We start from the raw sequence: 59,665 nt of genomic DNA on the forward strand, positions 1-59,665 counted from the left end.
TTTGCCAGAGATTGTAGGAGTAGTAGAACACATAGCCAATATAGACCCCTAGACAGAGAAAACAAGCCACGTTATTAAACACATAGACGGGGTCAAGGGACATATAGTAAGGAATCACGAGACATATAGAGAACACAAATTCGGTTAATGGGAAGAACAGAATAAATGCAACTTTACCCTTTTGACAGAACTTGCTGGGGTTAGGAGGAGGTCTCTAAACTTTTGATTCTCTCTCTAGCAGAAGTGACCTCTAAGTAACTTAACAAGAGTTTTGTTAGAGATGGTATACATATAGAGTGCTCCCACCCAGGAAGCACAAAATATGTTGGATACCCACGAAGACCAATGTTGCATTTCACTGTTCTAGATGCATGTCCATCACAGGTAGAGGAAATTATCTCAAAGATACCGGGTTCCCTGTGAACTTAGAATGGACAGGACACTGGATTGATGGCTGGGATAGTCCCAGTAGAGATATAACACACATATAATTTATTTTAGGGGAGCAGACCGAGTAGAGAATCATTCCCCCGTAGTGCCCAATCCAGATGTCAAATTTTGTAAAATATTCTTTGCCTCTACAAACTTATCTGTTACTAAACTCTATGAGATTTGTCTTCAAAGTTTCCTCTTCATCTCTTACGTTCACTGACAGGATTACAGTTCAAACGCCACATGCCTACTCGGTCTTTCAGAGCTCTGCCCAAATCCAGTATATCTCTCCAGCATAGGGACCCCAGTATTTACGCAGTGTGCCTGGTCATGCACAAAGGGTGGAGAATGAGAATACTGGTGAAGGGAGACTGTGCATAGACACCGATATGCATGATGGTGTGACAGCCTGACGGTGAACGCAAATCTGACAAATTTTTCTTTTTATTATTTCCCCTCTCTTTTCACTTTCCACAGACGGTTTACTTCACACAACTGATAATACACAACAGTTAAACACATTGAAATGCAAGATTTGTATTCCTTGCAGAAAAAGGCAGTCTGGAGGTCAAAGGGATATGGCCAGGAATCCTCGGGACTGTGGACAGGTGGACAAGGTAAGCCAATAGACCCCAGAGCATATCTTCCAAGCTTAGCTGAGGCGGCACACGGTCTGACTCATCTGGGTAAAGAGGGTATGTGTAAGCTGGTGAGAGCCTACTGGTGTGCGCCAGGATTCTCTTCTCATGCAGGTAAGAGAGCAATGACATGTTTTACTTGCTTGAGGAAGAATATTGGAAAGTCAATACCAACAGAGCCATCCCATATCCCTCCGACAGACGGACCTTTTCAGGTAATACAAATCGATTTCATACAGTTACCACCCTGTAGGAATTTAAAATATGTGTTAGTTTGTATTGACGTATTTTCAAATTGGGTAGAAGCGTTCCCTGCTGCCACAAATAGTGCAACGTTCACTGCAAAGAAAATTGTGCAGGAATTTGTGTGTAGATATTGTATCCCTAGAATAATTGAAAGTGATAGGGGTACCCATTTTACAGGTGAAGTCTTTCAGGTCATGTGCAAACTGATGGGAATTAATAGCAAGCTGCATACTCCGTACCATCCACAGGCGAGTGCAAAGGTGGAGAGAGTGAATAGCACTATTAAGAACAAGCTGAGCAAATTAATGGTTGAAACTGGATTGTCGTGGCCAGAAGCTTTGCCACTAGTGTTGTACAGCATCAGAACCACTCCCAGGTCTCCCCTTAACCTATCACCCTTTGAAATTCTTTTTGGTCGACAACCTCATGTAATGATAGACCCCCAGGATGATTTGAAATGTAATAATGAAGTGACTGTGAAATATTTGATTGGGATGAGCCAGCAGCTGAGAAATCAACAAAGAAATTTAAAGCTGGTGATTCCTGACCTGCCAAACAGTAATTGTCATGACATTGAACCTGGGGATTATGTGATGATTCGAAATTTGTTACGCTCAGGTTGCCTTATAGACAGGTGGGAAGGACCGTATCAAGTCTTGTTAACCAGCACAACAGCATTGAAAGTCGCCGAAAGAGAGACGTGGTTCCACTCGTCCCACTGCAAGAAGGTCGCTGACCCAGAGAGAACTCGTGACAAAGTGAAGAGTGTAGAGAATCTCGTATCACTGGAGTGTCTGTTCCGTGAAAGTTGAGAGGCAGGACTGTTGAAAGGCATCTGAGCACAGAGAGTAACAAGAGCTAGAACGGTTGTCGTACCACTTTCTTTTTTCACCTCCCCCTGTATTTTTCCTTTCTTTTCTCCTTCTTATTTTCCTTCTTTCCCCTAACAAAATGGATCGATCACAAGAGACTGCGTTTCGGGTTCTGTTAGTAATTCTGGTTTTGATAAGGACAGTTTGTTTTGGTGAGGGTCCCAGAGAGGTCGAGCAGGGATCTGGAATGGGTTCTGATGGCAAGTACGAATTTGTAGGATCTCAGGATCAGCACATCATTTTGGTAAAGGCTGGCATCAGTAAGCACTCTAGTAGTCAAGGAGCTCGGAGGCACAGTGAGGGGTTATTGTCTGATGAATATTGTATTTGTAAGAATTGTGAGAATATAGTTGAGGATGGGTGCATCCAGAGATGTCAGTCCAACCTTAATATCGACATGGACCATCATCCGTTGAGTGATTACCACTCACTAGTGGGTAAGGTCTTAAACCAGACAGAATGTTGGGTGTGCTCACAGGTACCTGAAGGTCAGAGCAAGTCAGGATTAGTACCATACCCTTTAGCAATAGATGAGGTGCTCGAATTACGGGGTGGGAGACCAGTGGACAAGAAATTCAATATTTCTAGGCCCCCTAGTTTGAAGCTCCACCAGTATCATGTAGACAGATCCTTATTATGTTTTAATATTTCCAATTACCAAAAACCGGGAAATTGGGAAGTGACGTGGAATAACCAGACAATGACCTTTTCACACAGAGCTGATTGGATACCCATAGACTCTGAACTTGTACGCCAAATAGCCAACAGTGGGAGGTATCTTCGGTATAGGTATACTGGTGGAAGCAAGACCATGGCCAATATTTACTAAGAATTCAAGTTTGTCCGATTTGTGTTTTTTTTTTTAAGTCCCAATCCGGGAATTCACTAAGCACCAATTTCGGCAGTGTTTGGACTATTCGTAATGGTTTGATCTGCAAAGTTCCGAAATACGAATGAATAGACCATCGGTCAAAAGCGGCTGATATTTCATACAATACGGGCATTCACTATTCATTCGTATTTGGGTGTTAGTTTCTGAGTGCTCAAGTGCGGGTCTGTTTTTTTCCGAATCGTTAAGAAAAGCAGCAAAAAAATAGACCTGCTTTTTCCAGTCGAGTTTGGATAACCATGCACGGATCAGTGAGATCTGTGCATGGTTATCTATGGGAAAGGGTCTGTTTAGTGTAAAAACTGAGAAAAAAATTGCGTGGGGTCCCCCCTCCTAAGCATAACCAGCCTCGGGCTCTTTGAGCCGGTCCTGGTTGAAAAAATATGGGGGAAAAAATGACAGGGGTTCCCCCATATTTAATCAACCAGCACCAGGCTCTGCGCCTGGTTCCAAAAATACAGGGGACAAAAAGCGTAGGGCTCCCCCGTATTTTTGAAACCAGCACCGGGCTCCACTAGCCAGGTACATAATGCCACAGCCGGGGGACACTTTTATACTGGTCCCTGCGGCCCTGGCATTACATACTCAACTAGTCACCCCTGGCCGGGGTACCCTGGAGGAGTGGGTACCCCTTAAATCAAGGGGTCCCCCCCTCCAGCCACCCAAGGGCCAGGGGTGAAGCCCGAGGCTGTCCCCCCCATCCAAGGGCGGCGGATGGGGGGCTGATAGCCTTGTGAAAAAATGTGAATATTGTTTTTAGTAGCAGTACAACAAGTCCCAGCAAGCCTCCCCCACAAGCTGGTACTTGGAGAACCACAAGTACCAGCATGCGGTGGAAAACTGGGCCCGCTGGTACCTGTAGTACTACTACTAAAAAAAATACCCCCCAAAAAACAGGACACACACACCGTGAAAGTATAAGTTTATTACATACATGTACACCTCCATACACACATACTTACCTATGTTCCCACGAGGCTCGGTCCTCTTCTCCATGTAGAATCCTTGGGGTACCTGTGAAAAAAATTATACTCACATAATCCAGTGTAGAATCCGACCTTTGAATAATCCACGTACTTGGCAAAAAAATAAAATGGAAACCCGACCACGCACTGAAAGGGGTCCCATGTTTACACATGGTACCCCTTTCCCCGACTGCCAGGACCCCCCCTGACTCCTTTCAAAGAGGGTCCCTTCAGCCAATCAGGGAGCGCCACGTCGTGGCACTCTTCTGATTGGCTGTGTGCTCCTGTAGTGTCTGTCAGGCAGCACACGGCACAGATACAATGTAGCGCCTATGCGCTCTATTGTAGCCAATGGTGGGAACTTTGCTGTCAACGGTGAGGTTACTTTCAGTCAACCGCTGACCGCAAAGTTCCCACCATTGGCTACAATGGAGCGCATAGGCGCTACATTGTATCTGTGCCGTGTGCTGCCTGACAGACACTACAGGAGCACACAGCCAATCAGGAGAGTGCCACGACGTGGCGCTCCATGATTGGCTGAAGGGACCCTCTTTGACAGGAGTCTGGGGGGGTCCTGGCAGTCGGGGAAAGGGGTCCCATGTGTAAATATGGGACCCCTTTCTGTGCGTGGTCGGGTTTCCGTTTTATTTTTTTGCCAAGTACGTGGATTATTCAAAGTTTGGATTCTACACTGGATTATGTGAGTATAATTTTTTTCACAGGTACCCCAAGGATTCTACATGGATAAGAGGACCGAGCCTCGTGGGAACATAGGTAAGTATGTGTGTATGGAGGTGTACATGTATGTAATAAACATACTTTCACGGTGTGTGTGTCCTGTTTTTTTGGGGGTATTTTTTTAGTAGTAGTACTACAGGTACCAGGGGGCCCGGTTTTCCACCGCATGCTGGTATTTGTGGTTCTCCAAGTACCAGCTTGCGGGGGAGGATTGCTGGGACTTGTAGTACTGCTACTAAAAACAATATTCACATTTTTTCACAAGGCTATCAGCCCCCCATCCACCACCCTTGGATGGGGGGGACAGCCTCGGGCTTCACCCCTGGCCCTTGATTTAAGGGGTTCCCACTCCTCCAGGGTACCCCGGCCAGGGGTGACTAGTTGGGTATGTAATGCCAGGGCTGCAGGGACCAGTATAAAAGTGTCGCCCCGGCTGTGGCATTATGTACCTGGCTAGTGGAGACTGGTGCTGGTTTCAAAAATACGAGGGACCCCTACGCTTTTTGTCCCCTGTATTTTTGGAACCAGGACCAGGCGCAGAGCCCGGTGCTGGTTGATTAAATATGGGGGAACCCCTGTCATTTTTTTCACTATATTTTTTCAACCAGGACCGGCTCAAAGAGCCCGAGGCTGGTTGTGCTTAGGAGGGGGGACCCCATGCAATTTTTTTCAGATTTATTAAAACTTTAATCAACTTTTTAAGGTACACAATGAAGCCCTGCACGGATCTCATAGATCCGGCCGGGATTCCTTGTGTTTTGTCAGGCAGTGTTTTACTCATCACTCCCGTAAAACACTGCCTGATATTACGAATCACATCGACATCGGAAAAAACGATTGTGCAACACTCGGCAGCTTAGTGAATGATCGTGTCAGGATTCAAAAAGTTGCAGTAAAATGCACCCGATACCATTCGAGTTCAAACACCCTTCAAAACGGCCAAAACATGAATCTTTGTAAAGATAACCCCATGTGGGTTGGAAAAGTATCGCCAGGGTATTGTGCTCATATCATCCAGACCGATACTTGTACTGAGCAGATGGGAGAACTAGGGATGGGTTTCTTAACTTGGAAAGTTTGTAATATGATGATGTCATATTTTGTCCCCTTTATTCTCCCAGATGATGCCTATTTCATAAGTGGGAGGAAGGCGTACAAGTGGCTTGCCCCGAGCTCAGATGGATTGTGTTACATTGGAAGAGTACTGCCAGAGGTCATGACCATAACCATGATAAGATGAAAGACGTTCACTGCAGTGCTCAGGCACCTTATACTCATACTCACTATGAACACATTATCAAGAGACACCTCATAGATAGGACAGAGCACGTAGCCTCTGATTTGATCCACTAATCCACCAGGATTCAATTCCTTCTCGCACTAGACATCACCCGTACTGCCATAGGAATGATAAATTATAGGTATATCCATGCGCTAGCGAACTTGATAGATAATATCACTGAGATGTATGACGACACCTTCAGGTATATGGGAAGGGAGTTACAAGCTTACAAGAAGGAACTGATTCAGCACAGGATGGTCCTAAATTATATCACAGCCGTGACAGGTGGGTACTGTGTTACTCTGGCAACTCAATATGGGGTGAAGTGCTGTACGTATATTACAAACAGCACTGATGACCCAACGGAGATTATCGATCAAAAGATGGACGATATCTTGCAGTTGAAGTGGGAGTTCAGGAGGAAACACAACCTTACCTTGGCGACTGTGAGTAATAAACTGACCGGCTGGGTCTCATGGTTGAACCCACGAAACTGGTTCTCAGGTTTAGGATAGTGTGCTCAAAATGTTATTATGAGTGTAGGGAAGTTTCTCCTTTGTATCCTGGGAGTCGTCATAATTATTGGTTTGATATTTAGGTGTGTTCGAATTCTGACGCGGCGCAAGCACGGCACAAAGTTGATGAGTCTTAGGAGCAGGGGCGCTGTTATAGCCGCAGATTTAATTTATGACCCATCCATAGAGACAATGTTATGATAAGGATTGTAAATGAATTTCATGGCCTGTTTCTTTCACCCGCTTTTCTTTTGTTTCCCCCTCTGCCCAGATACATTCATCTGGAAAAGACATCTGCCCTACCCAAAATGTTTATGTGAATGTATTTTAGATATGTGTCTTATCTTCATCTCTGCAACCTCCAGTTAATAGCACACATAGTCGACAGGTGATATCCACATATACTAGCACTCACTTATGTTTCCCCCTCCATGTATCATCAACTAAATGTGCACCCCATTTGTTTTAACAAGAAGCCGAAAAGAGCTCGGTAGTGTTTGTTGGCCCATTTACAGACCCTTAATACGGGATGAGAATGATTTAATGTATACTTCGCAATACCTCGAAGCTTCTTTAGAACATATATACGGCATGATGATACATGCCCCTCAGACATGGATTCCAACATACATGCTTTTTACTATCCCACTAGGTCATACATTTCCTAATTACCACTCTCCCCGACCATCCAAAACTTCTGTAGATATTGTGTAGATATTTTTCTGTTTAGTGATTAGATAGTGGCAGTTATTGGTGACTGCCAAAGGGTGGACTGTCAAAGTCAAAAAATATTGCAGTACACACATCACGTACAAACTACACACAGATAGCCTCCGCACGTGTACTTGTTCTGCTGTGTGTGCACATATTCGCAATTTGCGTATGGTCGCTCCCGCGGTCGTGCACATCAGCGCGTGGAATGGGTATTTATGGTAGAGTTTGTGAACGCATGGAGAGCTATCAAAACACATTACATATTTAATCCAAATAGTGCACAATGTACACATAGTCCCCCTGCACCACACCAGAAAGTAACAACAGTTTAAATGGTTTCAGAACAAAGGGATTCACCTTTACAGAATAGGAAGGGACAGAACAAGGTCATAAGGTGGTGTTTGGTATCCAGCTGTAGGGTATTTTAAGGGTAAAATTCCGGTGTTGGTTTGAGGAAGATCGCATGTTCCTGCGGATAGTTATGTGCAGAAGCAGAATATAGATATAAACTGTATTTACTGTACATTATGTATGCGGCGGGAAGCCAGAGGAGACCACCGACAAGAGCAGTTGGAATGGACATCGCCCACCTATTCACCCCGACCTATGACCTCTCCTGTACTGTAAAAGTGCATCCCTATGTCCAATGGACAAAGGGATTACAGTATCCATTGTATTGAGTTTTGGAGGAATTGTATAAAGAGAGCCTGCTGCTGGCCTGGTCAGACACAAGACTCACAAAGTTATCTAATAGATGACTGAGGACCGGGCCGGGAAGCGCAAGTGAATCTACTCACGTATGTACCATTGAATGTAGCCATTTACTCTGTTATATGGTATTGTATTATTTGTATTGTAACCCCCTTTCAGCAATAATACGCTGTGGTTTCGGAACCCAGTGGTTTAATTGCAATCTGGTGTCGTGTCTTCATTGCCCTGCTAAGGTTTAAAGTGTTTTATCATTTCATTGCATTACTGTAGAGGTTTAAAGTGTATCTCTGGGTGTGTGCGCGCTGTGTGTACTTTGTACCCCCAGCGCGGAGTTTGTACGCAAAGTCCATACAGTGATACGGGACTCCGTACGCAAACAGTGTATAAAGTACGTAGTGTGTGTACTAAGTTTAGCGGCCACATCGGCTCCATGGTAGAGTGTATTCTAAGTGTGTATAAGGTATAGCTTTCATTACTGTAAAATAATCAGCATTATCAACATGGATTCCCTTTCCACGAACAGCGGGACCCCTTGTGACTTCTGTCAGTTGGGGAACCGCCAGCCAATCAGAGAGCACCACATCGTAGCACTCTGCTGATTGACTGTGCGCTCCCGGCCTGTCAATCATGCGGAGTGCATAGGCTATAGAGGGAGTATCGTGAACCTCCATTATAGTCAATAGTGGGAACTTTGTGGTCTTCTGTAGACCGTGAGGTTAACTGAGGTCACTCTTGTGGGTAAGGCATGTGTGTAAGAACATGACAGTTCAACAAAAGGTACAAGGTCACAGAAAAAATTATTAATGATGTTGGGCCCACAAAACTGAGACTGACACAGGAAATAGAGAGTAATCTGGGTGAGTAGAAAGCCAAACACCCAGCAATAGATAACCAAGGAATGTTGTAGTTTGATGGTCATGTGTTATACCGCAGAGGGTTGCATGTAGCCAAGTATCGATCGTAAGACATGACTGCAAAGAGGTGACATTCTATACAACCTACAGTATAGTACATCAAAGATAAGTCTGACTTACTGTATACAACACATAATAGATGAGGGTGACTCCTTCCAGCCATATGATACATAGCATGTTAGGGACTGTAACAGTCCAGGCTGGAATATCACTGCATGACGTATGCGATCACTTTCAGCAACATGCATGCAACACACCTATAGGGCACAACATCTCCAGGTTTCTAAATAGCCACCTCTTGTTACTTCCCAGTCAATGTCTAGGAGTATCCATCGTCATATATTTTACCATGCATCTGAATTTGTTCTCCAAATACTGTAGGTATGAACAAAATTGTGATGCATGCATGTGAATTCAAAAAACATTCTCGCTGTATCTTACTTGGAATCAGTCCCCTGTTCACAATGTGGATGCATGGCAAATATGCTCTTTTTAAAATTGGCTGTTAACTACTACTTTACCCATATTGTTGTTGTTTGAGTTGTTGTTAGGTAGAAGAATGAATTGACATTAGATTTAGAATTGAAATTAGATTTAGAAAAAGCAATTGATTATTTATTATAAAGACCACGCCCGTATACAGGTTGAGAGGGAACATCCTCTCAAGCCTGGGTCAAAAATGCTTCAACACCAGATACATGTCATACAATGAGTTTTATAATATACAGTTACGCCCCATTCTTATAACCCTCCCATATAAATTCCTACATCTTGAAGTAAAGTGTTATGCAATATTAGGACAATTGGCAAAGACAACCAAGGGATATTTAGCCAAGACATTCTCGGGATGAGGCTGACTAGTGATTTAACCATGTCTCCTTATTAGGAATTAAACTGGACTTCATATGTGCGTATGTGGAATTAATACTAGCCAACAAAGTTGTTATTGTACTTTGTATAGAGTTCAAATGAAATACAAATGAATCTGCTGTATCATCTAGCTAGAAACAAAATGGATTCTCTTATGCTTTTATACTATCATGGTGAATATAGATCACCTTTGATATTGTGATTATTATGTGTATGCATAATATACGTACTATCCCGTAGTACATATATATAGCTGTTAGGCCTTTAGAATGTTGCCTCTGTCACAGTATTTGACAGCTCCACCCTTTGATCAGGGACATTATCCATGTGCCCTGTCATCTCAGGGAAATTTCTGGGAATGTATAGTTCGCTAATAATCATTTCATATAGTATTGCTATTCTGCGTCTGGCAGTAGCCTTCTAAATACAACATAGGCCGCACCTGTAGACAGTGAAGATCAAACGAATGGCTATAATCACATCGGGTTCACCTAAGAATAAACCTCATCACAGAATACATAATCACATACAATATACTTAAAAAAAACATTTTCCTAATCCTTAAAATTGAATACTAGGATTTAAACATTTATCCTTTCCAGTCCATATCATAATGTCTTTGTTAAAGTTCTTCTTTTATATCATGGGCTTCCTTTATATACTTGGCAATACACGTATCAGGATCTGTAATGTGATTGGTCAAATAAGCACAACAGTGAGCTCAAAGTGCTGTTCCGGAAATCAACAATATCCTCCAATTTCTGGTATTAAAGAATGTAGAGCAATGTGGTATCGTAATAGTTCATGTCCAATGTCCTGGAATCATCATAAATATCCAATGTCCTGGAATGTCCTATCATAAAGTTCAGTCATGTTATCAATAACTTAAATGAAATAAAACATCACTCCCATTTGATTAATCATAAACTCCATTAGCCATAGGAGAACTTAATAGCGACACCTCCACCAATTCAAGGTTTTATTGATGCTCTGGTGGCAGGAACATGTTTCCTGATTACTGAGTCAATTACTCTTTTTAGGAATAGTTCGTCCTGCAAGAAAACTTTTCTCAAGTTATTATGTGTTTTGTATAAAATTGCTAAATTAATCTTCTTAAATAACAAACATCTTCAGAATTAATAGGTAACCAATTATATATCATATCCTAAGGACATAGTGACAAATAACATTCTCCGTTATGTATGATATCTCTTTTAACCTTTGAATCTACTCCTGGTAAAATACATTTACTAAATCATAAAATTTAATGAACATCCTATGTAACCATTACTATTTATATACCTAACTCATTATATCTAGCACATCTAGAAACATTAGGTTTGTATATTGTAACAATCCTTTCACATTCCCTTAAATCAATCTTTCCTATCTGCATAAGTTAATTTTTCCTGTATTATTGACCTATTTTATTTCCACTAACTGAAATACACCCGATATGTGTAGCTGATATTATCACTAGTGGTTCTTTCTTGAGATACTGTTGTATCTATACACATGTACCTGTTTCACTATTATCACAACTCTATAAAGTTTTTGTACTCACCTTAAATGTAACTTACATAGAGAACTTTGGCCTGCTACTATACAATGCTAGTGTCTATGTATACATATCTAACAATTATAATAATAATAATTAGCAATAATATTTATTTAGCAGCAGTACCCAAAATCTTTCCAACAATTTATGGTATTGCTGGACTGGATACTCCTCAGGATAATATCCTAAATTATTAAATTATCCATGCATTAATCTATACATCTGTCTTCAAGTGGAGTACAATACTCACAACCACGTTTTTCAAAGGGTGTTCGTTACACCGGTCATAAATCTCTCTGGATTCCCTGCTTAGAAAAGAAAAGAGGAAGGAAGGGTCTTATTGAAATAATTCCCATCCACAATAATGGATGAGTACTCATACCTACATTACACGTCTGCTCGCTCTCTCTTCAAAGAAAAAGAAATCAAGTCCTAATGCTGTTATAAATAACATCGCTCCCATATACTTTCAGAAATGTTAAAAGTTCTGTAGGATATTAGCTTATAAGCAGTGAGCACATAGTCTATTATCAATTATCATAATCATCTCTATCTTGATTGAAGGGTTTATTCAAATATAACTCTGTGTTAGTAACAGTAGTAACAGTCTCTGTATCTCCATACAATTGTTTTTAGTTTTAGGTTCCTTTAGGCTCTGGTCTCTGACCTTTTCATTTCATTGCAAGCTCATGGATCTAGGTGTCCTTCTTCTGCAGCCTTTGCAACGGCTGTATCAGTAGTCAGCGGTACTTGCCAAGGACCATCCTATGCGATCTTAAATGGAACCGAAACATAAGCAACTTCTCACCATAACACCGTCTTCACTCTCTCAGTGATTTGTCCTGTGCCGGACTGTGTGTTTTCGTGTTGGTTAAATATCTTTCCAAGGTTCTTGCAGCTTTTGATATTCTTGTAACTGTTTAAATAATTTGTGTGACACATTTGAATCGTCAAATCATTTTGTAGTTTTGAATCAGTCTCTGGATAATATATCTTTGCTCTGGATAATATATATTTCAAAAAGAATAACAAAAAAAATTATATAGAAGAGAGACTAAGCAGAGGCTTAGGTGTAATTCTACCACTATTGAACCAACGATTGGACCATGCCATGATTCAAATTCTGCCTTTCCTGTCTCTTTTGTAGATTAATAATGCTTAATTCTTTAAACCTTCCATGTCATATTATGACTTTTTGTTCTCAACATTACACATATTAATTGAAAAATATTTTCCAAACTCCTATAAACTCTTTCTATCAGTAAATAAACTTTACTGTCTTTGAAACAATAGATCACACATCTGGCCTTATTATTCATTTCTCAAATAGCGCAGCAAACTCTGTTGCTTTACTTTACCCCTTAACACCTGTTACACATACTATAGTTCCTTTTTTTTTTTTTAGCATTAAACTATGTTGTATTAAAACAATGTTGTTTTTAATCAACCCAAACATATGCAGTAAACATGCTATAGCTTTCATTATCACCATCACTATCCCTCTCATTATCACATAATGTGTTATTTTGGTTAAATGCCAGAACACAATGTACACTTCTCCATTAAACTTCATCCTACCATAGAAAGCTTGTGAATCTATTTCATGCTAGTTACCCTTAGATTTGCATAACTCATGACATTTCCCATAGTAAAAGTTGGCAGCGACACTTTATTATTACTAATACTAAGTCACTAATTCCCATACTAATTTCAGTTAACACACTGTAATTTACCATCCCATTATCCCCTATGGATGCTAGAGAAATTATTCTCCTGTTACTGTCATTTTTTTAAATGCAATGTAATTCTTTATAATTGTCTTACTCATCCACATTATATTCCTTATACTCCCCACTTTTGGGGGTGAGGAAGACAAGTATGCAGCTGTATCAAAGCTGTATACTGTCAGAGGTAAGATGTACACATCATACAAAATCTACTGCTTAACCACAGTTTTAAACTTTTTTTTGTTTGTTCTTGCTTATACATAAGTTGATGGTTTGGCTCTGACTGTGTATCCATAATGTCTTATTCATGATAAAGTGTAATATTGTATTACCTTCTATAATTTCTTTGGTTATGAACTTGAATGCATGAACATAGCATTTACAAAAAATTACTGTATCTAGAGATTTATCATCTGGTCATACATATATATCTATTAATAAATGTATACCAAGGCTCCACCCTCTGAGGGTTTAACTATCTTTGGCCTAGTGCCAAATAATGACCTAGGTAGTTAACTTTGTCAGCACACCGTTGAATTTTGTCTTGCGACACCTTGTGTCCTGTTCTGTAAGAAAACACAACTGTTTAGTATCTGACACCAACACTTCAAATAATTTATAGCACCACAGTAGATCATCCACATATTGGGTAAACCATCTGTAGGTACAAAAGAATGTAGGTTATTTTTACAAGTATAAAGAAAGATTGTCTATAAATCTTTTGCATAATCTAGTCCAATACAGTGTAATCTATTCCATCAACATTACATTTCTCTAACGTCCTAGTGGATGCTGGGAACTCCGAAAGGACCATGGGGAATAGCGGGCTCCGAAGGAGGCTGGGCACTCTAGAAAGATTTATGACTACCTGGTGTGCACTGGCTCCTCCCACTATGACCCTCCTCCAAGCCCCAGTTAGATTTCGTGCCCGGCCGAGGTTGGATGCACACTAGGGGCTCTCCTGAGCCCTTAGAAAGAAAGTATAGATTTAGTTTTTTTATTTTCAGTGAGACCTGCTGACAACAGGCTCACTGCAGCGAGGGACTAAGGGGAGAAGAAGCGAACTCGCCTGCTTGCAGCCGGATTGGGCTTCTTAGGCTACTGGACACCATTAGCTCCAGAGGGATCGACCGCAGGCCCAGTCCTTGGTGTTCGGTCCCGGAGCCGCGCCGCCGTCCCCCTTACAGAGCCAGAAGCAAGAAGAGGTCCGGAAAAACGGCGGCAGAAGACATCAGTCTTCACCAAGGTAGCGCACAGCACTGCAGCTGTGCGCCATTGCTCCTCATACACACTTCATACTCCGGTCACTGAGGGTGCAGGGCGCTGGGGGGGGGGGCGCCCTGAGAAGCAATAAAAACACCTTGGCTGGCAAAAACTCCACAATATATAGTCCCAGAGGCTATATATGTGGAAAATACCCCTGCCAGAATATGGAAAAAAGCGGGAGAATAGGCCGCGGAAAAGGGGCGGAGCTATCTCCTGCAGCACACTGGCGCCATTTCTCCTTCACAGATCCGCTGGAAGGAAGCTCCCTGGCTCTCCCCTGCAGTCTACACTACAGAACAGGGTAAAAACAGAGAGGGGGGGCACTAAATTTAGGCGCAATATATATATTATATAAAACAGCAGCTATAGGGGACATAACTCAGTTAGTCCCTGCATTATATAGCGCTCTGGTGTGTGCTGGCATACTCTCACTCTGTCCCCCCAAAGGGCTTTTGTGGGTCCTGTCCTCATTCGGAGCATTCCTTGTGTGTGTGCGGTGTGTCGGTACGGATGTGTCGACATGTTTGATGAGGATAATGATGTGGAGGCGGAGCAGATGCCTTTAGAAGGGATGTCACCCCCTGCGGGGCAGACACCTGAGTGGATGGGCTTATGGAAAGTAATGAGTGCACGTATAGACTCCCTATATAAGAAAATCGACGACATGCCAAATGTGGGACAGCCGACTTCTCAGCTCGTGCCTGCCCAGTCGTCGCATGGGTCATCAGGGGCTCTAAAACGCCCGCTACCTCAAGCAGACCCAGATGTCGACACTGATACTGACACCAGTGTCGACGACGATGAGTCTAACCTGATGCCCACTAAGGCCATTCACTGCATGATTGAGGCAATGAAAGAGGTGTTACACATTTCTGATATAACTACAGGTACCACTAAAAAGGGTATTATGTTTGGAGAGAAAAAACTACCCATAGTTTTTCCCCCATCAGATGAATTAAATGAAGTGTGTGAAGAAGCGTGGGCTTTCCCTGATAAAAAATTGGTAATTCCTAAGAAGGTACTAATGGCGTTCCCTTTCCCGCCAGAGGATAGGTCACGTTGGGAAACACCCCCTAGAGTGGATAAAGAGCTCACACGTTTGTCTAAAAAGGTGGCACTACCGTCTCCGGATACGGCCGCCCTCAAGGAACCTGCTGATAGAAAGCAGGAGGCGATCCTGAAGTCTGTATATACACACACAGGCATTATACTTAGGCCAGCTATTGTGTCAGCTTGGATGTGCAGTGCTGCCGCTGCGTGGTCAGATAAACTGTCAGAAAATATTGACACATTAGACAGAGACACGATCCTGTTAACCATAGACCATATAAAAGACTCAGTCTTATATATGAGAGATGCACAGAGGGAAATCTGCCGACTGGCATCTAAAGTAAGTGCATTTTCCATTTCTGCTAGGAGAGGCTTATGGACTCGCCAGTGGACAGGAGATGCGGATTCAAAAAAGCACATGGAAGTGTTACCATATAAGGGTGAGGAATTATTTGGGGATGGTCTCTCGGACCTAGTTTCCACAGCAACGTCTGGGAAGTCAGCATTTTTACCCCATGTCCCCTCACAGCCTAAGAAGGCGCCGTTTTATCATGTTCAGTCCTTTCGGACCCAGAAAAACAGGCGTGGAAAAGGCGGGTCCTTTCTGTCCAGAGGCAGAGGTAGGGGAAAAAGGCTGCAACAAACAGCAGGTTCCCAGGAGCAAAAATCCTCCCCCGCTTCTCCTTCCAAGTCCGCCGCATGACGGTGGGGCTCCACAGGCGGAGCCAGGTACGGTGGGGGGTCGCCTCAAGAATTTCAGCGATCAGTGGGCTCGCTCACAGGTGGATCCCTGGATCCTGCAAATAGTATCTCAGGGGTACAAACTGGAATTCGAGGCGTCCCCACCCCACCGGTTCCTAAAATCTGCCTTGCCGATTGCTCCCTCAGACAGGGAGGCGGTGCTAGCGGCAATTCACAAGCTGTATTCCCAGCAGGTGATAATCAAGGTACCCCTACTTCAACAAGGCCGGGGTTATTATTCCACACTATTTGTGGTACCGAAACCGGACGGTTCGGTGAGACCCATTCTAAATTTGAAATCCTTGAACACGTACATAAAGAAATTCAAGTTCAAGATGGAATAGCTCAGGGCGGTTATTGCAAGCCTGGACGAGGGGGATTACATGGTATCCCTGGACATCAAGGATGCTTACCTATATGTCCCCATTTACCATCCTCACCAGGAGTACCTCAGATTTGTGGTACAGGATTGCCATTACCAATTCCAGACGCTGCCGTTTGGACTGTCCACGGCACCGAGGGTATTTACCAAGGTTATGGCGGAAATGATGATACTCCTTCGAAGAAAGGGAGTTTTAATTATCCCGTACTTGGACGATCTCCTAATAAAAGCGAGGTCCAAGGAACAGTTGTTGGTGGGGGTAGCACTATCTCAGGAGGTGCTGCACCAGCACGGCTGGATTCTGAATATCCCAAAGTCACAGCTGGTTCCGACGACACGGCTACTATTCCTGGGTATGATTCTGGATACAGTCCAGAAGAAAGTGTTTCTCCCGGAGGAGAAAGCCAGGGAGTTGTCATCTCTAGTCAGAGACCTCCTGAAACCAAAACAAGTATCAGTGTATCGCTGCACACGGGTCCTGGGGAAGATGGTGGCTTCTTACGAAGCAATTCCCTTTGGCAGGTTCCATGCCAGAATCTTTCAGTGGGACCTGTGGGACCAGTGGTCCGGATCGCATCTTCAGATGCATCGCTTAATAACCCTGTCTCCAAGAACCAGGGTGTATCTACTGTGGTGGCTGCAGAGTGCCCATCTTCTAGAGGGCCGCAGGTTCGGAATACAGGACTGGGTCCTGGTGACCACGGATGCCAGCCTTCGAGGCTGGGGGGCAGTCATACAGGGAAGAAACTTAAAAGGACTATGGTCGAGTCAGGAGACTTCCCTTCACATAAATATTCTGGAACTAAGGGCCATCTACAATGCCCTAAGTCGAGCAAAAGCACTGCTCCTACACCAGCCGGTGCTGATCCAGTCAGACAACATCACGGCAGTCGCCCATGTAAATCGACAGGGCGGCACAAGAAGCAGGATGGCGATGGCAGAAGCCACAAGAATTCTCCGATGGGCGGAGAATCATGTACTAGCACTGTCAGCAGTGTTCATTCCGGGAGTGGACAACTGGGAAGTAGACTTCCTCAGCAGACACGACCTCCACCCGGGAGAGTGGGGACTTCACCCAGAAGTCTTCCAGATGCTGGTAAACCGTTGGGAAAAACCACAGGTGGACATGATGGCGTCCCGTCTCAACAAAAAAGTTAAAAAGATATTGCGCCAGGTCAAGGGACCCTCAGGCAATAGCTGTGGACGCTCTAGTGACACCGTGGGTGTACCAGTCGGTTTATGTGTTCCCTCCTCTGCCTCTCATTCCAAAGGTATTGAGAATAATAAGAAAGCGAGGAGTAAACACAATTCTCGTGGTTCCGGATTGGCCAAGACGAGCGTGGTACCCGGAACTTCAAGAGATGCTCTCAGAGGACCCGTGGCCTCTACCGCTCAGACAGGACCTGATACAGCAGGGGCCCTGTCTGTTCCAAGACTTACCGCGGCTGCGTTTGACGGCATGGCGGTTGAACACCGGATCCTAAAGGAAAAGGGTATTCCGGAAGAAGTCATTCCTACGCTTATTAAGGCCAGGAAAGATGTTACGGCAGCGCATTATCACCGCATATGGCGAAAATATGTTGCATGGTGCGAGGCCAACAAGGCCCCAACAGAGGAATTTCAACTAGGTCGATTTCTGCATTTCCTGCAAGCAGGAGTGGATATGGGCCTAAAACTAGGCTCCATTAAAGTACAGATCTCGGCTCTGTCGATTTTCTTTCAAAAAGAACTAGCTTCAGTACCTGAAGTTCAGACTTTTGTAAAAGGAGTGCTGCATATTCAGCCCCCGTTTGTGCCTCCTGTGGCACCTTGGGATCTCAACGTGATGTTGAGTTTCTTAAAATCACATTGGTTTGAGCCACTAAAAACCGTGGATCTGAAATATCTCACGTGGAAAGTGGTCATGTTATTAGCCTTGGCTTCAGCCAGGCGAGTGTCAGAATTAGCGGCTTTATCATGTAAAAGCCCTTATCTGATTTTCCATATGGATAGGGCAGAGTTGAGGACTCGTCCTCAATTTCTCCCTAAGGTGGTGTCAGCGTTTCACCTGAACCAGCCTATTGTGGTGCCGGCGGCTACTAGTGAATTGGAGGACTCCAAGTTGCTAGACGCTGTCAGGGCCCTGAAAATATATGTTTCCAGGACGGCTGGAGTCAGGAAAACTGACTCGTTGTTTATCCTGTATGCACCCAACAAGCTGGGTGCTCCTGCTTCTAAGCAGTCTATTGCTCGCTGGATTTGTAGTACAATTCAGCTTGCACATTCTGTGGCAGGCATACCACAGCCAAAATCTGTAAATGCCCATTCCACAAGGAAGGTGGGCTCATCTTGGGCGGCTGCCCGAGGGGTCTCGGCATTACAACTTTGCCGAGCAGCTACTTGGTCAGGGGCAAACACGTTTGCAAAATTCTACAAATTTGATACCCTGGCTGAGGAGGACCTGGAGTTCTCTCATTCGGTGCTACAGAGTCATCCGCACTCTCCCGCCCGTTTGGGAGCTTTGGTATAATCCCCATGGTCCTTTCGGAGTTCCCAGCATCCACTAGGACGTTAGAGAAAATAAGAATTTACTCACCGGTAATTCTATTTCTCTTAGTCCGTAGTGGATGCTGGGCGCCCATCCCAAGTGCGGATTGTCTGCAATACTTGTACATAGTTACTGTTAACTAAAGGGTTATTGTTGAGCCATCTGTTGAGAGGCTCAGTTGTTTTCATACTGTCAAACTGGATATAGTATCACGAGTTGTACGGTGTGATTGGTGTGGCTGGTAAGAGTCTTACCCGGGATTCTAAATCCTTCCTTATTATGTCTGCTCGTCCGGGCACGGTGTCCTAACTGAGGCTTGGAGGAGGGTCATAGTGGGAGGAGCCAGTGCACACCAGGTAGTCATAAATCTTTCTAGAGTGCCCAGCCTCCTTCGGAGCCCGCTATTCCCCATGGTCCTTTCGGAGTTCCCAGCATCCACTACGGACTACGAGAAATAGAATTACCGGTGAGTAAATTCTTATTTTTTTTCATTGGGTAGTCTGTATTCTACCATTACTTACACACAAGGTTAGTAATCATACTACATCAACATACTATACATTTCTTTGCTTATCTCAAAATATCTCTCAGACTGGCCAGTCCACTCAGTCCACTCTTCACAAGATCCACGTCTCACATCCACACTCATTATTTGCTTCCATGCACAACTACAAACTTTCCTTGGACTGCATCCATTCTATGGAATGCCTTGCCACATACAAGCATTCCCTGAAAACTCACTTATTCAGAACACTTATCAACACCGCTCACATTATCTGTATAGCTTTTATATACAATCATATCCCCACACTTGGTTCATCACTGCATATACCTGGTTCATCACTGTATATTATGCAGTACACTAGGAACCTTTGCAATCTAATATATCAATGCCTATACTTTGTTATGGATTTTAGCAAGCATATCCTTTACCTCCATTCATAGAATCACAGGGTAAGTGATAGCATATATATATATATATATATATATATATGCTATGTATCCAACTGAATCTGTCCGTACTCTATACTTTCTGGAATCTGTAGTAGTACCTCATCCGTGATACAGTATATTTTATACTGTAACTTACAAATTAGGTTTCTTCCAAATAAATTTGAAGAATTGCCTAAAAGTATGTTAATACTGGAATCGTAGTGATTACTTGCTTGTGGCAATCTGTGATTTACAGCATATACTTTACAGAATGATACCTTTATCTTTCCCTATGATTCTAGCTGCTGCTGCTTTGAACCCCCCCCCCCTGTACAGCCCACATCTGAGATGGATAAGTATTGTTTGCAGCCTTAGGGCGTAGTCTTCTTGACTGTCTGCCAGATGCAAATCTGTTAGCGATAACGCTGTTAGCGCTGACATTTCTAGCCTGTATATGCTGCTGGGATTTTTTTTTCTGAATACAGTTATGCTCTTGTGACTACACCTTCTTTTTTTTTTATTATTGGCAGCTCTCTCTACAGACTATCTGTTTAAGATATTAGTTCTTATATTAAAAAATAGAGTAGATCGTTTGTGTAACAAACATTTAAAATTACAATCATAGTCTTCCAACAACATTTGTAGCACAAAACATATTTAAAGTATTGCTTATTATGATCCATCTCATTAGATGAAAAAAAGTCAAAACTCACTGAACACTTTTTTTTTCTTTTTCTTTACTACATCATGCTGCTGCAGGAAGGGGGGTAGGCACAAGTTTGGGCTGTCACAGCTCCATAGCTCTCTGTGCTACACAGCGTTGGAAACTAAATTTACTTATTTTACAGGAAAAAACTTTTTTTATTTTCCTTTATATCGCAATACAACACACGGCATCCATCCATTAATTTGCTGGCAGACCTTATCACAATATATTGCATTAAAGAATATTTCTAATTGCACATCCTCTAGATCTGCCAAAAGCCATTTGAACACGGACATTAACTCTTTTCTTTCCTCAGTTCACCACCTATATAAACATTTTTCTCAAGACTTGTAACCATGCCAAATAGTCACAGACAGAAAGTTTCTGTTAGACACAGATCTGAGAATATACTTAATAGAACAAACACTGAACATTTATGTTTGACATACAAGACCCCATAAAACACAAAATGACAGAGTTTCGCAAGCGCAAGGCGTGTCCTTTTGGTACCATAGTTTTATAGTCTTTTATAGTTTCATAAGTTGGGTGCCCATACATTAAATAATAATAAAAAAACAGTTTGCAAACTTCAATATCTTGCAGATTTCAATATGCGCTTGCATTGGTTGATCAGGCCAATATTATAAAGCATAATTGAAATGCACAACATAGTTTGTTTTTCTTCACATTTTCTGTAGACTGTACCCCTTGGTCACAGTACTATACAAAATTGGTGCTTCTATGGAATATTTCTTCCATACATGATATGCACACTTAGGGTTAATCCTCCCTGCCCTTCCCATATGCTGAAAAATTTGCAATCCCTGCAATCTTTCACACACGCGACACGTCTGTCAACTGGGAAACTGCAGTAGTCCCTCTTATCACAAACTACAATCACAAAGCAACATGTCAAGTTAAAAGTTGCTTGTCTCTTAGTGCACTACAATGTTAGCAAACAGACTTAGGTTATGGTTAACACAACACCTCTTTAGAGTTGTTCAGTTCTTTTGTGCACAATAAACAATGTTAATAAAGAAGGTTAACAAACAGACTCAGAATATACTTGGGACTCTAGTCCGTAGATTCCGTTATTTACCAGAATCCATATATGATTAAAACAATCAGCAGCAGCACAGTATTACAGTATAACATTTCAATCAAATTACTTATAATCAACTATAACCTCGGGTAATCACCCTATTTATTTCATTTACCCTTCTTGCACACACGTGTAGCTGTCTAAAGGGGAAGGTGATCTATGTGCTTTCACTTAATTTGGCCCCTATCTTATCTGTCACTCACAGCGTTAACTGTGATCTCAGATTGGAACTCATCCAAACCCCATGAAAGAGGTCCAAGCATTCACTCACAGAATTGCTCATAGGGTGAAAAACTGAGCTTTCTATTTATTTATTTTTTTCAATATCACAACTTTTGGATTAACTTTGCCACATTTACACAATAAAAAACAGGTCCCTGGGTTATTTTCCTAGCTTAGTCAATCTCTCCACTCCTAATTCTCATATTATAAAAATAAAATCACACAGACAGCTGGCAGGTATAGAAACAGCATGTACTGGAATATAGCACATACCATGATATTCTATACTTACCAGTGCTGTAATGATCCTGGAATATTCCTTCCATCTGCAGCTGCTGGCTGGCTGGCACACCCCTTTGAGAAATCGATGAAGAGATTGAGATATATAGGTCCAAACCACGAGCCCCCAAATTGTTAACTACTACTTTACCCATGTTGTTGTTGTTTGAGTTGTTGTTAGGTAAAATAATGAATTGAAATTAGATTCAGAATTGAAATTAGATTTAGAAAAAGCAATTGATTATTTATTATAAAGACCACGCCCGTATACAGGTTGAGAGGGAACATCCTCTCAAGCCTGGGTCAAAAATGCTTCAACACCAGATACATGTCATACAATGAGTTTTATAATATACAGTTACGCCCCATTCTTATAACCCTCCCATATAAATTCCTACATCTTGAAGTACAGTGCTATGCAATATTAGGACAATTGGCAAAGACAACCAAGGGATATTTAGCCAAGACATTCTCATGATGAGGCTGACTAGTGATTTAACCAGGTCTCCTTATTAGAAATTAAACTGGACTTCAGATGTGCGTATGTGGAATTAATACTAGCCAACAAAGTTGTTATTGTACTTTGTATAGAGTTCAAATGAAATACAAATGAATCTGCTGTATCATCTAGCTAGAAATAAAATGGATTATCTTATGCTTTTATACTATCATGGTGAATATAGATCACCTTTGATATTGTGATTATTATGTGTATGCATAATATACGTACTATCCCGTAGTACATATATATAGCTGTTAGGCCTTTAGAATGTTGCCTCTGTCACAGTATTTGACAGGCATATCTACTTGTTGCAAAGAGGGTATGAGACTTGACTGATCTATTAATCCTTAATATCACCCACTGGATACTGACTGCATCAGATGTTACCATTTGCATAATTGCTATAAGAAAAACTACTGTACAGTATAATTCACTTGTCGGTTGATAGATTCATTTGTCAAATAAACTTTCCCCAAGAGTTCCCCTGTTGAAAGAGGAGTGTACTATTGTGCTCACACTGGTCTTTCTATTTTCCATAGACGCTTCATGCCCAATCCTAAAATGCCTACTGAAATTAGTATAGAGCATGTGCAGAGCCATCTTGAGACTGTGCAAGAGCATCACAATGGAAGACACATGTCTTCCACTTATCTCAGAGATAACTGTGATTACATGAATTACACATTGATTCCAGCATCCTTGCATCACTAACTGTTTACACTCGCCAGCTGAAGAGATTTCTGAAACCTGACTTCATCCCCTATATACATGTAACAGTGAGTATGGCTGTACTTGCTATCTATCAATAAACCAGCACCACTGCTAAAGTAACTGGCCTGTTCATAGTTTGAATCATCTACAGTACTAGTATGTGCCTATATAACTCTGCAATATCAACACCTGTACACACGTAATTTCCAACACCCCCAACTAACCTAACTAAGAAATAACCACACAGATGCATGATTTGTAAATTTCCTAGATTTTAAAAAATAATAAATCAGATTGGTGTCCAAGAAAGCATTTCAGAAAATCTGTTCCAGACAATACACTACAATATTTTACAAAAACTATTGATAGTCATACACCCATAATACAACCTCTGGAAGTTCTGGATCCCCACCTCACCTTAACAAGGCACAGCACTACTACACTTCACCAAAAGGATGGTTCCCAGGTCCTACCTTATGTACAGTGACAACTTACCCCTCCAAATACAAATTACTCCACAGCTTTCTCTTGCACCTCACTGTGGCAGCTGAAGAACAAAGCTTCATCGCCGGGTTCACAAGAACTACAGCCTGATACCCATGTGACCTTACACCACCAAACACAGAAAAGAGAAGAACTACTCCTACTAGACAAACCAGCATCAGAAATATATAGTCAAACAAAATAATAGGTGGTGGATTGACAAATCACCATTCGTCATAACTCATTTTGACATAGAGGCAATGATCTTACACCTTACCTTGACATTAACCACAACTCATGGAGACACATCCAAGCTCCCTGCAGATAAAAATTCTGACCAATCAACCACCACATCAACCCACCATTACTGATCCTCTTCAATGTCAGCCATATAAGCAGTCCCAACCTAGAAAATTCTTAACCAAGTAAAGAAAAAACCAATGCAGCTCACCTCAACAACCTGCTGCATCAATAAAACATTGAAACAACAAGCTCAATAGAGCCCCTAAACCCCAGCTCCCAAACCAGTTGACCATCCAGCAAGGTGATGCCCAATTTGCTAAACATTATCTTTTCAACAAATAAATTAGTTACAGCCCAACAAACCATATATCAAGCACATCCTGTAACAAAAATACATCCTGGGAGTAACAAAATGTGGAATTCTTCAGAAAAACCTAAAACAAAAAGATCATCTAGTTGCAAGTAAAGGAATAGAGAGGAAGGAAGGAATGGGTAACACAAATCAAGGTGATAACAATATAAATCCCTACAGAAGACCAAAAACTACTCCAGTTTGCTATGGAGGTAAAAGTCAGTAAAACCCTTTATGGCCCCCAACAATGGTTGCAATCTACTTATTTCCTGGCTTACCATTCTTGAGGGTGACACTAACTCAGTGCAAATGCAAACTACTGTGGTGAGATGAGGAAGTACAGTACCTTCATGCACCACCTCCCCCAGTGGATAGAGAGGACAAGGTTTCTTTTACACAGAGTTAAACTTATCCTGCTTGCTACTTTTTAATATCGAGTGAAAATATATTAAAGAACAGCTGCTGTTTACCTGTATCTTAAAATTGCTAACTTAATCATTCTCCTATAGAGCTTGACTCAGGAATGAATACTAATGTATTCTGAGCTGTGACCCCTATGCAGCGAAAAAATAGTAATGCTGTAGCTGCCGGGAAATGTATTGAGACACCCACCAGCAGTTTTGAAGATCTAAGCAACTGCATGAAAACATGGAGTGGCTGTAAAAGATCCCACGATAACTCCACCATCTGAATGGTCACACAGAATGGCCATGTGAATTGAGGCTCTAACGCCATGTCTTCTACAAATGGGATCATAGTTGTACTGTAGGCTGAGATACATGCTGATATTTTTGCCATCACTACCGGTTACCTCCACCAAATGGACCCTTACCGTCAAACACTTTGTGAATAAATTCTCACTGAGAAAAACATCGCTAAGATTCCTTGGCTCTCGCACACAGTGTATTCATGATGCATGCACAGTCAGCCGATAATCACTCAACTGTGTAAATATTAGAGATGAGCGGATTCGGTTTTACTCGGTTTTACTCGGTTCTCAAAACCGAATCTTATTGGCTATCCAAAACACGTGACATCCGTGAGCCAATTAGATGCCGTTTTGAGAACCGAGTAAAACCGAGTAAAACCGAACCCGCTCATCTCTAGTAAATATTGGCATTGCGTATAAGTCTGAATCAGGACCATATGCCATAAAAATCTGAACAATCCACCCAATTATGGACATGGGTTGCGACATACAAGTAAAGAGAAAGCATTTTGTCTATCAGCCTATTTTGACATGCAAATCACAGTCTAGTAAACATTTCATTAAAAAGAATAAAACTCAAGTTTATTATGTGTACATTCAGAATTTGGTCACACCTTGTTTGCTGTACACAGAAAAAGAAGGGTATAACAGGAAATTAAATTGGCAGAAATCCAGCATAAAAGATGGTGGTTGGAATGTACAATATATACAGTATACTGCTAGCTTTTTATACTTAAAATAAATATGTTGTTGATTAAATTGGGCTTCCAATGAGTTAGACGTATTCAAAAATAAATTTATGTGGATGTGTTATGGCACATAATTGTAATGTAGTTGAGGAACTTAATGTCTTCTTGCCTATACATAATTTGTTGATGCTAAACAAAACTTTTTGAAATGTAGATTTGACATTTTATATAACCTGCAATACTGTAAGTCCAATAATAATATAGGAAAAATGAGTACCAAATTGATTACTGGAAAATGTAATTTTTATGTCTTGTTTTTACCATAACACCTTGTCTTAAGTAAAATCCCTATGATGGCTCTTATTTCTTTACTCCTCAAGCTGTATACAAATGGGTTAAACAAGGGTGTTATAACAATGTACAAAAGGGCAATAAATTTGTTTACAGTCAAGGAATGTCCATTAGCTGGAACCAAGTAAATAGTGATCAAGGTTCCGTAGAATACAGTCACAACAGAGAGGAGGGAGCTGCAAGTGGAGAAGGTTTTCTTTCTACCTGTTGTAGAGGAGATCCTGAGAATAGTTAGAAATACACAGATGTAACTAACAACAATTAAGATAAATGGGATGACCATTATTGGAATAGAAATAAACACAATCTCTAACTGTAGAGCACGAGTGTAAGAACATGACAGTTCAACAAAAGGACCAATGTCACAGAAAAAATGATTAATGACGTTGGGTCCACAGAAACGGAGCTGACAAAGAAAACTAAGATTAACTTGGGTGATGAGTAAACCAAACACCCAGCAATAGATAACCAAGGAATGTTGAAGTTTGATGTTCATGATGGTGCTATAACGCAGAGGGTGGCATATGGCCAGGTATCGATCAAAAGACATGACTGTGAGGATGTGACATTCTGTTGTCCCTATAGCACAATAAATATAAGTCTGTGCTATACAACCTATGATAGAGATGGTGGTTCCTTCCAGCCATATAACACGTAGCATGCTTGGAATGGTAACAGTCATGAACACGATTTCAATGAATGACAATTGCTGGATGAAGAAGTACATGGGAGAATGGAGTTGCTGCCTGGTGGACACCAATATGATGATCATAGAATTTATCATGAGTGTCATAATGTAAGCAATCAGTATCAATACAAATAAAATGATGGCATTGTAACCCTTAATTTGTGGGAATCCCAACAGTAAGAATTCATGGACTGCTGTGTAGTTATTCATAATCATTCTGCGTGCTTTTGAACATTTATAATTTAGAAGTTACTAATAAATGTAGAATTTGATTATTATTTTCGCACACTTGGAACATTTTGCATTTTATGTTGTTGAAGATGCCTCATTCTGTCCCATTGACTTAGCGATTCGCTGTTGACTTTATGTACATGATGCGTTAAGTGTTTGTATGGCTGGAAAATACACAACCTCAGTTATGATATGGACATGGACAATGAAAAAAATTGTTAGGAGCTACATATGCAAACTAGAAGCTCCTCAGGATGTGCATAGATGCAGAATGTTCTTCAGGAGGTCAACTGTAAGCTTCACGTCAAAGGCCAGCCTCCTTTCTTTTTAGCACTACCTCTTTCATTTAAAATATATATTCCTAATTGGGAATAGAGCTTAGTTTAGTGTCTTGAGTTGCAAATTCAGTAAGCTTAAATTAGAATTTCAAGTTCACTTAAGAATTGAGTTCTTCAACCAAGTCATAAGCTATTAATAGGACAAACACATACAGTATGCAGTCCTCACGGCTCCCACCCAAACTGTATGTACTTACAAAAGAAATAAATCTGGCTGGAACAATTCCTCTCTATAAAACACCATCCATGTTGCCAGTCAGCCTAGCCAAACTCTTCAGAACATCTAATGCAAGGGAAATGAACAAGATTGAGACTCACATCATGTAAATATTCCCACTTATTGTTGTATTACTGTGTGTACTTTACCTTATATAATGGTGTTAGTATAATATTCCACTAATTCTGCATTCCTCTGTATAATGAGGGGCACAAGGACCCCTCTGCCATACTTTGATGGAAAAGACATCCCAACACCCATTGTCAGCCAATTTCATATTGGTGATATACAGTTACATACAGAATTTAATTAATATTAATAGTGCATTCAGCATGTACAGTAGAGTAAGTCAATTGTTACTATTTTTCTAATACAGTATAAGAGAATCAGAAACAGATACTAACTATTTTAAAGAGCAAAAGACAATGTAAAATTAACATAAATGGGGAAGTACACCTAGAGGCCCATGCATAGTTAAATGAATACACATTTGCAGATATGTTGTAAATATGTGAGTTTCACATGTTCATAAAATGTGTCTGGTGTGCAATTTCCACAGTGATAATGTTTACAATAAAAATGTTGAGAGGTACAATACGCTATGTATCCAGTGCAAATGTCAACATCTGCCAAATGTGAGCAATCTAAATCTTCACTGTTGAGTCATACGATATGTTAGTATTTGCCACAAACAACATATTATGAGTGAATTGATATAAAAGGAAAGATAAGGTGTTTGGTGCAAGAGTGACAAGTGTGTATTTTTGGGTAGAAAGTGATAGATGTTAGGACCACTTGGCTGGGTGAATGGAGGTCTTCCTAAAGAATTGTGGATACTAGGTTGACTTTTGACTTTTATTCCATAGAACAGGATTGTGCAATGTTCAGCTACTTAGCTAAGATTACTTACTGGAATGTCCGTTATCTACTTGATTATCATAGCAAATATTTAGGAAGGCAATGCAAACAGCCAACATAGCGGGATTGTTCATCTCTTTACTGGAACACAGAAGAACACTGCCATTTACATCTGGCAAACTAAATAAATTAAGACAAGCCACATGTTTTAAAAATTAAAATAAATCATTGTGACCTCTCAATGACATTCAATTAAAACAAGGTATGCCCCAAATGTAATGCAGACTGGTTATTTAAAAAACTCCCAATTTTATTTTTTAATATTCTTGAAAAAAATAATCAATATTTTTTTCTTTAACCTACACACTTGAACAGTTCATATATACTAGTTTATTTTGATTGCAAATGACAAAGGTTTTATACAGTACTGTATATTGAATGTGTACTGTCCTGTGATGTGAACAAAATGCCATACTAATACTTTCCATATCCCTCAATAATTTAACTCTCATGGCTATATGCTGAGAATGAGTGTATTTACAAGGGAAAATGTAGGTGTGGGAAAAAGGTGCGTTCCACTCATTAGTATGCAGAACAAAAGAAATTGCAGCCCACCAAGAACCTTTGCAATCAGGTGGACAATTATGCAATAGATAGCGCCTATCAATGCCTATTTCCCTATAGATTGTAAGCTTGCGAACAGGGCCCTCCTACCTCTATGTCTGTCTGTTATTACCCAGTGTTCTCTTATCATTGTTGTTTCCAATTGTAAAGTGCAACAGAATTTGCTGCTCTATATAGGAGACTGTTCATGAATAATAAATAATTTATATTGTGCATAAAGTTAATAACGGTTAATTTAACTAATGTTAGACTTATTGCGGCCAACTCATAGTTGATTGAATTTGGCCACTAGTATTAATTCTACCACACTCCACAATATAGAGCTAGGAACAGTTTTTCATTTTATACAAATAACATCATATCTAATTTCATTATCAGAATCAACAATTTTCAAGTGTTTAATCAATATAATTAATACATTTGTTATTCCAAAAAATGTATATAAACTTTTACCCAAAAGGTAAACAGACATATAGGTTTGGTTGATCTGTAATGATATTAGTGGTATACTGAATTTTATATTTAAGAGGCATCACAATTGCCCCTCTCCCGCAATTGCCCCTGTCCCACATGCAGAGCCTTTGCCGAGGAGCCTCTGGCCACATGACATGAGCAGAGAATAATTATGTTCATGCTCACAGAAATGTATATATCTGTGATTGGATACTAATTCTGGTGAGAACATATTACAGTCCAATAATGGAATAATCTTCTACGTAGGGTCTGTAGTACGCTGAGCTAACCCTGTGGCACCAGGCACACTAGTTATAGGATACATGGAGGAAATTTACATTAGACTAACGTTTGCTTGTTGCCTGACACCAGTAGTATACAGATTATTTACACAAAGCAGAGATAAACATATTTCAAGCATCTCTCTTACCATTGTAAGGTTTCTTGGAAAAGTATTGACTAAATAAGGACATTTGCCCAAGGCAAGTGTATTCTGAGTGCAGGTCCTCACCATTGTGAGTTATGGAATTTTGGGATGCTGAGGTAAAGCTACTGTAGTTGCATAGTATATGTGGGAAGGTATATGGAGCTGTCTGAGCTTTTTATATATTACAGATTGCCTGGGGAGTTGACTGTCATTTGTGGATATTAATAACTACTTCCTTACAATTTGCTTGTTTCTTTGATTTTAATAAATGAGGTGACTAGGGACAATTGTTCACTAACTAGAAAGGTTTTTTATGCAATGTGTCTAGGTTATTCTAAATATCTATAACTTGTAAAATCCCATCATGTTGGTTGTGCTCTAATGTTGGGTTTAAAGAGACAGCAATGAAGTACATCAAGACAACGTACATGACCAACATGCCTATTCAAATCTAATATTAAGACAAATGAGTTCTATTGTGCTGAGCGCCTTCTATTGTAGAGTGTACTGTATCGGGTTCCGGCATCAGTCTTTTGACAGCCTGGATCCTGAAGGCCGGGAACCTGGCTGGATCCCCATGAAACTATTAGTCTATCTTGTGGACCGGGTGTGGCTTCTAGAAAAATGGGGAAGGGGGATTGTCTCATGCAAATAATACAATATTTTATTGGTTGCAACCAAGGCTGATGTCAATAATAACAACAGAATTATACAATGTGACAATACAAGAAATCCATATTCTGCACGCTCATAGGATGACCTAGTACTGCTGGATCATATAAGGTTTCAATGATCATACAATGTAAAGTTGTTCCAATTGATATACAGTTATGTAATTAGTCTATATATGCAAAGAAACATTAGATGTTGATGTGATTAATATCACAACTGTAGGTGTAGTTCAACGCTGATGACGGCTGCACTGTACTCTGCTGTTTAGGCTATTCTGTGTCCATCCAAAGACTCCAGACTAATTGTGGCTGTGCAGCAAAAAGTGACTGTATATAGGGGCACGCTGTTCTGTACTCTGATGTTTAGGCTGTGCTGTGACCATCCATAGATTACAGACTGATTGTGGCTGTGCAGTATTGTGACTGTAAATAGGGGCACACTGCACCATACTCTGCTATGTCCATCCAGAGACTTCAGACTAATTGTGGCTGTGCAGCAAATAGTGACTGTACATAGGGGCATGCTGTTCAGTACTCTGCTGTTTAGGCTGTGCTGTGACCATCCATAGATTACAGACTGATTGTGGCTGTGCAGTATTGTGACTGTAAATAGGGGCACACTGCACTATACTCTGCTATGTCCATCCATTGACTTCAGACTAATTGTGGATGTGCAGTATGTCCGGGCAGATGTCTCTTTCAGCTCCCCATGGCCTCCTCTGCTATCGCCATTCTTGTAGGCCACACACATGCTGTTTTTAAACAGACTTTCCCTCAAATATCCAAACATGGGTGCAGCCATGTTCGGTCAGATCACATGAGTCTCTATAACCAATCCTCTGCAGTCTGGTTCCTAGCTGTTAGATCAGCCAATCACCACTTCCCAGTTGGTATACGTTTCCTGTGAAAGCACTTCCTGGTTGTCAGTATTATGGTTTTCTAACCTAGTGTTGGATGTCTCTGCTGTCTGTGGTTGTTTTCTGCCCTGCAGTTCCAGGTTACCAGCTCCTGTGATTCCATCCACTTAAAGAGACCTGCACCAATTTCCATCCAGCAGTGCCGCCTGACTCCATCGATGTTCCAGCATCGTTCCTGATACCATTGGTGACCCATCATTGATTCCTGTTACTTTCGGTGTTCCATCATAGATTCCTGTTACTTTTGGTGTTCCATTATTAATATTACTATTATTATTAACCTTTATTTATATGGCGCCACAAGAGTTCCGCAGTGCCCAGTTACAGAGTACATAAACAAATAAACAACACATGAAACCAGCACCTTACAGTTGAAGACAATATAGGACAAGTACAGGGTAAATAAACATAACAACATCAGCAGATGACACTGACATAAGTATCAGTTGGCAGAAATATGCGGAATTTGGTGCAGTTGAAGATTATTAAAGTAAGAAAAGGATAAGGACATGAGGGAAGAGGGTCCTACTCATAAGAGCTTAAATACTAAAAGGGAATCATCGATTCCTTCTACCATCAGTGTGCAATCACCAATTCCTGTCACCATCGGTGTGTCATAATCGATTCCCATCACCATCAGTGTCCCAACATTGATTCCTTCCACTATCAGTGTTCCATTAATAATTCCTCATCATCGGTGTTTCACCATCAATTCAACATCATCGGTTATTCGACATCAACCCTGCACCACCAGTATTATCTCTCTCAGTATCGGCTCATTACCTTGGTACAAGTTGTTAGCTGTCTACATCTATGGACTTATGTTACCAGCAATGCATCTTCCATGATTCCCACCATATTGATGTCTAACATTACCAAAGGCACTTATCTGACTTCTGTGCATTGAGGACTATTACTGACTTTGTTATAACTAATCTGTGTGCTTCCATTGGATTGCAGATATTTAAATATACTACCTTCTGCCGCTGTGCTTGACTTACCTGTGTGCTTAATAAAAGACTTACCTTTTACCAAATCCTCTGTCATTCCGGTATTGCCTTTGGGTGAAAGTGTCAGGCTCCAGAGCCTAACCTTCGGCGGATGCTCCCGCGGGTTACCATCCCGCTAGTTGGTGCGGCTGTGGCGGCAGGAAGCTGCTGGCAGCGGGTCCTTCTGGATGGATGTGCGGCTGCCAAGGGACGGGGGGCCGAGGGTCTGGAGAGCCGGGCGCTGCAGCAGGAATCACTGCGGTAAGGTCCTCTAGTGGTGACACAGTATACTGTGTCACAGACAGAAGCTGTCAAAAGCTGTGTGCTAACAGCTAAGTATGTCTCCTGTGCTAGGGGCAGCCACGTTGGAGACCAGAGTATTACCAATGAAGTTCCCAATCTGTGTCCAGCCAATCATGCATGATCTCCCCTTTCAAAAAGGAGCTGGCTCAGAGGCAGAGTGCCAGTGCTTCATGTTACCTACTTGTGAAAGGTTCTTCAGCTCTGTGCTCCCAGGTTACTTCTGGTTCCCTGGTCCTGGTTGCTCTCATCCATCAGTTACCTAAACGCTGCTGTCTAAGTCCATTGCACTTGTGGAAGCGCTCACGGGGTTGTAGGTCATAGAGGAGCTCCAGGTGCTAACAACTGTTCCCGCAATCGTCTTAATTTCTTCAAAGTCCAAGTTCTTCAGACTCGTCTTTCAATCACAAACCACAGTCCTCATACCTTCAAAGTCCAAGTTCTTCAGCCTCATATTTCAATCACAAACCACAGTCCTAATTTCCTCAAAGTCCAAGTTCTTCAGCCTCGTCTTTCTATTACAAACCACAGTCTTCATTTCTTCAAAGTCCAAGTTCTTCAGCCTCGTATTTTATCATAAAACACAGTCTTAAGTTCTTCTTTACCTGAGTTCTTCAGCTTCACTCTTCAAGTCATTTAACCATAGACTCTAATTCTTCCAGTTTCTTCAATTGCTCCAATATTCGTGTACAGCCTGATTATTAATTTAAACTACAGTTATCTTCCTACAAAGTCCTCCTTTTCTTTATGCCCTCTGGCCAACATTAACTGGGCTTCCACCCCATGAGGAGGAATTACTGTACATTCAGCCACTTCGTTTACTCTCCTCACCGGTAGCTGTCCCTTCAGCCAAAACTCGGTTGTCAGAACTCCAACTTACGCCGAGCGTGACAGTAAGCACTGGCCCAATGGATCCAGCAAGTGAGCAGGCTACCGGGGGCAATGCCTCTGTGGATATTCATTCTCGTCTAAATAAACAGGAAGCCATGCAGGCACAGATTGTACAGTTCATGCAGAATATGTCCACACCATTTGGATTCTCTTCACACAGCCATTTCCACATCTCGGACTCCAGTTCCAGATTCCAATCCAGCTGCACCCAATTCTGTAGTGACGATTACAGTTCCTCGTTTACAACTACCGCCACCCAGTAAATTTGCCGGTAGTCCAAAGCAATGCCGAGGGTTACTCAATCAATGCGAGATCCAGTTTGAGCTTCAGTCATCTAACTTTCCGTCTGAATGGACCAAAATCACATACATCATCTCACTTCTGACCAGACCAGTTCTGGAATGGGCTTCATCCTTATGGGAGAGAAGTGATCCCATACTCTCGAATTACCAGAAATTCATAGCAACTTTATGTAAATTAGTTGACGAGCCAGGCCAGACCACCTCTGCCTCTTTGGAGATTCTGCGCCTGCATCAGGGAACCCGTTCCATCGCCCAGTACATGATCCAATTCCATACTCTGTCTTCCCAAGTGGGCTGGAAAGAAGAGGCTCTCATTGTCGCCTTTTGGAGTGGTCTCTCCGTCAAAATTAAAGATGACCTGGTCATTCAGGATGTGCCAGTTAAGCTCAATCAGCTTATTTCTTTATGTAACAAGATTGATCTAAGATACAAGGAGCGCTCTCTTGAGAGAACAAGGTTCGAGCGACCCAAACCTTGGAATAAAAATAGATATGTATGAGTTCTGGCGCAATGAAGTTAGCAGCCCAATCCTAACCTTCCTATGATCCGCCCAAATCCAGATCACACAAGTAACAAGTGAAAAACAATAAATGGAAGGAAGATCAAAGGCGCTACTTTAAAAGAATTAGTATATCAAAAGAGAAATATAATATACATCAAATGCAATCTTCGTAGTCCTTCGTTAATTTCTTTCTATTGTTCCAATGATTACCGGATGTTTACATGCAAAAAAACAAAATTGAACAACAAATGTGTAGTAATGTTTGTAATGAGGTCAATTTCTGTGAGTTCTCCGGCGAAACAGAACCCTATGTTGTGAAGATTTCTTGATAGTAGATAAGGATAGTTTCTCACCACCATTTCATAAACATAGGTAAACGTACCAAGACTCACTTAGAATTATATATCACCATACACGTAAAGGTTTCTTTTACACTTCTGATCATAGCATATGAAGCAAGCTCTGTTCAATAAAACGTACCACACTCACTTTTCAGCAGATGGAATTCCACACATAGCGGTTTCTTTAAACAGACGAATCACTCTTGGAATGGTATGAATGGAGAAGAATTGAAAAAAACACTGTCTGGTATCACCAACGCCGTTTCGACACAAGGTCTTTATCAAGGTGTGTGTGGTACGTTTTATTGAACAGAGCTTGCTTCATATGCTATGATCAGAAGTGTAAAAGAAACCTTTATGAAGTGGTGGTGAGAAACTATCCTTATCTACTATCAAGAAATCTTCACAACATAGGGTTCTGTTTCGCCGGAGAACTCACAGAAATTGACCTCATTACAAACATTACTACACATTTATTGTTCAATTTTGTTTTTTTGCATGTAAACATCCGGTAATCATTGGAACAATAGAAAGAAATTAACGAAGGACTACGAAGATTGCATGTGATGTATATTATATTTCTCTTTTGATATACTAATTCTTTTAAAGTAGCGCCTTTGACCCAAACCTTGGGCCTGTCCCACTCCTAGACCATCCTCACCATCTACTGAAGAACCCATGCAGGTCAACCATTCCTGTCTCACCAATGAGGAACATCAAAGATGCAGACAGGGAAACCTCTGCATGCATTGTAGGGTGGCCGACCACTTTGTTAAGTCTTGTATTCAATGACCGGGTAAGCTAGGAGCATTTCCCAACCAATTTACCAGGAAGGAATCACTGTTCGCGGTATGTCTGGCACTTCCCTCTACCTCCTTTCATGTTATAGCACTTTTGGATTCAGGAACTGCAGAAAATTTCATTACTTCCGCCTTAGTCCGACAGTCTGAAATATCAACCACTCATTTGAAGCGAACTATTTCTATCACCGCGGTTGACGGAAGTTATATCCCTGAAGGGATCATCACCCACCGTACAGTTCCTCTAAAGATGAAAATTGGTATTCTCCATTCTGAAGTTATCTCTTTCCTGGTAATTCCAAAAGCCTCTCAAAAAATTATCCTAGTATCCACGTGGTTGCAGGAGCACAATGTCACGATCCGGGTACTGAAACACCATTTTCCCTTCTGGATGCACGTCCTAGGCCCGGTTCTCAGCTATGTTGTTAGCATTCATATGTCACCTCACCTACTGCAGCCCTCTGCGGCCTCCGCCGCCGCTCCTGTGTTTCCAGTTTACTGATTGTCAGTGTGGCGTTTCATGTCTGCTGTGATCTCCACTGTCATCCATGAGGTTCCAGTGTGCAGATCCCCGGCCCCTTCCCGCCTGCACACACCGAGCGAGGCAGCCGCAGCAAGATGGCGGTACAGGGCACCGGGCTACCCCTGCTCTACCCGGGGGCCCCGGCTGTGGTTGCTACTCCCGGCCGCTGGGGAGAGAGACCCGGGACTCTGCCTAAGCTGGCGCCCACGGAGATCGCCAGGAGGCTGGACACAACTAAGTGGAAACTCGGTAACCGGAGGAAGATCTTGATCAGGAACCTCCCGCAGGACAGCAGCAGCCAGTACATACACAATTTATTACAGGACTACGAGATCAAATATTGCTATGTGGATAAAATTAAAAAGACCCCCTACGTCACTCTATCAGACAGAGAGCAAGCAGAAGACGCGATTTCCAGGTTCCACAAATACCTGTCAGCCCCTACAACTGAGGCTCCCAGTCACGGTCTCCAACCCCCAGTTGTGACACACAACCCCTGCTTGGATTGGCAAACAACGGATGTACTCGCCTGGGGAGGAGTTGTGTTCTCAAAGCTGTTTATCCATCATCAAGTCACTGTTTACCCTACACTCCACTGATCTCCCAGATGCCTATCAGTCCTTTCTGGATGTGTTGAGCAAGCAAGGGGAGGATACCTTGTACCTTGCCTCCCCACCGAAGTTGGGACTGCCCTATCGATTTACTGCCCGGTAAAACACCTCCCAGAGGCCGAACGTACCCTTTATCTCTCCAACAAACACAAGCGATGTCTGAGTACATACAGGAGAATTTGGCTAAAGGGTTCATTCGCCCCTCTTCTTCTCCAGCCGGGGCAGGGATTTTTTTTGTTAAGAAGGACGGGGGCCTATGGCCTTCCATCGACTACCGGGGCCTCAACAAAATTACAGTTAAGAACAGATACCCCTTGCCCTTGATTCCCAAATTATTTGACCGTGTAAAGCGGGCTACCATATTTACCAAATTGGACCTGCTTATAACCTTACACGCATTCGCACAGGAGACGAGTGGAAGACTGCATTCAATACTCGCGATGGGCATTACGAATATCTGGTGATGCCCTTTGGCTTATGCAATGCTCCAGCAGTCTTCCAGAATTATGTCAACGAGTTATTCTGAGATCTCCTCTATAAGTGCCTGGTTGTGTATCTGGACGATATTCTAATATTTTCCAAAGATCTGAAAGTCCATAGGGAACAAGTAAGAGAAGTCTTGAGATGTCTAAGGGAAAATGTACTCTTTTGTAAACTAGAGAAGTGCACGTTTGAGGTTCCCTCCATGCCCTTTTTATGTTACATCATTTACGGGAGAGAATTACAGATGGATACTGCCAAAGTCCAAGCAATCAGAGATTGGACCCATCCAACCACTCTGAAGGAAATCCAGCGTTTTTTAGGCTTTGCCAATTTCTATAGAAAGTTTATTAAAGATTATTCCTCCATCATTGCCCCGATTACAGCACTAACAAGAAAAGGGTCTAATTCAGCAGCTTGTCCACGTGAGGCACTAAAAGCCTTTTTGTTTCTAAAAGAGGACTTCATGTCTGCTCCTATCCTTCGGCAACCTGATCTCAGTTATCCTTTTCAGGTGGAGGTGGATGCTTCTTCAGTAGGAGTGGGGGCTGTCTTATCCCAGTACTTCGAGGATCAGAAAGTTCATCCTTGTGCTTTTTTTTCCCAAAGATTCTCTCCGGCAGAACAAAACTACGCCATTGGAGAACAAGAATTGCTTGCCATAAAACTTGCTTTTGAAGAGTGGAGGTATTTACTGGAAGGAGCTCAGCACCCAATCTCAGTAACCACAGATCACAAAAATCTTTATATCTTTAGACCGCCCGATGTTTAAACCCACGACAAGCAGGGTGGGCACTGTTCTTCTCACATTTTTTTTTCAAGCTCAGTTATCGTCCAGGGTCTCTTAATCGGAAAGCAGATGCACGCTCTCATTCATTGAGTTCAGATGAGTCCACAGATGTTCCAGACAGACTATTCATCCTAGATCCGTCCCCCTTTGCTGCAACTCGTACTACTCCACTTCCGCCACCGGGAAAAATCTTCGTTGTACCAGAACTCAAGAAAAAACTGCTCAAGTGGGCTCATACCTCACCGTGTATGAGACACGCAGGTAGCCTCAAGACTCTTACGTTCATTGAATGCTCCTATTGGTGGCCTCTTCTGAAGACGGATGTTTTGGAATTTATAGCTGCCTGCCCAAAGCGCGCCCAACATAAAAGTTCTAGAGGATCACAATCAGGTCATCTTCATCTGCTATCGGTTCCACAAACACACTGGACACACATCTCCATGGACTTTATAACTGACCTACCTGTCTCCAGAGGACGAAACACCATTTGAGTCATTGTGGACCGATTTTCCGAAATGATGCACTTTGTCCCACTCACAGGTCTTACAACCGCTCCACAACTATCAAAAATGTTCATATCAGACATCTTCCGGTTACATGGACTTCCACAAGAGATAGTTTCTGATCGAGAACCTCAGTTTGTGGCAAAATTCTGGAGAGCACTGAGTTCAGCTCTTGGAATAGAATTAAATTTCTCTTATGTATACCATGCCCAAACAGATGGCCAGACTGAGCGAGTGAACCAAGACTTCGAAACTTTTCTACGACTCTTCATGTCTTCTTCTCAGGATGATTGGCTGGACTATCTTCTATTTGCTGAATTTGCTCACAATAATTTCTACCATTCTGCTACTCATTCCACACCCTTTTATGTGAATTATGGACTTCATCCAGGTGTTCCTGCTTTTCAATCTCTCGAAGTTCCTGCCGCAGAGTTAGCTCTTCAGCAATTCACTAAGATGTGAAAACAAGTTCATGAGGCTCTGCTTAAAACGTCCAATAAATACAGTTTTTTGCCGACCGGAAACGGAAGGCTGTTCCTAGTCTTAAAGTTGGTGATCAAGTCTGGATTTCTACTCGAAACTTTAAGACTCAAGGTCCCTTCCAAGAAATTTGCACTCAGATTCATTGGACCATATCCTGTTGAAAAAGTATTGAATCCAATAGCATACAAAGTGACATTGCCTGCGTACTTGAAGATCCCAAATGCATTTCACATCTCCTTACTGAAGCCTCTCATAATGAACAGTTTTTGGGCTGCGCTCCCTAGACCTCCCAAGGTGCAAGCTGCTCAGGGAGAAGAAATTGAAGTTCATAGGATCCTTGACTATCGTAATAGATATGGTCATCTCCAATATCTTATTGATTGGAAGGGATATGGGCCGGAGGAAAGGTCCTGGGTTTCTGAAGAGGACGTCCATGCTCCAAGATTAGCCCGGGCCAATCATACCAAGAATCTGATGAAAGCACAAGGGTACTCAGAGCCCACCCTAAAAAGGGAGGGTACAGACAGGCTTCGGAGCCTTACCTCTGGCGGGTTCTCCCATGGGTTACCATCCTGCTGGTTGGCGTGGCTGCGGTGGCAGGGAGCTGCTGGCGGCGGGTCCTTCTGGACGGATGTGTGGCTACCAAGGGCCAGGGGTCTGGAGAGCCGGGCGCTGTGGCGAAGATCGCTGCGGTAAGGTCCTCTAGTGGTGACACAGTATAGTGTGTCAGATATAGAAGCTGGCTAAAGCTGTGTGCTAACAACTAAGTATGTCTTCTGTGCTGGGGGCAGCCATGTTGGAGACCAGAGTATTACCAATGAAGTTCCCAATCTGTGTCCAGCCAATCCTGCATGTTCTCCCCTTACAAAAGGAGGCTGGATCAGAAGGAGAGTGCCAGTGCTTCATGTAACCTCCTTGTGAAAGGTTCTCCAGCTCTGTGCTCCCAAGTTACTTCTGGTTCCCTGGTCCTGGTTGCTCTCATCCATTGGTTACCTAAATGCTGCTGCAGTCCTGCTGTCTAAGTCCTTTGCCACTCATGGAAGCGCTCACGGTATCCCAGGTCATAGAGGAGCTCCAGGTGCTAACGGCTGTTCCCGCAGACATCTTAATTTCTTCAAAGTCCAAGTTCTTCAGACTCGTCTTTCAATCACAAACCACAGTCCTCATTTCTTCAAAGTCCAAGTTCTTCAGCCTCGTCTTTCTATTTCAAACCACAGTCTTCATTTCTTCAAAGTCTAAGTTCTTCAGCCTCGTATTTTATCATAAAACACAGTCTTCAGTTCTTCTTTACTGAAGTTCTTAAGCTTCACTCTTCAATACATTTAACCACAGAGTCTAATTCTTCCAGTTTCTTCAATTGCTCCAATATTCGTGTACAGCCTGATTATTCATTAAAACTACAGTTATCTTCCTACAAAGTCCTCCTTTTCTTTATGCCCTCTGGCCAACGTTAACACTTAGTTTGGCTTCCACCCCATAAGGGGGAATTACATTCAGCCACCTCGTTTACTCTCCTCACCGTTATCTGTCCCTTCAGCCAAAACTCGGTTGCTGGAACCCAAACTTTTACAGAGCGTGACAGAATGCTCCAAGGGTAGTTTACATGTCTAGGACCCCTATCCAGCCACCCAATTTCAACTACATATCTGCCCCTATGTCTGAGGCTTCCTCAGGTAAGCCTCTAACTTTAGGCATGACATAGTCAATGTGTACATAGGAGCACGCCACTGTGTGTTGAGCTGTACTCTGTTGTATTGGCTGTGCTATACTCAAGTGCACTTTGTTCACTTGCATCTATAATCCCTGTAATCCACACAGTTCAAACCAAGCTGCATGTTTAAAAAAAAAAATACATATGTATTGTTTTGGACTGGTTGATTGGTGCGCACTACTCAAGTGTGCCTTGTTCACATGCATCTACAGTATAATCCCTGTGATCCACACAGTAATCTGTGATTTGACAAATGGATAACTAACAGTTTAGAGAAGAGCAACCAAATACTAGTGCAGTAGCTGCTGCCACCAGTCACGATGATGATGCTAGTCCAGTAACATCATCTAATAAAGCTGCTACTCAAGGGCATAAAAAAAACTGAATATACAGTGTAAAAGAAAAATACACATGTTATAAAGAGAAGGTTTGGTGCTGGAATACTGTACATAAAATTGCCAACATGCCATTTCCCACACTCAGTGGCAAGGAAAGGCTCAGGCTTTAGCCTTTATTTCTGAATTGTGGTTCTGCAACTATCAGTGAGGCATCTTCCTCTGTCACTCATGATGATGCAAGACCTTTTCACTCAGAATCTAGAAGAGCTGTAAAAAAAACTGATAAACCATAAGGCAGTAGAACAAGCTGTGCATTCAGAAACACAAATCCCCGAGGAGAGTCTAAGTGTTTCCAAGATTTCTATGTGTAAGCATGAATTTTCTGAACTGTACTTGTAGAGAAGCTGAGTTCCACCATTTCTGTTTCCTCAGCAAATGTGGGGATGAGTAGCAGTTATATGGCTGATAACATGGAAATTGAGGATGCCACTGTGGAATATCAAGAGGGTGAGGGGGGAATTTGTGTATCTGACGCTGGTTCTAATGTGAATGTCGAGGATGTTGTTTGTGTATGTCAGACAACAGTTGAAGCTGCTTTTGGCAAAAAAAAAATTGAATATGGTTATTATCATGCCTGGGCAAAGCACCAACAAATCCACATCAGATGGATTTGTGGAATTGTTTTTACCCAAATACTGACAACATTTATCAAGCCATCTGTAGCCTTTGTGGAACCACAGTAAGTAGAGGTAGGGACATTAAGGATTTAGCAATCTCCACACTGTCACATCATTTGTCGAAAGTTCATGACAAGTTATTGATTACATCAAAAGCTGGTGCCAAAAAATAACAACAAGCAGTCAAGCATCAGCTAACTCCCTTCTCTCATCTGGATCCCAGCACCTGCAATCTCCACTGCTAACACCTTCATCCTTAATATCCTCAGTAATCATCAGAGGTAGTCCTGCATCCAATTTGTTAAGGCTAGTTGACTCCTCCCTATTCCAGGATTTCTCAGAAGAATACTTGAGTACTAGGCCTGCTGCTGCTTAGGGTAGTCCTTTATCCCAGAAGGGTAACAAAAAGACTACCAGTAGTTTTGTAAAAAATAAATTGACTGTGAAACAATCATTTGCATGGGGAAGCAAGTATGACAGCTCTCACCCAATCACAAAGCAGATCACTGATACCATCATGGCTTAGCAAGTAATAGATCTGCATCCAATATCCACCATTAATGCAGTGGGTTTTACACAATTAATTGAGGTCCTGTGTCCCTGGTACCAAATTCCATCTTGGTTCCATTTTAAACTAAAAACAAATTCCTCGGCTGCACTAGGATGTTAAAACATTTTTAATTATTGGCCTACAAAATGTCATTCACTGTCCTCTTAACCACAGATATGCAGACAATCAGTAGTGGGCAAACTAAAGATTACATGACTTTGACAGCCCACTGGGTGGGAGAATTGCCTTAAGCAGCAGCAGAAGCAGTACCCAATAAACAATGGCAGCTCAATCAGGGGCAGGATACTGTATATCAGCAAATTCAATATGAGGCATATGGCTGACAATCTCTTAGAAAACTAAGGAATGTTAGAGAAAAATGGCCTACCCCAATTGGACTCTTTTCAAGATTTGTGATATTTGATAATGCCCCAGATATTGTGAAAGCATTACAGCTGGGTAAATTCCAACACATCCCCTGTTTTGCTCACATGATCAACTTAGTGGTAGATTTTTTTTTTTAAAATGGCAGCGACGTGTAGGTAATGCTGTGTCCTGAAAAATGTAAGGACATTTTCAGCATTCATCAACAGCATGCATGAGAATGCAGCACCTGCAAGAACAGTTTATTTTGCCTTGCCATCCACTGAAGCAAAAGGTGGTAACAAGCTAGAACTCTACTTTTTATATGCTTCAGTGGATGGAGGAACAGTAAAAAGCCATCCATAGCTATACAACAAGCCATGACATTGGGAGAGGAGGGGGAATGTACCTTAGCCCAACACAGTGGAGAGAACTTTCTCTCTTGTGCATGGTACTGAAACCCTTTGCAGTAGCTACCTGTGAAGTGAGTGCGGACAATGCTAGCTTGAGTAAGGCAATTCCCCCAATTAGTCTTTTGGAAAATCAGCTGGAGAAATTGAAAAAGGAGATTAACAAATCAAATCCGCAAAGTATGAGGGACTTGTAGATCAAGTACTTTATTCACTTTGCCAGGATTCATGGGTTGCCAATATCTTGAAATTTGATCACTACATTTTAAGCAACCATGCTTGATCCTAGGTTTAAAATGTATGCTGTGTATTTCATCCAGTGGTAATGCAGATAAGTCAATCCAACATATTGACATCTGGTCAGATCTAAAGAATAGCCCCACATTAGTGACACTTCTATCATAAATCAATCTGCTTCAATCACCATCCAAAGAATGGTGGATGATTATTTTCAAGACACCGTAAAAAAATAGACTTGTCATAGAGTCCCTTTGATACTGGAATGGAAATAATGCAATTTTGTAGGCCCTTGAACAAACTAGTTTTGCATTACTTAAGCTGCCTACCTTCCAGTTTGTACTCAGAGAGCGTTTTCAGCTCAGTCGGGAACCTTGTGAGTGATCGGTGTTGGGGTTACTTTCTCAAAATGTGGAAAGATAATGTTTATCAAAATGAACTGGATATTCCATGATTAAGGCCTTCCCAGGAATTATGTCAAAGTGCAGAGACTTATGTACTTGTTACACTCCTGGTGCTCAGAACAAGAGAGATGTTGCGTAGTGAGTCCAGAGCACCAGGACGTGATGCTGAAAAAAGGTGTGGTATGGAAATAGCCCCTAGCACCCTACCTCCATTGTTTTACCCGTGTGGTCAGTTCACGCCTGCATGACTATGGTTTCTTGGGCCCATGGCAGCCGCCTTTGTAGGGCGGATTAGGTCTGCCCAACTCCGATGCCCCCAGGTCTTAGAGTGAGACAAGGCATGAACCGAGACAGGATAATAACAAGGGGACTTCTGACTAAAGCAAACAGAAGGCTAGGGGCTACTAACAACCCTAAAACTAAATATATGTGCGACACACTGCCAAAGGAAAAGAACAACAAAAGATACCACTGTCCACACCCCACACGGCACCATTGTGTACCGGGGAGGACAGTGAAAATATGAAACCTCTGCAAAAACACCAGTACAAAACAAACGCAAGGACTAAGCGGCCTAGGCTGCAACATCGGCAGAAGCCGCAACTCACGAAACCGGGAGAGAACCCCAATAAGCAAGAACCCCCAGATGACTGCAAAAGGTTCACTTGGACTGGAAGGATTCCCAGGACCGGCTTCAGAACTCCAGGACTCAGGAGCACAGGGAGCAGGAGCGACCAGATACAGCAGACCAGGAACAAACTTTGCAAGGCAGGAACAGCATACAGGAAGCTATCACCGGCGAGGCTGCAGTGTGCTGGCTCCCATAAAATGGCCCTGCTGGCCAATGACAGGAGGGCCAGCAAGACCAGCCCCCAGACCCTAATTAATAGTTGCCATGCAGCTGCCCTGCTGCACGAACAACTAATCAGTCTTATCTGGCAATGGGAAACGCAGTCCACCAATGGCGTCCCCAATGCCATGGACCCGGCGGCTGAGGACGCCCGGCATCCTAGCATTGCCAGGGACCCGGCGGGCAGCGAGCAAGGTGCGGCGGCAATGAGCGTCGCTCGGAAGCAGACCAAGCGGCGCCATGGACCGCCTCACCTAACAGTACCCCCCCTTGAGGAGGGGTTAAAGAACCCCTAAAGCCGGGATTCTGAGGAAATTCCTGATGGAATAATTTCTTAAGTTTAGGTGCAGGTAGATCCTTATCCAGGACCCAAGACCTTCACTCCGGGCCATAGTCTTTCCAGTGAACCAAAAAATACAGCCGGCCTCCAGAAACTTTGGAATGTAAAACCTTCTCCACCAAAAACTCTTGTTGCCCCTGAACATCCACCGGAGGTCTACCCTGAGAAGTTTTCCGAGGGAATCTCCTGGAAGAAATATATTGCTTCAGAAGGGAACAATGAAAAGTATTGCCAATTTTGAGTGATGTAGGCAAGCGTAGCCGAAAAGCAACTGGATTGACCTTCTTTACGATAAGGAACGGTCCAATAAATTTGGGTCCCAATCTAGCCGAGGATTGTCGGAGCTTGATGTTGCGGGTAGACAACCACACCTTATCTCCCACCTTAAAAGTGCATGGGCGTCGGAACCTATCTGAAAAATTCTTTCCTCGGAAGGCAGCCTTCTTAAGGGCAAGGTGAACCTTTTTCCAAATCATTCTGAGACGGGAAGTTAAGGACAACGAAGAGACTGGAAAATGAGGGTAAAAAGAATTGGATGAAAGCCCAGGACCGAAAATAATGGAAACTCCTTGGTGGAAGAATGACAAGAGTTATTATAGGCAAACTCGGGCAAAAGAAGAAATTCAGACCAATCATTCTGAAGTTTGGCCGAATATAGTCATAAATACTGTTTTAATGACTGATGTACACGTTCAGTTTGTCCGTTAGACTGTGGATGGTACCCAGATGTTAAAGAGGGTTTCATATTTAATGAGGCACAAAAACATTTCCAGAAACGGGCAATGAATTGTGGACACCGATTAGAGACAATGTCCATGGGTAAACCATGAAGCCTGAAGACATGGCAGAGAAACAAAACTGCCAACCCTTGAGCGGAGGGTAATCGGGGAAGAGCAATGAAGTGGGCCATCTTACTAAAACGGTTTACTACCACGCAAATGTCTCGGAACCCACCTGAAAGAGGAAGGTCCACCACGAAATCCATGGATATATGTGACCATAGCCTGAGAGGAATGGCTAGAGGCATGAGTTGCCCGACCGGCAACGATCGAGATACCTTATACTGAGCACAAACCTGACAGGAATGGACAAATTCCCTCACATCTTTAGAAAGATCAGGCCACCACACTGAGTTAACTCCAAGGTCTTAGTGATACCCGGATGACCAGAAACCTTATTATCATGAAACTCAGCTAGAACAGTGCCTCTCAGAAATTCAGGGATCAAGAGACGATCTGCAGGAGTGACATTGGGAGCCTGCTGCTGAAGTTGGACTAGCTGTGTAAATAAATCCTGTGTGAGGCCAGCCCGGATGAGAGACGATGGGACTATGGGGGTAGTAGCCAAGTAGTTATTGTGAACCGGAAGAAAACAACGTGACAGGGCATCGGCTTTCGTATTCTTGGAATCGGGCCTGAAGGTGATGATAAACCTGAAACGAGTAAAAAACAGCGCCCAACGTGCCTGTCGAGCATTAAGCCATTTAGCTGACTCAATATACTGCAGGTTCTTGTGGTCAGTGAACATAGTAATGGTATGCCTTGCTCCTTCCAACCAGTGCCTCCACTCCTCGAAAGCCCATTTAACTGCCAGCAATTCTCGATTATCAACATCATAGTTGGATTCTGCGGAGGAGAATTTTCTGGACATGAAGGCACATGGGTGTAATTCCCGAGACTCTGGATCTTCCTGAGAAAGGATAGCCCCCACTCCAACCTCTGAGGCATCTACCTCGACAATAAAGGGGAGATCCGGGTTAGGGTGTCTGAGTACTGGAGCTTAGACAAAGGCCTGTTTCAAGGCCAGGAAGGCAGACTTGGCTTTAGGCGACCAATTGGAAGGGTCCGCTCCTTTTTTAGTCAATGCCACAATAGGAGCAACAAAATCTGAGAAGGTATGAATATAACGCCTATAATAATTTTCAAACCCTAAAAAGCGCTTGATTGCTTTTAAGTTCGTGGGTTATGCCCAATTTAGGATTGCCTTGAGTTTTTTAGGTTCCATGAAAAACCCCTTTGGAGAAATAATATATCCCAGGAAGGACACTTCTGTGATGTGGAAATCACATTTCTCCAGTTTGGCGTACAAATGATTTTCCCGTAACCTCTGAAGGACCAGTCGCACATGGGTAATATGTTGTTCAAAGGACTCAGAGTAAATCAAAATGTCGTCTAAATAAACGACTATGAACTTTCCTAGAAAGTCGCGAAGGACGTCGTTAATGAGATCTTGAAATACAGCAGGAGCATTAGACAGTCCAAACGGCATCACCTGGTATTCATAATGTCCCGACTGTGTGCTGAAAGCAGTCTTCCACTCATCCCCAGATTTTATTCGGATGAGATTGTAAGCCCCTCTAAGATCAATTTTGGAAAAGATAACAGCAGTACGGAGCTGATCAAATAGTAACGAAATCAGTGGCAAGGGGTAGGTGTTTTTAACAGAGATCTTATTCAGAGCCCGATAATCAATACATGGTCTGAGCGACCCATCTTTTTTCTCAACAAAAAAGAACCCTGCACTCAATGGAGATCTCGAGGGCCTAATGAAGCCCTTCTTCAGGCTCTCCTGTACATACTCATCCATTGCCGTAGTTTCAGGCCCATACAAGGCATATAGTCTCCCTTTAGGCAAAGAGGCACCGAGAACTAAGTCAATGGCACAGTCATAGGACCGATGAGGGGGCAGAATATCCGCATTACTCTTGGAGAAAACATAGGCAAAGTCCTGATATTCCAAAGGAATAAGTTCTGGGGTGACTTCCGCAACCCGGACTGGACGGGAAATACATTCCTTAACACAAAAGGGACCCCATCGGGAAATCTCTCCAGACCGCCAATCTATGGTGGGAGTAAGTAAGGCAAGCCAGGGGTGACCCAAAACTACGGGTACTGCCGGACAATGGGTAAGGTAAAACTCAATTTTCTCCGAATGTAGGGCCCCCACTGTCAGTTGTACTGGAGATATGCGGTGAGTGATTACCCCATTAGAAAGCGGACCACCATGCAAGCCGAGCATGGTGATATGTTTATCCAAAGGTATCTGTGGAACCCCCAAAGCCTGAGCACAACCAAGATCCATGAAATTTCCCGCAGCTCCACTGTCGACGAAGGCCGACACCAACGAACTGAGACTACCAAAGGAAATTTTTACAGGAACTAATAAGGAATCATTAGAGGAGATCAATTGCAGACCCAAGTGAACCCCCTCACAATTCACTTGGTCAGAGCGTTTGCCTGCTTATTCGGGCAATTGCGCGCGACATGTCCCTTGCCACCACAACACAAGCAGAGACCAGAATTTAGCCTTCTGGTTCTTTCCTCTGGGGCCAGCCGGGAGAGACCCATTTGCATGGGCTCCTCGACATCCTCAGGGAAAGCATACACACATGGACTAGGCCTGAAACTAGCTCCTCTTTCAACCCTCCGCTCCCGGAGACGACGATCAATTTTAATAGCAAGCTCCATGAGTTTGTCTAAAGTCTCTGGAGCAGGGTACTGAAGGAGACTGTCTTTAATAACTTCAGACAAACCGAGGCGAAACTGACTGCACAGGGCCGGGTCATTCCAGCCATAGTCGTTCGACCAACAGTGAAACTCGGTACAATAAGCCTCTGCTGGATTTTTCACTTGCTTATGGCCACGTAGGTGGCTCTCAGCCGACGCTTCTCTATGAAGGGTCATCATACAAAAGGCCTAAGGACTTAAAAAAGGCATCTACCGATAGCAAGGCTGCATCATCGGCTTTTAACCCAAAAGCCCAGGTTTGCGGGTCGCCTTGAATCAAAGACATCACAATCCTGACCCATTGAGACTCAGTACCAGAGGATCGGGGCCTTAACCGAAAATAAAGTTTACAAGCTTCCTTAAAATGAAAAAAATACTTTTGGTTACCCGAAAAACGGTCAGGAAGATGCATCTTTGGTTCTGGAATCATACTTGGGGAGACTCGCAAAAGATCTTCCTGCGATCTCACCCGAAGAGTAAGATCCTGAAACATCTGAGTTAGTTCCTGAATCTGGTTGGCCAAAAGCTGGCTGGGATTCGGTCCTAATACTAACGGATTCATGAGGCCGAATCTCAAGGCCAACCAAATACAAATAACTCTTTATTCTTTTTGGCCCGGTGATAATGTTACGTTCCTGGTGCTCAGTACAAGAGAGATGTTGTGTAGTGAGTCCAGAGCACCAGGACGTGACGCTGAAAAAAGGTGTGGTATGGAAATAGCCTCTAGCACCCTACCTCCATTGTTTCACCAGTGTGGTCAGTTCACACCTATGTGACTATGGTTTCTTGGGCCCACGGCAGCAGCGTTTGAAGGGCGGATTAGGTCTGCCCAACTCCGATGCCCCCAGGTCTTAGAGTGAGAAAAGGCGTGAACCGAGACAGAATAATAACAAGGGGAACTCTAACTAAAGCAAACAGAAGGCTAGGGGCTACTAACAAACCTAAAACTAATATGTGTTGCACGCCGCCAAAGGAAAAGAACAACAAAACATACCACTGTCCACACCCCACACGGCACCGTTGTGTACCGGAGAGGACAGTGAAAAGCGGAAGCCTCTGCAAAAACACCAGTACAAAACAAACGCAAGGACTAAGCGGCCTAGGCCGCAACATGCGGCAGAAGCCGCTACTCACGAAACCGGGAGAGAACCCCAATAAGCAAGAACCCCCAGATGACTGCAACAGGTTCACTTGGACTGGAAGGATTCCCAGGACCAGCTTCAGAACTCCAGGACTCAGGAGCACGGGGAGCAGGATTGACCAGATACAGCAGACCAGGAACAAACTTTGCAAGGCAGGAACAGCATACAGGAAGCTATCACCGGCGAGGCTGCAGTGTGCTGGCTCCCACAAAAAGGCCCTGCTGGCCAATGACAGGAGGGCCAGCAAGACCAGCCCCCAGACCCTAATTAATAGTTGCCATGCAGCTGCCCTGCTGCACGAACAACTAATCAGTCTTATCTGGAAACGGGAAACGCCGGGCCGGCAGCGAGGGAGGTGCGGCGGCCGCGAGCGTCGCTCATAAGTAGACCGAGCGGCACTGCGGACCGCGGCACCTAACAGTACTGGTGGATTCCAAAGGGGATGAATTAATATTGTGTGAGGATGATGTGCACACTGATGAGGGTGAGGATGGCAATGATGATTACATCTTGCCTCTGTAGAGCTGTTGCCATAATCTGGTTGATAACTTGTTTTGTTGGGTCCCCAAAAAACCAAACACTTCAGCCACGAAAGTGTCAGTCCCTGTTGCTGAAGTGCTTGGTTTATTAAAATGTACATGTCCTTTTTAATATCCAACATAAGGGTGGGTGGGAGTGCCCAAGGACAAGTCCATCATGTACCACCTTTCATTTCTGCCACTGCTGTGTGGCAAAGTTTCATAGATGTGCTATAAATGTCTGTGTGTTTGTGCTGCTGCTCTGTTGCTTAGTAAGCAGCCAGCTCACTGCAGCCTTTGGCCAATAATGGTGAACACAGTGTTGTGATCTGTGAGGTGGTCAACAATGGTTGAATCAATGGCCAAATTATGTGATATTAGCTTTTTTTGTTACTTTTTGGAAAAAGCCAAATCCGGCACACATTTCTAATATAAAGCTATCATGCATTGAGTGGGATGTGTCTTTATTTGCAAAACAGACCTGTGATATATATACTTTAGGAATAATTCATGTTCACACGCAGTGAAGCTGCCAAGCTGAAACTGAAAGAGATATATACACAATTATACACAATAACGGGGCTAATAGTTGGTCTATGGCTACGCAGACTGGACACAGCAGTAGTGATTAAGATGCCATATTTTTGCATGTACAAACTCGCAGGGGTCATAAGATACACAACCTGAAAACAGCCATTACACAGCTGTGTTTTCCACCCACTGACTGTAAATTTCCCGTTAACACCTACAAGTGCTCACTTTCTGTCAATCATTTTTAAAAAATCCTCACTGATAGTGAAATTGCAGTGCACTGCCGCACATGTGCACAGTGAGGTTGCAGCGGCACTGCCACACATCTGCATTGCGATTGCAACACAGTGTCGATAACCTCCCCGTTAAGAGTAATTAAAATCCAAAAACAGAGTAGTGAACACATTTCCATATTATTATTATTATTATTATTATTATTATTAATAATTGTATTTATAAGGCGCCACAAGTGGTTTGCAGTGTTGTTCATACAGCATACATTAGAACAATACAGGGTACACAGTATTTAACATTACAGTATGTAGCAAGCTCTAGCATGCAATACCTTCTGGAGCTTGAACCCAGTGGGCAAAGCTATTTTTAGATGGTGTTGCCCAATAGAAGCCTATGGACTTTTCACTTTCCTGAGAAGGATCCTTTTGGATCCCTCCTGGTGTCTCCTGCGGCATGCATGTCATCAGGATCATATGCTGTAGGACTCCCAGGTTATAATCCCAGTAGTACTATATTTTCAAAAGAAGAGCACTTTTAGGGATTGTAGTATTTACAGTATATACCAGCATTATTAATGGTATGTACCCGATAAGTGTGAGAATGCATGTGCAGATATACGTGATTTCATCAGGAGGCACTGGAAAGATAAGAGTACCTCATCTATAGATGGCGCTGTTTACCAAGTCCAAGTTCCAGAATGTATTGCATGCCTGAGCTTGATACATAAACTTAACATCCAGCGGTTGTCAGGTAAGTCTAAGTAGTTGAGAAAGGTATCACAGGTGTTGGGTGGATGTGTGATGGACCTTTCCCCTGAAATATTTCTCCCCATACCTTGTTCTGTAGAACTGTGTTTAGAGAGGTAGGATAGATGAAAATGAAACGGCAATTCCAACAGGATATTTGTTTATTGAGCCGCAATTAATTCTGGATTGAGAATAATGACTGTGTATAATCATAAGAACAATTGGACATCAAAGAAGGGTAAAGAGAAGCAATTGGCTACAGTTCTCATGCATTGGGTACGGGATCCCGATGGTCGAAATCCCAATGGTCAGAATACCGCTGCTGGGATCCCGACCACCATAATGCTGGCAGGAGGGTGAGCAAATTGAAGGGCTCGCCACAGGTTCTATTCCCACTCCATGGGTATCGTGGACACCCAGGAGTGGGAAAAGCTGTGGCACCGTTGTAGACATTCGGGTGGTTGGTATACCGGCACCGGTATCCTGACCGCTGGGATAGTGACCATCGGGATTCTTATACTGCATCCCGTTCTCATCACAATGGATTATTAAAAAATGCAAAAGACAATCAATTGAATCACACATATTGGCATAATATAATTACAATCACAATTTATAATGTTGTAATGAGAAGAGTAATGAAAGAGAAACAACAATCTCCAAATTTCTAGCTTTTCCTAGCCAAGGTGTAATGATCTTCACCGGCAAGTAATGTTGGAGTTCTTGAGGGGTTCTGTGGTACCATAGCACTGCAATGTGGCACACAGATATATAAAGAATCCTGAGTTACAATATGATACTGTCAATATATCTCAGTTATATTCAAAAGAAGATATAGCTAGGGATGGTAGTGTCTCCTGACAAATACAACTCTATTGGCAATGAGTATCTCTTGGTTAAATAAGCTCAGTCTCTTTCAGTTAAATGAACTTAGTTTCACTTGCACCAATAACTCAGTCCTTTCCAGATGAAGAACCTCACTTGCAAAAATATTTCAGTTCTAATATCCCAACGGTGTTAAAGCAGGGGGATAGTTGCCTCTACTGACCCTGCAACAGTGATTAACTTGTGCATATGGCGCTATGGTATCTGCACCCTTTTCACTGCACAGCGTGTGACTACTTGGTTATTTGGGCTATGTGTCTATCTGCCCATGGCTTAGGTCACAATCAATGTCAATGTACTCACTCAGAACTCTAGGGTAGAGGTATTCTCTTGCTGAATCATTTTCAACTGTTCCGCACTGTTACAAGATGGCCGTGGAATCCGCTCCTTTCACTATGCCTGGTAGTGTCTGGTCTCTGGCTACAACATCTCACACTTGCTCACCCAGCTCTCAGCTTTCTGGTAGCACTCCGCTACATCTACTCTGCAGTGCTGCTCTCATCACCCAGCATGACAATGCGGTTGGCATCCATTCTCGGCTCCTGCTCTGCTCTTCACTAAGCATGCATCCAGCACCTCCATTTACTCCAGCCAATGCCTCTTTATTCTGCCCACAAGGCTCCTCTGCTCCCAGACTGCCTTGTCCAATTAGCCATAAGGACAATATAGGGTATCAGACCAGGGTCCACACTAATCCCTGCTGTGCCAGTGCTTCCCTTTTTTGGGAATGTAATTAAAAGCAAAAAAAAATCTAATTTTTCAAAATTTTTGTTGAATTTTCAGCTTTATTATATACCCTCCACATTAATGCTTCTTATCACATATCTGAATTTGATTTTTATTTGCATATGTATTAATGTTGAGCTGGTTTGATTTAATAGGTGATAAACTGTTACTTTTGATATTGTTTCCTGTCTTTCAGCATTGTTTTGGGATTTTTACAGCATTATGATTTAGGCAATGGGATAACAGTGTGATTACTGGCAAGTGCTAAACTTACAAAGTATGTACAGTACAGTATATTTGTAAATATATTTACCTTTGCCAATGTTGATTGTGATGGCAATTGGAAAAATAATAAAAGAAATAGCAAAAAAAGATTTTCAAATGCATTTATAATTACTACAAAAATGAATATACAATATAAGAATTTTTTTTAGAATAATTCTATTAATATTACATAATAAGGTCACTTCTCACTTCCATTCCAAAGTACTATATCAAAAATCATCCATCTTGCGAGAAAAAATAAAATAAATTTGCTAAACATAAATTTATTGCAATTTGCTTTGTGCTATTATAAATGCAGACGAACAGCACAACAAAAAGTGTACTAAAACTTAAATAAAGATGCAACAAAAAAAATTGTCGGATGATGCTTCTGACAAAAAAATTTAATAAAAAAGGAAAAAACCCTTTAAAGGCATATTAGTGCAACCCCCCCCCCCCCCCCAGCTTTCAAGCGGGTGTAGTATGGTATGCCAGCGGCCGGGATCCTGGCGGCCAGCATACCGGCACCAGGATCCTGGCTGCCGGCATACTGGTAGCTGGCCAAGCAAAAATGAGCCCCTTGCGGGCTTACTGCGCTTGCCACGCTGCGGTCATGGTGGTGCGCTCACCACACTATTAATTCTCCCTCCAGGGGGGTCGTGGACCCCCAAGAGGGAGAATAGTTGTCGGTATGTCGGGTGTCGGGATTCCGGCGACGGTATACTGATCGCCGGGAACCCAACATCCGGCATACTGAATACCACCCTTTCAAGCATGTCTTTTCCACAACTATAGATGATTGGGGGATAATTAGGGGGAAATAATTGGATTCATTTCACTAAGGTACTTTACTGAGTCAGGATGCTATGTAACTTCAAAAGTTAAGTACAGCTCTCACTTCAGTGGGACTCTATGCATGGAATCACAAGTCTCAGCAAGTCTGTTGTTGCAGTCTATCCCTGTATCTGAGTCACGCTGCTCAATGGCATCTCCCAATTCTCCTCTCTTAGTGGCTGCAGCTGTCACCACTCCATAAGTCAACCCTACAACCGTCATTCCTCCAACTGTAACCCCTCCAACCATCACCCCTCCAACTGTCACATCCCCAACAATTACCTCTCCAACTGTCACCCACTCCAGCTGTCACCCTTTAACTTTCACCCCTCCAGCTGTCACACCCTCACACTATCAGCACTCCAACTGCTCTTTTGCTTTTTTTAAATCAAATTTGATTTAGATGGCTCTGGTCTATATGCCCTTGTCAAAAATAGCCTAATTTCAGTAGGATATTACTGGCCACAAAATGACTGTTACCACAATTGCCTGAAAATGAATACTTTCTAACATCAGCATATTATATGTGGGTGGGACAGATTTTTGAGATATAACTTTAGGGTATCACCTATTTAATTAATATTGAATTGTTTTCCTACTTTATGGTGCTGCTTCATGTAAACCTCCTACAAAGATCTGACCCATCAACCTATAATATCCTGCTGTCAGAAACTTTTGGATGAGTGAAATACACTTTTTTCTAAGTGAAATTAACTTTTTGCAGAGTAAAATTAACTTTTTGATGAGTGACAATTTTTTTTCTGAGGGAATCTGTTTTTGATGAGTGAAATAAACTAAATCACAACAGAAAAAGGATGCACTTGCAAATGGTAATAACCATATTTTATTATACTACTTTGGTCAATTATTCTGCTTTATATTTTCTTTTTAAGAGCATACGTAAGTATGACAAATATAATTTTTGTACAGTAGATTCATTTTACACTTTCACTGAGAAGTTACATTTTAATAGAGCACATATATATATATTGTAAAAGTTACAAATGAATTACTCTGTAATATTAGTTTTGTAAATTTCTTAGTACAGATGGAGCCATGCTTATCTTGGCTTCTCTGCTGCACCTAGGCACACCATGGTTTATTAGCATAAGCCCTTCATCTATTGTTCTCAGCTGCAATACAATACAGAGAACAATACAGCAGGGGATTAACTCATTACAGCAGGGGATTTAGTCTGACTGCCCTGGGTCAATTACTCCTATTAAAGGAAAAAAGATCTATAAAACATTGCGCTTAAAAAGTATAAGTATGAATTATCAATGTAACAATAAAACTACATTTTGAAAAAATGGCTGTGAAGTGGTCAGAAATAGCCACAGTTTTCGATTCAGAGTGGACTGAAGACCGCTGCCTATAGCTCTCACAAATGTGGATAGGTCGCCCCTCCTTTCCCGGTGGTGAGGCTGATTCCTGAGGAAGTCCCAAGGCATTGTGGGACGAAACGCGTTGACACCATTGAATAATCAGCAGTGCACTGGTCCACCACGTTAGAACTTATTTGGCTTTGGAAATTAGCTTGCAGAGGCTCCGTTGCATATCATCATCAAAGGGCTCTTTCCTGCAATACCGTTGGTATTAACCCGCCTGTCAACCTGTCAGCTAATATCATCATGCTGCATAGTGCAGACGGCAGGATCCCTGCGGGTAATAACCACGAACCCTCCGATTACATCACCCGAGGCGGTGACGGCCTCACCACCGGGAGAGGGGAGACGGCAGTGAACATCACAGCGGAGAGATGGGTGAGTCCCTTGATCCTATCCGTTACACGGACGTACGATACATCACGCCCGGGGTGGTGATAGCCTCACCACTGGGAAAGGAGGGGCGACCTATCCACATTTGTGAGAGCTATAGGCAGCGGTCTTCAGTCCACTCTGAATCGAAAACTGTGGCCGGGACGCCGGCACCTAAAGCCATCAGCCTTAATTGTGTGGATCGTGCAAAGAAGTGCAATTACTGATATACATTGTTTCCTAAGAGGACATTGTAGTATTCATCTAATTACAACACAGCTTTTAAATTAGAGTCAGTATAACAACTATGTATTTTGGAATATATTAACTAAATTGATGCCTTCTTAAAACTATACATTTGGTATAAAATAAAATATATTTTTTATTATTCATAAACAGTGCCCCAACCTTATTTCTGACCACTTCACAGCCATTTTTTCAAAATTAATTTTTATTGTTACATTGATAATTCATACTTATACTTTTTAAGCGCGATGTTTTTTAGATCTTTTTTCGTTTAGTTTATGCTAGAGACTCTAACCAAGTCTCAAAACATACGCTGCTGTTTGGCTATACTGGTTGTATTTATACATAAAATAATTATTTCATATATATAAGCGCCGGGAGAGTGGGACTGGCATACCACTGGAGATTTGTCTCCTCTCTATATCCTACTCCTTTTAAAGGCTAAGATAAACATGGACCCATCTGTATTTTTTTATGGTCGCTTGAGGTAAGTATTTTTCCCATGATGACTCTAATCTCTTAATTCCTCAAGCTGTATATGATTGGGTTAAACAGGGGTGTAAGCTAAATGTATGAATAGACAATCACTTTGTTCATGGTCAAGGGGTGTCCTTTAGTTGGAAACAAGTAAATAGTGATCAAGGTTCCAAAGAACATGGTCACAAAGGAGAGGTGGGAGTTGCAAGTGAAGAAGGCTTTTCTCCTTCGTGTTTTAGAGGAGATCCTGAAAATTGTTACAAATATATGGTACAGATGTAAATGGTCACAATTAATAAAAATCTCTAGCTGTAGTACGTAAGTGTAAGAATATGACAGTTCAACTATAGGAACAAAGTCACAGAAGAAATGGTAAGTGATGTTGGGTCCACAGAACTGAAGCTGACACAGGAAATAAAGAATATTCTGGGTGATAAGAAATCCAAACACTCAGCAATTTGTTGACCAAGGAATGTTGTAGTGTGATGGTCATGATGGTGCTATACCGAAGAGGGTGGTATATGGCCAGGTATCTATCATAAGACATGACTGCGAGGAGGTGACATTCTGTAGACCATATAGTACAATTAAGGTAACTACAGTATGACTTATACAACATATGATAGATGAGGGTGGCTCCTTCCAGCCTTAATATACATAGCATATCAGGAAATGTAATAGTCCGGGCTGCAATAGCACTGCATGACTTCACTGCTGGAGGAAGAAGTTCATGGGGAATAAAGTTGCTGCCTGGTTGACACCAATACAATTGGACAAAATGTAAGTTGCTCAAATCAATTGGGAAGTACAATTCAGGTGCATGAAAGGAAGGGGGTAGTCTGGCTAGAAATACATTGGGGATAAACCCCTGGTGTCCCCTAGCACACTGAGCTGTACTTGTACCAAGACATGAAAGACTATATATATATATATATATATATATATATATATATATATATATAGAAGAAGAATGGAGTGCGCAGGTGTGAGAAAAGTATTACAAATTCATTTATTGAACAATAATGCTCACATACATCTTAGCTCTTGAAGATCAGCATGATCAGTCGTTTGGCTGTGAACATCCACGGGTGTCTCCCTCTCGTACTAGCTCAGGACGGCACACCACACAGCGCGGTCAGACGTTGTTCATCCGACACTCCTGGACCAGACTTTCAGACGTCTCACACGTCTAACGCTACACAAGCCACGCCCAACGCGTTTCGTCTACGGACTTCGTCAGGGGGTGTGGCTACAATCTATTCTTAGATGGATTTATACCTCCTAACACACCTGTGTCATATTTGTTAATCACATGCTAATACCATAGAAAAAACATAGGAAAAACACACATCTTTACATGAATCACCACTGCAAGTGGAAATATCCATACAAGTAAAAAATTAATAAAAATTACAAATAATTTGCACAACATATTCCATAACACATTACACATTATCATATCTATAAATAAAATAATACATTATAATAAGAATACATATCTAAAAATATCTCATTCTGCCTAAAAACTTTCTGATCTTGTATAAATAATCTTTAGTCAACACGGAGACAAGAATCATCATAGGAAAAATTCACTGTTATATAAAAAACCCGTTATTATGACCGTTCCTTATTTCACAACTAATCATACTAGGAGATGTTTTTATATGATACTTACCTAGAAGGTATTTCTTCCTTCATTTTCTCAATATAATGACTACAAACTAAGAATTAAAACTGAAACCCGGTAGTGAGTTACTTTCCAATTTCTCCCTTAGTTAATCTACCAATGTTACCCACGATATCATTAGCTACACACCGGCTGACCCTAAGATAACCGCTTTTTAGTGCAGCAAAGGGATCAATGATCCAAACTACAATGTCGCACAACACGGTTACCAGGGGCAACCATTAGTGTAGAAACGGAGTGATATCGTAGTTTTCATTTAGACCCGAGGGGCTGATGGTTTCTAGGGTATGAATCCAATATACCTCTCTTTTGCTCAATAATTTAAGAATATCCCCGCCTCTTTCATCTAGTTTGACATGTTCTAATGCTTTGAAGCTGAATTTACTTAAATCACCATTGTTACACTTTACAAAGTGTCTTGGTACACTATGTTCTTCATTCTTCTTAGCTATGCTACGTGTATGTTCTAACATCCTAATTTTCAAGGGCCGTTTTGTTTTTCCGACATATCTAATGCCACATTCACATTCCACTAGATATATTACACATGAGGTCTGGCAATTAATTAATCCTTTTATATTCCAATATTTAGTTTTATCTTTATTCCAGGTTTTCCTTCGTTCTTTACTTACAAATGCACACATCTTACATTTTCCACAAGGAAAACATCCAGTTGTTTTATTCAACCAGGAACTATCCTTTATTTGTGCTAGATTACTTGGAGCTAAAACACTTTTCAAACATTGTGCTTTTCTGAACACAACTTGCGGTCTCATAGGTAACACACCCTTTAAAACGGGATCTATTGCCAAAACATCCCAATGTTTCAAAAGGATGTTCCTGATGCTTTTGTTTTTAATATTATATCCTGTAATAAAGGGCATCCTTGGTTTCCTTCTTCTTATATGTTAGCAAACTACTTCTTTCTACATTGCCAGCCTTTTCTTTGCATTTCTCGACTAATTTCAGGGGAT

The 59,665-nt window shown here is 42.1% G+C and overlaps 1 protein-coding gene across 1 annotated transcript; it reads right to left on the minus strand.

Moving 5' to 3' along the window:
- Positions 1–26,272: 26,272 nt before the first annotated feature.
- Positions 26,273–27,223, minus strand: LOC134934111 (olfactory receptor 10A3-like). The gene has a single exon (XM_063929616.1). The coding sequence runs from the start codon at positions 27,221–27,223 to the stop codon at positions 26,273–26,275; it is 951 nt and encodes a 316-aa protein (XP_063785686.1).
- Positions 27,224–59,665: the final 32,442 nt, after the last annotated feature.

Source organism: Pseudophryne corroboree, chromosome 6, assembly GCF_028390025.1.
Source record: "Pseudophryne corroboree isolate aPseCor3 chromosome 6, aPseCor3.hap2, whole genome shotgun sequence".
Classification (NCBI taxonomy): Eukaryota; Metazoa; Chordata; class Amphibia; order Anura; family Myobatrachidae; genus Pseudophryne; species Pseudophryne corroboree.

What these genes read in the sequence shown, in the direction of transcription:
- LOC134934111 (XM_063929616.1), bottom strand. Translation starts at nt 27,223, where the DNA reads ATGATTATGAATAACTACACAGCAGTCCATGAATTCTTACTGTTGGGA.